This window comes from Vitis riparia, chromosome 5 (genome assembly GCF_004353265.1).
Source record: "Vitis riparia cultivar Riparia Gloire de Montpellier isolate 1030 chromosome 5, EGFV_Vit.rip_1.0, whole genome shotgun sequence".
Classification (NCBI taxonomy): domain Eukaryota; kingdom Viridiplantae; phylum Streptophyta; class Magnoliopsida; order Vitales; family Vitaceae; genus Vitis; species Vitis riparia.
The window spans coordinates 11578288-11650376 of record NC_048435.1 but is presented as its reverse complement, the minus strand read 5'-3'; the positions used below and the strand labels follow the sequence as shown (position 1 = coordinate 11650376).

Sequence of the window (72089 nt, the reverse complement as noted above, 5' to 3'; positions counted from 1 at the left end):
TTTAAATTAAGTCAAACCACCCCTCACTATAGAACGAGATTAATACAATAGGTGTTTGAAAAAGTTTTTTTTTTTTTTTCTCACTTTGAGAATTGGTTTTCAATGAAACAAGGTCCTATAATTAACTTCAAAAGTTATATTAAGTGAAAATTATCAAATAAAATTTAAAAATCAAGAAATAATTTATTTTTACAAAATCAGTTCAAGTGTCCGGAACATAGTCAGAATGGAACCTGTGTAAAAACCAATTTAGATTTCTTAATTGAAACATCAAAATATTTAAAAAAAAATCCTAAGCCATTCGATTCTAATTTTTCAATTCAATAATTAGCAATGCAACAAACAGTAGCATTAGGAATGAAACAGAAACATCAAGTTACTTAAACAAAGAAATCGAAATAGGAATGAACCAAACCAAAATTAGATACATACTAGGCCAATTATCATGATTTTTCCAATGGCTTGAATTAAATGATAATGATTCCAAAAGAAAATAATCCTTATCTCAATTCTGTTAGGCATCAATCAACATAAGATCGATCAACCATTCATCAACTTTTCATCAATATGTCACCAACAACATCAAATTAACAACAATCAAAGTGGCATCATTATCCACCCCAAACCGTATATAATTTCAATATTCGAGCATGAGAGAAAGAGAATAGAAATATGAAAAGATGATCATGATCAAGACATCAAGAAAATTAAAGAAAGCATGTCTTTCTCCCAAAAAATATCAAGATTGTTTATCTTCTTGTTTCCCTACAATGAGTCTCATATTCTTGATCTTCAAGACTTCGAATTTTCTTCTCAAGATGCTTCATTTTTTCTTCAAGACCAATTAGTGGTAGCCTTATGTCCCTTTCTAAATGGCCAAGTCATGGATGTCCCTTTCTTCATCCAAAAAGCTCTCAAAACTTCACCTTTGTGTGTGTCTCTAAAAATATGATATGCAACCCCTCTATGGCGTGATCCCCATTCTCCAAGTCTCTAATAGTAGTCCAATCCACCAAAAAATCTTTCATTTTGGTCATAGGTATCTCCAATGGTAGCCCACCTCTCAAAAAATCTCTCAATGATTGTGATCTTCTCCTTAGGCTAACCTTGGACCTAAACCTTGTTATGAAATTTAATTCTTGATAACGATTGATTTAGGAAAAGTTGTCAACTGATGAAGTGCATCATTTTCTGTTAGATTTCCATAACTTCAAGAATCAAATTATTTGGATATATGTAGAAAAAGTTATGTCCAAAATACTTAAGTTTATTTAGCATATGATAGGAAAGCTCTCCTATTCTCTCTCAATCGTTCCAATCCGTGAATCAAAGAGAGTCCTAATCTCTCTAAATCTCCAATCCATAAGTCTTTCTGACCCCCTTAATGAAAACCACTTTCTTTTTCAAATCTCCAAAAATCTCAATGGTCATAATATTCATTTTCATACGTGTGAGTCATCCTAAAAAGAAAATCACATCTCCTATGACAATGCGTGAATCTCTTTTCCTTGTAAAATTCCCTCCAAGCCATGAGTATCTTCCTAATCTATATGATGTGAGCTCTCCATGGTAGCCCCTACCTTTTTCTTCTTATGGCCGCCACCACCTCTTAAGAATCTTTTATGTGTGGTCTTCTTTTTCTTCCTAAACAATATATATCCCAAATAATTTTTTCTTCCCTCCAACTCTCCAAGCCGTGGACTTCCATCTCTATCCAATATGGCAATCTCTCTCTTTTCTAATCCCAATGTGGCCTAAATTTCTTCTCAAAAGAGTCCTATGTCTTCAAAATCTTTTATTTTCTTATCTAAAATTCCAATTTCATGGATGTCTTCGCACAATGGTCACGAGTCAACTATCCAAGTATGGTGTGAATCCTCTCCAATATGGCAACCTGTGAATCTCAAATAAAATCTAGAACCATGATTGATCTTCTTTTCCCTCAAAGTCTCTAAAAAGTTCCAATTTGATCTCTAACTCCCCTAAGTCATGGACTTCTTTCTCCCATAAGTCGTGGAATCCTTCCTCCCTTATCTAAACTTCCAATGCCAACCATGCATATCACTTCTCAAATCAAATGGTCACGATCATCAAGAGTCATTCCCTCAATGGCCAAGTCTCCAACCTTTCCACATTTCTTTCAATGCATGAATCTTTCTAACCAAAAGTTTTATGGAATTACCTTCCATCCAAAGTCTTCTATTTTTCCTAAAAAAAACCTCTTAATATGGTGTCAATCCCAATCTAAAGAAAGCCCTACTCTCTTTTCAACTCAATAGTCATGTCTTCTAATCTCAATGCCAATGTGTGAATATCCAAGAGTCCTAACCTTCCTAAAATTCCAAAAACCATCTTTCAAATAGTCTTCATATCTTATCTAAAATCTCAAATGCCAATCTTCAACTTTCCAAGCCAGGCACACCTTAGAAAATCCTCCTCAATCTCCAATTTTGATTTCCCAAACAACTTCATGCACAAGCCATGTAAGGTAATAACAAATACTATCCTAAAGTGCACCTAAAAAAAAATCTTAAAATACATCTAGATAAACTATCTTAAAATGCACCTAGGTGAACTAACTTAAAGTGTACCTAAATATAATGAACTAAATATGCCTCTAGATGAACTCTCTTCAAGTGCACCTAAACTAAGATGCAACTAAGTGAGCTAAACTAAAGCGCATCTAAGTGAGCTAAATTAAAGTACAACTAAGTGAGCTAAACTAAAGTGCATCTAAGTAAGCTAAATTAAAGTAAAACTAAGTGATCTGAATTAAAATGCAATTAAGCGAGCTAAATCTAAAATGCAACTAAGTGAGTTGAGTTAAAAAGTGCAACTAAGTGAGCTAGACCTAAGACACAACTAAGTGAACTATACTACAGTGCATCTAAGTGTGTTGAACCTAAGGTTTCACTAACTAAGCTAAGCTAAGATGCCACTAAGTGAACTAAACCTAAAATGTAGCTAAGTGATCTAAACCTAAAAAAACAGCTAAGTGAACTAAACTAAGGTGTAACTAAGGTCACAATCGAGGTCCATAAAAATCCCTCAACAATGAATCTCCAAATATGGTTAAAAAACATAGTACCACATGAGTAACAATGGACCACCATGGGATAACTATAAGGCATCAAGAAATGAAGGAAGACACATAGGATGACATGTGCTACTAGAATAAAATGGAGGGTCGATAAGCTTTTTGATAATTACGTAAGGTTGCACAAGGGACAGTGAACAAAGTATCTGAATTGAACTAATTAATTAATTAGATGACCCTATGTGGTTAATTCTTCTAGCACAAGAGTTCTAGTTTAAAAGATAAATATGAGATTTGGAAAATCTCATGATAGATAATTAAAGATAAGAAGGGTTGCAAAAATATTTTTAGAAATTTTAGTAATTTAATGGAGATATAAAATATTTTGAAAATACTTTCCAAAATGGGTTGTTTAATTCATTTTAAGGAAATAAATATTTTTGGAAGTTTTTCATAGAGAATATTTTATCCATTAAGGAGTTACTAAAAGATTGTGATTTTGGCAGTATTTAATGGAATAAATTATTATGAAGTTTTCATGAGAATATTAGTTAAATTGGAAAGGAATAGGGTTTAGGAAAATAAATTTGTGAGGATTTTGAATATGAGAAACAAAAGTTCCTTTTTGTGGATAAGGTGCTCCCAAGATTTTCAAAATCTCATAAATTTATAATTTCCTTATTACACTAGAGTTTCCAATTTGGAAAATAAATATTTTAAAATTTTTCATTACAGATAATTTATAATTAAAAGATTATTACCAAAAGGCTTAGTAAATTAATGGAAATAAATTTATTTGAAACATTTCTTTGATAAAATATTTATTAATTGGATTTGTGTAAGAGAGAGAGAGAATTCATCATTTTATTACACTAGGTTTCCAATTAAGAAATAAATATTTTTTAAAATTCTTAAAGTAGATAATTTATTCATCAAGGTAATTACAAATGATTTAAAATGCTCTTATGTATCTCAAAAGATTAAGTGGGGGAGAATCCTAAGCAAGCCCACAGCCTCCATTGTCAAGCTTATCTTGATTTGAGTTCATCATCACCCCACTAGCGAGTTTACCCCTAGGAATTAAGAGATATGGACTCTCCATTAAAATAAGACTAGAAATGTCTATAGTGGGAGCAACCGCCCCACTAGTGGGGTTCCTTACTTGGTGTCGTTGATAGTTCAAGGACAATAGTTATACACTTATCATTGGAGATGAAGTGGTTGAATCACCCACCGCGGTCCCACTTATATTGTCCATGGGCCAAATAAAAAGGTACATTGATCTTGCCTTTAGATGCCTTCATGGTTAAGGCAAGGAGATCAATTTAGAAAGGTCTCTAACTAGTAATAAGGTCGTGACCTACCCACCATTGGCTTGATTTTTATGATACTAGGATACCCTACAAAAGGACATGTAGTTTGAGAGCACTAAATTTTTGCTAAATTAATTACCAATTTCTACTTAATTATGTCATATGCTTGGTTGTATTCTTTGTTACAAATATCATGTTAGTTTGATTAACACTCTCTTTTGCACAATAGACCAAATCCAACTAATCATTTGGATTGATCTAGATATAGTAACTAATTGCATAAAAACTAGTTTAGGTGGAGCTAGCTATTCCTCATGAACTAGCCTAGGAAAAGGAAAGAGTTGTATATGAAAGGTGGCATTATACGAATCAAAAGACCAAGTGTCTCATACTTAGATCTTTGGATAATGTGTTGTAATAATAACACATGTCTATTACCAAGGACTTTGATATTCTCTTTAAGTTTGCAAGGGTTATTTAGTGATAAGAGCAAGTCAACTTTGACAAATTGCCCTTAGAATTGTTATGAACACTAGTATTCATATGATTTTAGAGACATTGTCATTTTCCTTTAGAATGGCCAAGGGGATTCCCAAATATTATAAGGTGTTCATATGGAAGTTAACAGTTCTTCAAGTTCTTCTGTTAAAAAAAAAAAAAACAATGCCAAATAAGAAAAATTTAGGATAAGGAATAAGAAAGCAAGCTCAAAAGCAGGTGATCCTTTGTGACCTTTTGGGACACTAGAAAATGAATGCCCAATTTACCTAAAGAAAAAAAAACATAAAAAAAAAGTATGCATCATTTTCTCGTTGTTGAATATTTTGTGATGGATTTCACCATTTATGGTGGATAGATTCCAGGTCTATTGTCTATAAGTCCCTATAGGGTATTCAACAAGTGAGAAGGTTAAATGATAAGATTCTACCTACCCTAACTTCAATTGCAAAGTTAATTGTGCAAGTTAGTGGGAGGTAATATTTTTTTTTCTTTTTTAGAATATTCAAGCACTTTTCCAAATGATGAGAATAGTTAGATCTCAGGATTGAACCTAGCACTAATCAAACATTTGGTATCTAGACCTAAGTCATATTAATCTAAAGATGATCCAAAGACCTATCAAGTTTGGAATTTTTTATCCCAAAGAATCATTCAATCTATGAATCCTATATAGATGGTAGAATGACCAAGAGGATATAGAACCAAGGAATGTTTGGAGTTAGTGCATACTTACATGTATGGATTTTTCGATGTTCATGCATGGGGAGGGTATGAGCATTAAATCACTTTTAGTGATGATTACTCTAGGTTTGGATATCTATATAGGAAATTCGATGCCTTGGATAAATTCATTGAATTTAAGACAAAATTAGATAACCTATTAGCTAAACATATGAAGACACTTCAATTAGATTGAGGTGATATGTCCAATAAGTTTGATTCTTTCCATTGGCACATGAGATTATTTCCTAGTTATGTGCACCAAGGTTTCCATTACAAAATAGGAAGGTGGAAAGAAGATCTCAAACTTTGATGGACATAGTAAGATTGTGGAAAAGTTTCTCATCTTTTCGCAGATTGTTTTTAGGAATATGTTTTATAGATTGTGTAATACCTCTTTTTATTGAAAGATATATCAATTTATGAGATATCAAATAGGATTTCAGGGGTCATTACTCTAGACTCTCTATTATGTCATAATAGTACATGTTATTTTATGTGTTTCCTTTCACTTCTCATTGCTTTATAGTCATCCCATAGTGGTCTATTGTCATTCATTTGGTTTACTATTTTTTAGTCACCTTTGGAAATTCATTGATAAGGAATTTTTATCGATCCTTAGTGTGACCTTAGTGGAATTTTAGTTTAGCTCACTTAGTTTCATTTTAGAATTTGCTCACTTAGTTGCATTTTAGGTTTAACTCACTTAGTTGCATTTTAGTTTAGCTCACGCCTTAGCTTGACTCACTTAGTTTCACCTTAACTTAGCTCACTTAGTTGTACCCTAACTTAGCTCACTTAGTTGCACCTTATTTTAATTCATTTAGTTATACCCTAACTTATCTCACTTACATGCATTTTAGTCCATTTCATTTAGGTACACTTTAGGATAATTCATCTATATGCATTCTTAGTTCATTTAAGCACATTTTAGGATAGTTTATGTAGTTTGTTTTTAGGAAGGTTCTTAGTTGCACTTTGGGGTAGCATTTCATTTTCACCTTATATGGCATCTGCATGGACGTTATTTGGGAAAACAAAGGAAAATTCAAAATGGAAGGTCTTTGTGGATTCTCTGGAGATAGAAGGCATAACTAGGATTGTGGATTAGTTGCATAAGTTTCTTTTAGTGAAAGGAAGGTGTGCACAACCACATGGAAAGGATAAAGAAAGAAAGTGGTCTTTAGGGATTCTTTGAAGGTGTACACAACTACATGCAAGGGTAAGGAAAGAAGAAGATTTTTTTTTTTTTTTTTTCCAATTGGAATATATGAATGACATGAAATAGGATTTCTTTTGGAATATACAGGAAGACACGATTTTCAAATTTTGAGAAATGTAAGACTATTTTAGGTGATTCATGACAAAGAGATTGGAAAAGTATGAGAATACATGGTTTTGGAAATTTGAGAAAGTTAAAACTCTTTTGAATGATTCACGACATGGGTATTTGATGATATGGAAGATGACATGGGAGTTTAAGGAAATGAGGATACTCTTAATGCATGGTTTTGAAGAGTTTGAAATTTAGGGGATTTTCTCTGGTGGACGATTTTGGGAGTCAAAGATTGAGGGGAATCCTTGAGATTCATGCATTGGCATGAAGATTGGAAGACCCCATATTGAGTTTAATTTTGATGGGACTTTCTTGGTCCACAGTTGTCATAGGGAATTTTTAGGTGATTCACAACATTGGAAAGAGATCAACACAACATGGGAGTTTAAGGAATGTAGACCTTTTTATTTTCTTTTTTTGGAGATGAAAATGGAGATTAGGGGGACTCCATGATTGCCATAGAGATTTTTGGGGGATATTCATGCCATTGGAGATTAGGTTGTGGCACACATGACATTGAGATTAGATAAGAGAGTCACATATTGGGATTCTTTTAGGGATCATGCCATTGAGGAAGATAAGCAGGTTGTCATATAAGAGTTGGAAAAAACCATATTGAGTGGAGAGAGTACACGACCTTGGAGTTGGAAATTAGATAGAAGGCTCATAGATTGGGATTCTTTTAAGGATCATGCCATTGAAGAAGATGGGTGAGTTGCCATATAGGAGTTAAAAGACACCATATTAAGTGGAGAGAGTCTACAGCCTTGGACTTGGAGATTAGATAGGAGACTCATGGATTGGGATTCTTTTAGGGATCACACTACTGAGGGAAAGGTCATCATTTGAGATACACTACTGCCATTTGGATATATGAAATTAAAGTTTTTAAAGAAGAATGGACTCTCTATGCTCATGGTTTTGGAGTTCTAAAGGCCATTGAGATTGGTTTTTCAGGGCTACCATAAGATTCTCTTAGAAAATATGGTTGTCAAATAATTGAAAAGAAAATATGAAGCCTTTGGATGCTAAGAAGGGTCCCTTTAATTTTCTTGATTAAGATCATTTTTTTTCTTTTCCTTACATCATGATTAGATATAGGAATGATCTTTGGTTGGTGTGGATGCATGGGTCGCACAAATTTTTGGTATTCATTGATTTAATGAATATTGAAGATGAATGATTGTTTATGCTTAGGGTTATTTCATTCACTGTTTCACCTATTATTTCTATTAATTTAGTTTAGGCTTATTTGATATCACATGAGATGAGACCTTGCACCACTTGGTACCTTTACTTTGGTTCTATTTATTTGATTATTTCTTTGAGACATTTGAGTTTAGGTTTAGGTGTTGTCTCTCACACATTCACACACACACCTATTCTTGTTTTCAAATCAATCCTTCATATGTGGAGTTGTGAACACATTGTGACCGATATTAGAAGATTTTCTATTTGTTGTTTTCTTCTTCTTCTTTTTGGCTTAGAAGGGCCCAAACCGACCCTTAGTCTATAAGAGCCGTGAACGCATTGTGATTGAGAGTAGAAATGGGGCACTTAGGCACTTTATAATAAAATGATAAGACCATTATTGGATTCCTCACCTAAAAAACAATGAGTCGATATAAAGGAGGATGTGCCACTTACCAACTTTTGCCTTAATTTTATAATATGATACGTGAGAACCACTCATCACCAACCATCTCCCAAATTGTGGAATGTGGATAAGAGCATATACTTCACTCTTTCACCAACCTCACCGTACCACCACGTGGGTTGTCACTTCTCATATTCTCCTTTTCTCCTTTTCATTCCTTTTTATTTTTATTATTTATTTTTATTTAAAAAATATATATATATCAAGGCGGATGAGAGGTCTTTGCGTGAGTTCCGTCAATCACTGCGAAAGCTAAGACTCATTATACAAATTCAGAAAAAAAATCTAATTAAAAAATGAAAATAAAATAAAGTAAGGAAAAAAAGGTGAGCCACTGAAGGTTGGGCCTTAATGAGCGCTAGGTGGCCACGTGAGTATGTGATTTATGTGGGAGTCGGTGATTGGTTACCGTTCTCTTGGTGGTCCCACTACCAATCCAGCTCTCAGCTTTGTGGACCCCACGTTCTCGCCCTGCGAGTCAACCAGATTCCACGATTTGACACAAGAATATCGTCTCATATCACTTTAATTGAGATGAGCTAGAAGATAAAAAATAAATAATGTGTTGATTTTATTTTTGCAATAATAAAAGTATTTTCAAAATAAAAACTATTTCACTATTAGAAAAAATAATAATAATAATCAAACCTTAAAATGAAATATAAATTAAAATAATACTCACAACTTGATAAAAAAAAACTATTTGAATATTAAATAGAATTTAAGAAAGATTTTATTTATTATTTTTGTAATCTTAAAATATTAATTATCATAAAGACTTAATTATTTAAAATTAAATATATATATATATATATATATATTTTTTTCAATATAAATCTCTAAGATGTTTGCATCTTATATAAAATTTATCATTCTTTTTTAATTTTAAAAATAGTAAACTGAAAATGTTTTCAAACATATATTTAAGTTCTTTTGATAATTTATCATTTCAAGTATTTAAATTTAAATTTTAAAAATAAAAAAAATAATAATTCTTGACTTACCAAACCATTATATGCAAAGGTTAATCTATTTTTTTCTATTTTCCTATCTTTTATCTATTATAAATATTTTTCCAAGAAATGATGAAAAATAATGGAGATTGGAGACTTTGTCATAAAACTACGTCAATTACACTTTTAATTTTTTCTTTTTCATTCTCTACTTTTTTTCTATATTTTTAATTGTTTTTTCTTCTGCTATACTCATTAAATTACACTGAAAAGTATATTTGATTTTATACATTTTTCTTTCAAGATAAATATTTGTAACATCCCTCCTAAGGGATGATCTTTATGTATTTTGAAATTTTAAAAAAATATACTTAACTTAATTTAGAGATATTTATGTATTTTGAAAATTTAAATAGATTTATGTAGAATATTCATGTACAAAAAATACATAAGTGAGATATTTATGGGCTCTAGAGTTTTATATGTGATTTAACCATGGTATCTTCTAGTTGGGTATTGGGGTGTGACAAGTACTGTTTTGAGTCACTAACGTGGTTTTTACATTATAAAATTCTTGTTATATTTTAAACTTTTATTTACTTCTTTCTAATATATTTTGGAACGAGAATCATGATTAGGGGTTGACTAGTGGATAGAAACTTTTAGGCTATGGAAATAAATCAATTAAGGATGTGAAGTTGTATAGATCAATTGCAAGAGCTTTACAATATGTAATAGTTACTAGGCATAAAATTACCTAGTATTGATATAATTTGTCAATATATGCAAGCTCCATTGGAATTCAATTGGAAAGTAGTCAAAAGAATTCTTAGATACTTTAAAGGAACTCTTCATCATGGGTTACATCTAAGAAGGTCTTATGTTCTTGATCTTGTAGCATTCTATGATATTGATTGAGCCTTTGATCCTAATGAAAATCAATCAACTTTAGGTTTTTGTGTGTATTTTGGTCCAAATTTAATCACTTGATAATCAAAGAAGCAATACACTATGTCTATATCAAGTATAGAGAAAGAGTATAGAAGCTTAGCTAGTTTGGTCATAGAAATTACTTAGTTGCGATCTCTTCTCTCAAAAATTAGAATCACTTTGCCTACACCACCAATTATTTGGTGTGATAATCTTAACATTGTTATATTAGTTGCCAATCCAATATTACAGTCAAGATAAAACACATCAAATTGGATTTTTATTTTGTCTAGGAAAAAGTTCTACAATGAAAGTTTTTAATTCAACATGTGTTTTTCATTGATCAAGTAGCAGATGTCTTGACAAAAAGTATCTTTAGCACTTAGTTTGCAAATTTAAGAAACAAATTCAAAATTGAAAATCTTTTTACCCAGAGTTTGAAGAGGATGTTAAAAGATAGTCTCATATTGTTACAAGATCTTGTAAACGTGTCACATACTGACTAGTTTTCTTCTATCATTGTTAGAGAGTTTATTAGATTTACTAACTATATATATCAATGTAATAACATAATTAAGTATGAAAAGAAAAGAAAAGAAAAGAAAAGAAAATATTTTTCTCTCTCTTGATTACTTTCTTTATCGTCTTCGTCTTTCTTATTACTTTCTTGATAAGTTTGGTAGGTCACTTCGTGTCAAAATATAAGAGCTTTTGCCCCAATAATTAATTTTGTTACTTGTTTTTTTTTTTTCAAATAGAACAAGTAAAAATCTATTTTATATCAATAAACCTTACTATAGTCAGATTTTAAAATTTGAACATAAATTAAACTACCAAATAAAATTTTTCTAAAATTTTTGACACTTTAATCTAAAAACAAAAATGTAATGAAGCACATTTGAAGCCACCATTTTATACACTACTTGTATAAGCGCTCGTGTCAAGGACATTTGTAACGGAGGAGGGAGGATTGGAGTACTATATATATATATTTCATGGTTCGTTACAATAAGTGTGTATGTCTTATATGTAATGACATTGCGTGTGTGGACTTTAATTCTAGAATGATCACAGGATGTTTGCAAGCTTTTTGGATTAAATACCAAACGGGGAAATGTGATTCTGCCAACATGGCCTTCTCGATTGATTAGGTGATGGCGTAAAGAGGCCCCTCTTGATAGATAGTGCTGGAAGGGTTCCTTCTTTTTGGCATGGTGTTGAGACATGTGAATTTTGTTAGGGTGTAGAACTTTAATAAGAGATTCGCGTTGAAAACAACTGTCTAGACCATTACGTTTCAAAATTGGACTGGGACAGTGTCTATAGATGTGAGCCAATGAGGGGCGGTCAATTAAGTCCGCCTCTGCTGAAAATAGACCACATTCTCTCTCTCTCTCCTTTTTTATTAATCCTGAGGATAAATTGAAGAAAGCAAAAAATGCACTCTCAAACTCTGGAACAGTAGAAACCCCTGATGATGAAGTGACATATAGATGCTACCTTCTTGAACCCATAAATATAAGTGACTTTTATGGATTGGATCCACCATGGCCATGTGCAAACCGGTATTTTCTGGGACCATATATCTGCAGAGTCAATGCAGAAAAAGGCCTCAGATCAATACATATCATATGCCCAGTTGTTGATGATGTTATGACAGGTGCTGCATATTCTGTGAACCAAATGCTTCCACTCCTCCCTGACTGAAATCCAACTTCCCACCCACCATATGCCTAGCTAATCTAGTGCGTGGCTCTCCACTGCTCATCAGCTACTCGTCACTCGACCAATCTTCATTTGCGGGTCACCCCTTGCTGGCTTCCTCAGCTGTACCGGACTATTTTTCTTTTTCTCAAGGAATTTGGATTTAACTCATCATTACCTCTTCCAGTTACAGCTTGCCTTTTTGAATGCCCCAATTAATTGGCTCACTTCATTCATTTATATGTATATGTATATGTATATGTATAGGACCAACATTTAATTCCAACAGCTTAAAAGAGGACAAGAAGTAGACAATCATCAATTCTTCACTCAGTCATTATGTCAAATTTACAGTTGCAAACAATTCAAATGGGGAACCACTATGGACTCCTACATATTCTCACGCTTGAAGAAAACTTGGTGGGGGGGACTGAAATTCATGCAGAAAATAATTTGGACCGACCAAATTGTTATCCTGCTTTCATAAGTATGTTGATTTGTGAATGGTTTAGAGGGTAAGCGTCCACTAAATGAGAAGACAAGGTGCGCTGTTTGTGTAACAAGAAACCCCACCCACCCAGCCCTTCCAAGACATGCCATAAATAGGCCGAAAGGCTTAGGTGCTTGTTATTTTCAAGTCCCATCTACTCATCAAATGGACATCCAACACAACAGTTATATATCTTCTCTTTAAAACCTCATCCAAAGGTATGACGAGCTAATTAATGTAAAGCCTGCACCTCCTACACTTGAAACAGTGCAGCAGTATGTACATATGTCAGATATCATATATGTGGAGTTGTAGTAGTGAACTTGAAAAAAGGACAAGTGATGTGAGAGGTGGTACCCCAGGGGCGGCACCTAGCACATGGTGCGCCACATGCACGGTCGATTAAGCGCCCTCAGTAGTCATCGTTACAACCTGGGCTACTTTATCCCTTCGAACTAATCCAACTCAGCGTTGGGAACTTGGGTATATGTATCCAAATAATGTCGTATTTTTCCTTTCTGTGGGCATTTCTAGTGTGCGAGGTGGTGAACAAATTGGATGGTTCAAATTGATTTCCATGTGCACCATGTGTAAGGTAGGGGACATGGGGTCTTCCTCCTCACTCTAATTCTCCATTTCTCCATATTCTTCATCTAACCTAATTCTATTAATTCAGATTAGCTATACTCCTTGTCATCATCCATTTTTTTGGTATATGTAACGCTTCAACTCATTTGATTTTCGCCAATTATCTTCCTCTCTCCTAGTCATTGGGTGATTAATTAGTGTGGATCAACTAAGACGCATGTTGGAAAGACTTGCGTATATAAATATAAGAAATTAGGGCTGCGTCATGTAGAATCTAGCACGTCCAATGGCATGACAAGTGAGGGGACATTGGATTTGACCCCAGGAGAATGTTATTAATGGTGCTAATGATGGAAGATTAGAAATATTAATATAATTATTTGTGCAGTTTCCAATATGACTTTGGATAAGATCACATGCATGGCACTTTCTTCCGATCCTTCCACTTCCGACTCAACTCCTCCTCCTTAGTCCTTACATTCAACGTGCATGGGACTCATCCTCATTGTCCCACTCTTTTTATTTGTATTATTATCGTGAATGTTATTTTTTTATTGTAAAAATATCAGAGAAATATTTTTAAAAATTGTTTTTAAAAATTAAAAATATTGTGTGATAAGTCCCCATTAAAACAAATAATGGCATAAAATTTTTTTTGCTTTTAAAATTATTTTAACAAATTTTAATGGAAATTTAACACTCACAAAGTTACAATTTACTGTTGTATTTTGGTTCTTTTTACCAAATAAATATTTTAAAAATCTTCAAACTCAGAGAAAAATCATAAATAATCATCCAAATATACTTTTATTTATTTTTGGCTCTAAAATTAAAAATTAAAAATTAGAATTACATAACATATTTAATATTTATAAGAATTAAAAATATAATCAGAAAACAATTTATATTTTTACACTATTAAAATTAATAAAAAAGATAGGTGTCTCAACTTCTTGTAGTGAAAACGATAGGATAAAAAATTAAAAATAAATAAAAATAAAAAACAAACAATGAGAAAACTGAAAAGAAATAGTAAACTTGTGAGAGAGAAAAAAAGGTGCAAAAGTCGAATTTATAATGATTTATTTTTCATATTTTCCCCTTCACATGCATGGCTATTCAATTTTGACGTGGAGAATGGTGTGAAGTGCATGTGATAATGCTTTCCAACGAAGAAAAGAAAATCTAAGAATGTTAATTGGGTCCAACCATCGACTGTGGCACCCACAAATACACGAGGTTTCGCAAATTAAGGATAGTCCTTTTTATTTATTTATTTATTTATATTTGACTGAAAAAAATAAAATTGGGGATGAGATCATGAGAGTGAGTACAAGACAATATGATTTGATTGATTGCCCTGGTTTTTTAGATATGATTCATGTAATTTTTCTAATATTTCAATACCACCACTCACCTATTTATCATTCACCTCCATTCTTATATAAGAAAAACATCTTATACCAACAACATAGATTTATCCCATACCTTTTAAAAATACTTCAAAAAATTTTACAATTTGAGGTAGGATTTTTTTTAAAAAAAAATTAAATACTATTTTTTTTCAATGGAAGACTTTAAGATATTTTATATCTTATATAAAAATTACTATTGAATTTACTTTTGAAAATAGAAAAAAAAAAATGTAGATGAGGCCTTATCTAATAACTTTTTGGAAAAAAAAAAGTTTTCTTATTCCAAAAAAAAAAAGAAAGGAAAATGTGTTTAGTTATATATATATAAAATAGTTTTTTATTCTTAAAAATAGAAAATATAATATTTTCAGAAAATATATTTTAATTATTTTTAGTTATTTTCTAATTATTATTTTTAAAAAATAATTATATAAATATGAAAAATGATTAAAAATAAATATTAAATATGAAATTTATTTTTAAAATATTTAAAAATATAAAAATAAATTTAAAATATTTAGGTTTTCAAATAAAATTTTGTTTTACAAAAACAACATTAAAGAATATTTTTAAAAAATATTCTTCAAATTTTTTAAGAAAACATTGACCTAAGAAAGCCTTAATTACCACCTTTCAACATTCTTAAATTTTACCCCTTTTCTTTCTGGTGGGTCATGGGTCATGGGTCATGGGTCATGGCCCTGTGCGAACAGTGTGACTGGTCAACCTGACTCAACTTTTCAGATTCAAAGCTTCTTGGGTAAGTCCTGTTGACCGGTAAAAGTTCCGAACCCTAGGATTTTCCATTACACACACTGTTTAAATTCCAAGATTAAGAAATCTGAAGCACAATGTTTAACATAATGGTGGGCAGATTTATTTAGCACGTCAAATCAATTAGCTAAACCTAATTATAACCCATGCTGGTTGATGGGTGGACCTGAGATTTGAGTGATTGTTGGCTCCCTCCAAGACCCCTCCAAATTTCTGGTAACAAACAGGGCCTACAAAATCTAGCTTTTTCTTTTCATCATTTAGAGATGTAATTGAGTAAAAAAGTGAAGGGAAGGAGAAGAAACCAAAAGTAAATTCCCTCCCTCTCTTTCTTGCTTCAATGTAAAGATTTGAAAATGGCGGATGCTTGATTGATGGGTGTGTCTTGTGTGTCGAGGGGACTTTCCTCTAGAATCTTACCCATCAATCTACCCTTTTCAACCAAACAAATTACACTTATTAAAGTAAAAGGGAGTGACGAAGAATCAATCTTTGTCTTCTATTTATCCACTCAAATGCTCTGTTGCAACCTCTTTCCATCCCAATATTTTTACATCTAATTTGTATTTTAAGAACTATCAAATGTTAATATATTTTTTTATTATTTTGATTTTGATTTTTTTTTTTTGGGTTTGTTTCCAAATACTTTTAAAAATCTTTCTTAAATATTAGTTTTTGAAGATAATTTCTAAGAATAATTATTTGATCATTTTTAGAGTTAATCTTCGCTGAAGAATTTAAAATAAATTGTTAATCTATTTTTTAAAAGAATTTTTATTTATGCTGTTTTATTTTGAAATCATTTTTTATTTTTATATAATTGTCTTTTAAAATACTCTAAAAAAAAGTTAAAATAATTAAATATGTTATCAGAAACATACTATTTTCAAAACAACTCCTAAAATAATTATTTAAAAAAAAATTATTTTGAATAATGGTAGAAAACATAATTTAAAAATTCAATGATTTTATGAAGTGTTTGTAATTTTTTAAAAAAATATTATAAAAAATAAAAACATTCTTTTAAAAACCAAGTCAAAATGATTCTAGGTATCTTAAAATAAAGTTAAAAAAACTAAAACTTTGAGTCTTTGACTACGTATGACTCAAGAATGTTACAAGGCATTAATGTGGGTGAGGGAATGAAATATGGAATAAATCCTTTAAATATTCCAAATATACACTACTAATATAAAGATGGAGAAGGTCAATGATAGGAAGGGATTTTGGAAAGGCCATGCCTCAATCGATGGTCCAGCGTCTGCGAGTACATCATCACGGTGTGTGTATTGCAACACATGAGAATAAAGTAAGAGTAAAAATTAGGAGTAGTGGGAGAAAATAATAAAATTGGAAGAAGGAAAGGTGTTTGGGACACACGCGTGAAGGTATGTTATGATGGGAGGCACTTGGAGGTGTTTCATGGGAACATGATCCTGCTCCCCCCGCCTTCCCCCTCCCTCCTCCCCCAAAAAAAAGCCACTTGTGAAGGGCTCGATAATAATACTCCATTTCATTTTATATCTCTTTATCCACTATCTACACACAATTCAAATATTTTTATTCCCGCCCTCTTTTCTTAATTATTTAACAAAGGAGGTTAAAAGCACTTACTAAATTATATGAAAAAAAATTGTTTATGTATGATTTGTTATGTATAGACTCTGTTTTTTTTTTAAAATAAAAATAAAATTTGATTTGAGACTTTAAATTATTTTGATTTTTTATTTTTTCATAACTTATTATAAACTTTTTATTGAATGGAAAAAGTAAATAAAAAAAAATAATATGTTGATTTTTCTTATTTTTTAATACTTAATAAATATAAAATATTACAAAAATAAACAACTTAATATTTAACATTATTAAGTATTATTTAGTTTTAAATTATATTTAAAATTAATAAAAAAATTAATCCTATAGGTTTTTTCCAAATTTGAAATGTAAAAAGAGATGAAGAAAGGGTGTGTTGTGAAAATTGTGAAGTCTGGAGGATTTTTGAAAGACGAAAGATTTTATAAAGGCTTTTTATGAGATGTGTACCGATGGTTTAATACATCAAACTTAAAAGGGTTTAAGTGAGATTAATCTTATTTTTTAAGTGCTTTCTCTTTTATTTTTATGCATTATATGTGCAGCTTTTGGAGTTGTGGGCACAAAGGATATTGGTTCTTATAATCTTTTATCATCACAAATAGATTATTTGGAATATTAGAAACGTAAATATTTTTAATTTGTTTAAATTACATATGCTTGCATGTGATTAGTAAAAAATCTTATAAATATTACACATTTATGATGGTTGGGATTTCGTGTAAACTCGTAATAAAGGAAAATGGAAAAAAGATAAAATGAAAGAAAAAAATAATAATAGGTTTAACACTATTAAATTATTTTGTTATATTTCTTCATATTATTTCATTTATTTATTTTTTATTTACATGAATATTAAATAATTTTAAATATATATTAATTTTAAATATATTTGATTTTGAAAATTATTTTTCCATCAATTATTGTTTCTCTTTAAATAATTTTCTAATAATCAAATATAACTTAAATAATTTTTCTCATAAAAGCTATTCTCGAAAGTCTTTAAAAATACCTAAAATGACTTTTTCTTTTTTATCAAAAGGACTTCTTATATTCTCATTACTCTCGAGCAAATTTTGAAAACGGAGAAAGAATGAACTTGAAAAATTCATTCTAATTTCTAATTTTTATTCATTAATAGGACCATTTTACTTACTTACCTATTAAGAATAATAATAGAAATAAAAAGTTATTTTCATATAAATCCAAATTTGCTCTTATTAAAACTTTGGTTGATGCTTTACATGTGCTTTAATAATTTACCTCATTCTTATTCTTATTGGCCTCTACTAAATACACCAAAACAGATCCCTTGTCCTATGTGTATGGATGAATGGATGACACGTCATTAGCAATATGGGTACAATTAAAATAATAAAATATAATATTTTTAATTTAATTTAATTATCTTGTTTAGACAAGATGGTAAAATCAACAATATTTTCCGGAAAATTAATAAGGAAGGTTGTTAAGTATGATGGTCAAATATAACACCTGGACACATGTGGAACGTGAACCAAAATTCAAGTAGATCAAATATTAAATGCCCATAAATAAATTAGTCACCTATTTCTCTTACTTTTCTTTTTTAATTAAAAAATTAAAGAAATATTGATAGGTGGAATTATTTCAAAGGAAACCGTTGCTCACAAGCACGGCTCCAGCCTTTGGCCGTGAGCTTCCCATGGGCCATGCCCCACCCACCCCGACCCACGTGAACCCGTTTTATTTTTCTCAAGTAAGTTCCAAAGAAGAAAAGAAAACACACCTTCTAAAATGTCCAAAGAAATAATAAAACATCCCGTTATAGCAACGGCCGGTCTGCAGTCAAATGGTCTAATGCCGTGATTGGCGCCGGGGAAAGCATTTTCCCGGAATATAAATATTATTATTGAAAAAACAATTTTAACGGTGCTTTTATTAACACCGTGATTTCGGCAGAAAACCGTGAAATTTTGTTTCCAAACAAGGCGTGCCCGTACGTCTACAGCCTTCGTACGGAAACTGGTGATGTGGCATAGCAAAGGTGAGATCCAATGGATGGGAGGGACTCCGGCACGTGTGTACGTCGGTGCTGGCACGTGCTTTAAAAAGTTACGTTGGAGAGAAGCGGTTTGTGGCGGTTAGAGAGTGGTTAAAGGTGGGGTTGGTCTCTCAACAGTGGGAGGAGTTAAAAAGAGAATAAAAAGAGTAAACCTAACCAGGGTCAAACTCGTTCAGTTAGTTAACGGCGTTTATTCCTGTGTTTATCCGACGTTTACTTCTCTCTATAAAGGCCCCGTTTCATGAAGCTCTTCTCGGACTCCCTCTGCCTTTTTTCTACTTGTCACCTGTATCTTCTTCTTCAGTTAGATCCGTCTATAGAGAGAGAGCTTTCGACCCAATGCCAATGGCGGGTTCCAAGGGGTGGACTTCCCTCTGCTCACTCCTGCTTTTTTTCCTGTTCGTCGCAGTGATGGCCAATGACCGGTTTGTTTCTCTCTCTATCTTCCTCTGTTTTCCAGCTCTTTACCGACTCGTTTTTTAGGTTTTATGTTTGGTTTTTGAGCCGAAAACTTTAGTGCATTATACGATTTTCTTCCTTTTGTGTTGAATTGCGAACAAATTCTGGCTTCTTTTCATGGTTACGGTTTTCTATTTGGCTGCTGAGAAAGGGAAAGTACAATGAGGTTTTGGAGTACTTTTTCTTAACTTGTTTTAGTTTCCGAAGAATGAAACGTAAAATGTATAGAGTGAGAGCCTTAGAGAATTTTGGTTTCTTTCTCTTTCTTAAGTTTTCTTGGCAATAACCAAACAGAGCTGTGCAGTTTCTGTGTTTCCTTTAATAGTCATTTTATTGGCCTCTGAAAATTCTGAGAAACCGTGTTTGTACTGTTGATAGTGTACTTTGAGCTTTTAATCTCATTGAAAAATTTAATATATGCAGAAATGGAGGAACAGAGCAGTTGCAGAGCTCAAACAACTCATCAATGGCTGCCAGGTTAGTCCTCAGTGAAAGACTTTCAGTTACCTAAAGCTTTTTCTAACGTCAATGCAGTCATTGCTGGATCTAAGCCGTCAGTTTTGTCTCTGAATGAATCTGAGCCGTAGATCTGTTAACGTTCACCATTTTCCCAATCTTATGATAATCTTGACCGTTGAGATCTGCTTCTCTCGATCTGGACCGTTTGTTCCGTTATGTTTGTTCTTTGGATTCTACTGCTGAAATGAGAAACCCTCATTGGCTGTGTCCACACTTCTTACTTTCCCATTATCACCTTAGCATAACACCCTCAATTCTCCAGCCCACGTGACAATCTGCAGTGGTATTTTGGTAATTTTAGACATGCGAGTGGAAATTACATTTTCGAGCACTTCCCCGCCGACGAGTTGCATCGTTACCTCTTTCTCTGTACTCGCTCTTTCTGATATACACGTATATACAAGACTAAATGTCTAAATCACTAAAAGAATAAATGCGGGTTAAAGAATAACGACAGAGTAATAATGGTGCGTTAATTGTTTTGCTGTTTCAGGAATGAGCATGCAGTTGATGACCCAGATGCAGTGGCTTCAATGGTGGACATGTGGGTTTCTCTCTCTCTCTCTCTCTCTCTCTCTCAAATTCTTTCACAGCATATGTTGTTGAAAGTCACAGTGCATTCAGTAATTAAAGCGGTGAGGGTGGTTAGGGGGGTGGTTCAGGATTTGGCTCTTGTTACTGCCCCCATTGTTGTTGGACCCACTCACAAGGCCACAACACACCCTACTCAACAAACCCCACTAATTGTCTCTACCGCTGCTTTTGACGTATTCGGTGGGTCTAACGCGACCGTTGCTATGCATCTCTTCGGTGCTTTTCTTTTTGATAACTGATAAAAGTTTTTGCTGGCATCTGAGGAATCAATGGACCATGTTCTTACTCTGCCACATTCCACATGCCCTTGTTGGGCGAGATCCGCGTGTTCTCCACGTTGTTTTTCATCATCTCTCTTTTCCTCATCCACGCCTTCTCTTTCCCTTTTAATGCATCTATATTGATTCTTTTTCCTTTTATTTTGTATTTCCCCTCCAAGTAAAAATTGCCCTTGGATGCATTCAACCGAGGCTTATTTGAATAACGACAGTGGGAGGGAGGAATGTCCAAATCAACTGCTTTTTATTTAATTTCAGCTCTGAAGTTTCACTTCCGCCTGTAGTTCACATGCTTGTGGATGTGATAAAAGAAATAGATTAACAAAGATGCTATTGCCTTCTATATATGTACACCTAGGTAGTTAAAATGTTATTCCCATAATCAATTTGATCCGATCTTTGGTGCAAAGAACAGAAGGATGTTGGTATATAATACCAAAATCAAATATTTTATGCCTATTATCTATTATGTATTGCTGTTCATACATCATTTTCATGTGCCAGCGTCACCCATGTGTGGCCAAAGAAGGAAAAAAGTACTTCCCACCCTGTTCTTAAATCTAACCTACAGAATCGGTTATATTGAAAGGACCCCGTCTGTACTCCTGAACTAACTTGGTTTTGTGGTTGTGTACTACCCCCTTCCAAGATGAGGGTTTTTTTGGTCATTGGAGAGCAAAGAATAGGAGGAAGTTGGGTATAAATAATAAATAAACTCCACCGACACGCTCAGACACCCTACAGGAATGGCACACAAATAGTAAAATGTGAATGAATTATGAATAATTGCATAGTGACTAGGACATGATGACACTAAGAAAATATGATAGTCTAATTTGGTGCTCGGTGCTTGAATTGTGGTTAAAAAAGGTGTTGTGATAATGCTAATAGTAAAAAGGGTCTTTTTCATTGTGCAGGAGCATTCGGAACAGCACAGAGAGAAGGAAATTGGGTTATTTCTCGTGTGGAACTGGTAATCCCATTGATGACTGCTGGCGATGTGACCACAATTGGCAAAAGAACCGTAAGCGCCTTGCAGACTGCGGCATTGGCTTTGGGCGAAATGCAATTGGGGGCCGTGATGGACGCTTCTACGTGGTCACTGACCCTGGTGATGATGATCCTGTCAACCCCAAGCCTGGCACTCTGCGCCATGCTGTCATCCAGGATGCTCCTCTCTGGATTGTGTTCAAGCGAGACATGGTGATCACACTGAAGCAGGAGCTCATCATGAACAGCTTCAAAACAATAGATGGGCGTGGGGTCAATGTCCACATTGCTAATGGAGCATGCATCACCGTCCAATTTGTCACGAATGTTATAATTCATGGTCTTCACATCCATGACTGCAAGCCCACTGGGAATGCCATGGTGAGGAGCTCACCAAGTCACTTTGGGTGGAGGACAATGGCCGATGGCGATGCCATTTCGATTTTTGGTTCAAGCCATGTATGGGTCGATCACAATTCACTCTCTAGCTGTGCTGATGGCCTCGTTGATGCTGTCATGGGCTCGACTGCCATTACCATTTCCAACAACCACTTTGCCCACCACAATGAGGTTCATTTACTGCATTCCTTCTTAACAATTTGGTTTTACCTTTGTTTTTGTTGATATTGGAATACCAATATTGTTACATGGTGATCCAAACAGGTGATGCTGTTGGGCCACAGTGATTCTTATGAAAGAGACAAGCAAATGCAAGTGACAATTGCCTATAACCATTTTGGAGAGGGTCTGATCCAGAGGATGCCAAGGTAAATACATAATCGAGCCTCTCTGTTCAAACTGTCTTTGGTTGCTTTTGGTTCTGTGTGTTTTTATCCAACTAGAATTGTATCTGATATAAAAGAATTTTATGAAATATGCAGGTGCAGACATGGATATTTCCATGTGGTGAACAATGACTACACTCACTGGGAAATGTATGCTATTGGTGGAAGTGCAAGCCCCACCATCAACAGCCAGGGCAACAGATATCTTGCACCAGTCAATCCTTTTGCAAAAGAGGTATCACGACCCCTGCATCTCACATTGATGAAACTATAAAATTTGACTTCTCAATGCCCTTCACATACTTGATTGTTTTGTTTGTTGATGATAAATTTTGTCTTGGACAGGTGACAAAAAGGGTAGACACGCCTTCAGGCCAGTGGAAGGGTTGGAATTGGAGGTCAGAAGGAGACCTGCTGTTGAATGGAGCCTACTTCACCCCATCTGGTGCCGGTGCCTCAGCCAGCTATGCTAGAGCTTCAAGCTTGGGAGCCAAGTCCTCTTCCATGGTTGGCTCCATTACTTCCAATGCTGGTGCTCTCTCCTGCCGCAGGGGTTCCCAGTGCTAGTAAATCTCAGTTAATTGAATGGGGAAAAAGATGCCTAGAAAAAAAAGAAGAAAGGGTCATTTTTTTTCCCCTCTTAGATATCCATTTTTACTACCATATAGCATTATCCAATATCCGTATTCAGGCGATTTGTTACTTTCCTATCTATCCTATCATCATGATTTGGGCAAGTGTACATTTTTTACACATGTCATCAAATTGCCAAACCCTGGTGTTCACTTATTCCACTCGGTGTGTCTGTGATTGCGCAACCTCCCCCTGCTTCAACCCAAGAAAACAGTGCCATTGTCGGAGCAGGTGCGGTAGCGTTGTTCATTTCTATTTTCTCGTCTTTTGTGTCTTTCCTAGCTTCTTCCAATCAATCACCTCTCTTCACCATCCACTCCCTCATCATCCATTTCTCCCCCTTTGTCTCTGTTGCTACATATTGGCTTGCCTTTTGGGGTTTATAGGAGCTAAATGATTTTGTGATTCTTTTTCCTTTTCTTTTACTTTTTCCTTTCTCCTTTTTTTCCTATTTACTTTTGTTAGGTCATACAAGCAATAGTGTATGAATGTCAAACTTGGTGTTATGAAAAAACTTTGTTACAGATGACGCATAGCAGGAAGGTCCTATATTTACTTTCTTTTCCTTTTTCTTCTTTTGCTTTTTATTTTTGTCAATGGGAGCCATCTTTTTCTTTCTTTTGGCGTGTAATCTGGTCTTTCCACATGGATATATATATACGTATACACCGCTATTTGTGTTCTGCCTTTCCCTGCAGAATTTTGTGATGGTGGTTATCGTTTTTCATGGGTATGGTAGGCAATAGATAATGGAAATGCTTTCGTACGCTCAATGAGCGGTGCCCTCTTTGAGAGGAGGTTTCGGCGAAGGAGCGGAGCATGAATACACCACGCAAGGGTCTCTTGGGCAGTCAGTCCAATGAGGAAGTTGAATCACTTGTCTTTTTCTCAGCATGAGATGCACATGCGCAAGACCACCACCCTTCACAATTGAGCCATTTTTTGAAAATTAAAAAAGGAGACAAGAAATTGAGAGGAAACTACCACAAAAGTTCCTACTTCACGCAAACTATGGTGATCGCTGCAGATATTGGACTTGCATTGTTGCTTAATATATATGAAATTGTTAGTTGTGAAAGAATATGCTGAAATGAAATCATTGGCTAACATGTTGATATGAAAAGGCGTTGAAAGAAAGCCCAAACGTACCGTGAATATTTAGGGATGAGAAGGGGAAAGCATGGGGTTGAGTTTGGTTGGCCTCAAAATTTAAAAATTGGACACCCACCAGGAAAGCTGAAGTGAAAATTGTAAATGACAGTGTTTGAAATTCAGTCTAACTCAAGAAAGAGAGACGTGAAATTTGTTTCTTTAATTAGATTAGTAGCACCACCTACGATATTTGCTAACAACTTCCACCTTCAGACATATGTCCCTTCTACGCAAGAGCTTGGAAAAAAAAAAAAAAAAAAAAAAGGGAAGCTTTGAGCTTGTGGTCTGCAATCCACTTGCACCTGAAAGTGTTTTTGTACTCGGCTGATGCAGCGAAGATGGAGCCTAAATCTGGAAGAGACAAAGTCACACAGAGACTCACAAATGTAGCCGTTGTCCAAAATGGAAGAATAGATACTGGGACCAGTCTCTAAGGTGTCGTCCATTTGGGCTTGAAGGGTGGGTAGGGGCCCACTGTTGCATGTGAGAGAGAGGTGCTTGGGCCCAATTTGCACATGGCGAATTGACTATGCATGTGTGGACAGCCCAACATTGTCCAATATGTCACGCCACCCCCCCTCCATGTTATTTATGAATATCACGCATCATCTTCTTCTTTCACACAGACTCCTTCATTCTCCACATTAATTTCCTTTTCTTCTCTGTTGGAGTTGGAGGCCCCCCCCAATGGGCTATGGTGAAATATACCTGTGAAAATGAAAGATGAAAAATCATGTGGAAGTCACTTTGGCTAACTGAACATTTGGTGGCATTCATGTTGAGATATGGACACAATTGTCGATTTGAAAATAGCATTCCATAATTAATAAGCAATCAGAATCTTCATCAATAGGCGTGTAGTGGGTTGGCAAGACTAACTCATTTCACTTCACAGCAACATCATATCTTAAGATTTTACGTTAGAGAACAAATTCTAACTTTACATGTCTCCTAAATTTAGCACCCTCCATTCATCAACACAAGGCTGTTAGAGAGAAGTGAAGATGCTTCTGTTAGCCTCCCACCCTTAAGAAAGAAATGACCCTTAAGTAGTGGGTTAGGGGTGACACTTGAGCAAATTAAATTAAGCCTTTGATCAGAAGCATTGTCACATTCGTAAGCAACAGAGAGTATTGACTGGGGCCATCTGTGCTTCGTGTAGCAATCAAGGCTTGGTAGCATCCAACAAACAAAACGTGGCAATCAATAGTATATCAATCCACACATTTTCATGCTCCACATAAATTTCACAACATCTTACAAAACACACGACCAAATCAAAAGTTTCTTACTGGATTCATTCAATCATTGTACCCTGATCCATGTATTTGATAAAAGATAAATCATTCATGGTCAATAAAAAGACTGCAGTTTGGTCTACTAGAAATAATATGAATGTTTTTCAACTAAAGCAAATGAGTAATGAAACATACTGGATGAGATTCATATTGATGAAAAATAAGTGTATATATTGGCCTTCATTTTTACAAGACTTTTTGACTTCACCATAAGGTAGAAAGTAAAGTATATTCTCTGTTCCTCTCTGAGTTTCTCTATGCAGCAAACACTATCAAAATACTCAAATGGCCTTTCTTTCTTTCCATCCCTTAACTGATTAGGGAAAATGGAATAATTGACACTGTTGAAAAGAGCATCCAACTGTTTACCAGGGTGCTACTCTTATTGCAACAAAGCAAATGCATAGCTACTACCTCTTAAATAGGGGAATCTGTCTGGAAAACATATCCAGCTTTAGCAAAATGTGATTTTACTAGTGCAAGGGCCTTGTAGCGGTGTGAAATCTTGTTCTTTTCTTCTTTGGGCATTTCAGCATAACTGCAATCAAAATAATAACATAATTTAGCTGCACTGGGAATGGATGATTACCATTGCAACATAAAACTGGAGGGAAAAGCAAAGAGGAAGGATGATCTCACGTCTGCTCATATCCATCTGGCTGAAAGATTGGATCCCATCGAAAATCATTGGGTCCCCTTGGAGGAACTATCTTCCCCTAAAATGTCAGCAAAATATCAAAACATTAGTGCTAGTAATGTTTCCATAGACATAACTGCATAAAACCAAAAAAACAACAGAAAACGATGCAAGACATGGGAGATCAGGTTGCAAGGCCAAAGAAAATCAAATGAGAAAAGGTAAATGAAAAAATGTTGCTTTTTTAGCAGATCTGGTCCATTGTTTAGCAAAACAATCAGGCCAAATAACAATAAAAAACTGTTGGGAATTGATCGTGATAATTTCACTTTACATGCATATCATTCAGCGCTTGTAATGCACGAGTGACACACATTGTACCTTACAAGCAAGGAGCAGTTGTGTGAAAAATCCAAGTTCTAGCTAAGCTAGGAAGTCATTGCGTAAGGATCACAATAGAAACAACCCAGCAACAATGACCAACAACCAACCCACCACCCCATAGCCCAAAAACACACACAAGCATGCACACATTTCACTATAATTAAAGCAGAGAAAAAGTCGAGTTCTAAGTGAAGAATAACTACATATGCCTTAGTAAATTTGAAAACTAAGGGAAGCAACAAGCTCATATTTTGTTCTTCTAGAGCCTATAGTTGGAATGCCTTTTTGTCTTTTCCTTGGTTCTAAATCATTGCATGCAATGTTACAGATTTTAGTTAAAACAAAGTGTCCTCGAGTAAGATTGAAAAATCTATTACAACAGAATCATGAATCTGTCACGGGAGAACCACAAATGCTGGCTATAATAACTAGAGAAATGGGGAGGGTGCTAATTTCCAATACATGCGGGTCCTGACATGGCCCAAAACTAGAAATACCATGAACATATGACCATGCGAAGACATGTTAGTCAATCATGGATCTCTACTGATGAAAGCACTGTGAAAGGCTAACATAACAGTATTACTTCTACACAAAAAATTGGGGGAACATTCCCAATTTTTAAGTAGGATTACATTTACCAGTGTTAACATTGACCACAAAATGGTCAAAGCCTATGACGGACTACAATATTTGTTCTGACAATGTCTTGCGGACAACATTAGATAAATAGTGCAGCAGTGCTAAATGTTGTTGGTTATTGGTCTTCGCTCAAGGTAAATCCGATTATCTTTTTGGATTTTCTAGCCATCTGTTCCAGGGTTATTTATCTTGGCACCAAATTCTCCTACTTTCCAAAGAAAATTAAGCAGAGATTAGTGCATAAAGGGGACAGCTACTAAAATCCAATTTAAAAAAAAAAAAAAATCTTTTAGCTTGCAGATCCCTAGTTCATTAAATGCATTGGAGATTCATATTCACTGTTCTAAAAGGTATTTGAAATGGAACAGAACACAAGATCATATTATTTTTCTGGGATTTCATTAGCACTTCATCGTGCAGAGAAGTACAGGAATTAAAGAGAGTATGTACCACAAAGTCCAATGACTAAAAATTGTTTTAGAAAATAACTATAGAGATGTAGAATTTCAGAAGTTACTGATCCCTTCTGTGCAAAAATTTGTTAAGAGTTTTAGATCTAGTTTGCATGCCAAAGATGCTAGCAACTAATCTGTTGTAAATTGGGCATGATGGCTTGAAATTCGGCCCAGAGACATCCAACCTTTATTGAGGGGCTTGAGCCTACGGGCCAAAGCCAGGGATGGAAATTAAAATCCCAGACCAACCAAAGCTGGCCCAGGCATTTTACATCTTAATCTAGAGCAATACAGCTAACAACAATCATAAGTGTGTAAGTTAGAGAACAATAGGAACAATGCACAAAAAAGTGTTTATGAAGACTACAGATTGACACATGTTCAAGGAATTCAAGCTCATGGAGCTTCTAGATGCTCCTAATGTAGTGAAAACCCTAATTGGAGATCCTGATTGTTAAATAACTGAAGGAGAGCCCCAACAAATAATAATTAATTACATAAAAGTTGGAATAAAATAGAAAGGATTCAGAAAAGAGTGTTTCTGAAGCCAATAGGTCAACACATGTTCAAGGGATTCAAGCTCATGGAGCTTCTACATACTCATATAATGAACCCCAAATTGGAGAAAATAGCCATTTTGCTATTTCAAGGTGAAGCAGCCACACAAGTCTAGAAAATTTTCAGCAACATTCATGGGTTTAAACTTGTAAACCACCAGTCAATTGCAAAACTGAGTTTACTGGTGCTACTTCTACCTGCACCAACAACAAAAAGGCAATTAAATAAGATCTGGCCAACCAGGATGTTGATGAGTAGCATTTGCAGTAGGATCTCTGCTAGAGGAGATTGGCCATGTGGGTTTTGAAGTCCAATTCAAGAGGAACTGAAGAAGAGTAAGACATATTGGGGGGTCGGTGGGATTACTTGTGGCTTTCTGAAAGCTTTCAAGTAGAGAACTCAATGGTTCAGCTTCTAAAGCACAGAGGTTTAATTCTAGAAAAATCTAAGAACTCCCTCAAATGATAACCCTTGGGCCTATGTATAGTGGTCCTTTGGATAAGATTGGTTTGGGCTAACAGACCTAGCCAATAAGATAGCACCATGTGCATAACCAGCTCACCTTTGCTACAGAAAATAAAGTGACAACCTACTTCTAAAAAGTGCAAGGTGAATCTAAGGTGCAAAGCTCTCTAAAAGGCTTAAGTGTAAAAGACAGAATCTGCAGTGCACACTTCAGTGAAGAAGCACAACTTAGGACACAAGTGCAATTTTATAAGATAATGTGGATGTATCCATGCAAATATTTGTTCATATGCTTATTTATCAGCAAATGTGATCCTCCGATCCAAGGGGGAAAAACAAAACAAAACAAAAAATAAAGATTCCAACATTCAAAAAGAAGAATCCAACAAAAAAATAATACAATGATATAATATTCACTCAACATTCTAAGAATAAAAGTATGCAAAACAGGGAAAAAAAGATCATTTTTGCTATTTAGATGATGAGAGGCTTAAAAACAAGAGATATATACAAGTACTTTTTAGGTGTGGAAATATTTTAACACAATGCCATAAGCACAAAGATTTTGGCCTTTGAATTTTTCTAAAACGAGAAGGGAAAAACAATTGGTTAAAAATAAATGACATTGTTTTTCCCTGAGTTGAAAAAAAAAAAGAAAAAAAAAGGAAAAAAAAAAGTAGATGAGGCGCACCTCTCCAACAAGGCACACACCTTAGAAGGTAACGAGCCACAGCTAGGGCATCACCGTGCCTTAGGCCTTTGGTTTGTCTTTAACAACTGTTGGTGACAGTGATGTATCACACACAATGGATCCCCATCTCTAAACCAAATGAAATGGGCTTGGTAGTGTTGGGGAAATACAAGTTCGGTGAACTGCAAACTCTAATTGCAAAATGTAGAACCTTTAGACTATCCTATATACTTGATCTTGGAGTGGGACAAGCCCCTTGCTGAGGTGCATCAAGCTTTGTTTGGCTCCCCACGGCCTATTCCCAACTGAAGCAGGCATAAATCTTTTGGATGCTATGCCATTAGGCACCTCTGAGCAACATTTAGGAAATACCTTTTAGCACAAAAGAGGAAATCCTAGGTATGCTCCTTGTAGAGAAGAATGAGGACAGTTATTAGAGGCACCTTTGATAATGTTAGAATAAACTAATAAAACCAGTGAGTGAAAGTGGGAAGTGACTGCCATTGCCCATTTTAGCATGTTGGTGGCCACTAGGTAGCCACCATTTCCATGGGATGTGGGAAAGGGAACCAGGAGGAAACACCTATAAAAGTCTCATAGAAATGGAATTACACGTGACATCAATAACTACAGTGACTGGTAGAACAGTGGTAGGTATATCTTCCTTGCACCATGAGAGTGGTAGGAGTCTTTGAATTGCTAGCCTTAATAGAGTAATGGCAACCATGGCAAAATAGTGACAGCTGTAGCAGTAGGTAGGTTGGTGATAGGTATCTTTTTGCAACCTCGGCAACCTTGAAGGAGGCATTGCCAGTGGAACTCTAATGGTATAGCTGTAGGTTTTTTGTTCTACTAGCTAATAGGCGTAAAGGGAAACCATTAGAGTGGTGGAAGGTAGAAAACAAACAAACAAAAAAGGAAAAAAAATGCAAGTTTGGGTTAAGAAATCTTTATTTGACCTAAGACCACCCATCTAACACATACAAGTGACTATTTTATATATATTTTATGTTTATATAAATGCATTTTTAGATAACATATCATAATGTTAAATCATATACTAATACAATTAAAAAAGAATTTGAAGTTTTAATTATTTTCTTATAATATCTGAAATTTGTACTAAGTCTATATTATTTTTGCCTTTATCATATTTATTGCATGAACTAAAAAACAAATAAAGTGGGAAAGTAAAATATGAATTAAAAAACGAACTAATTTTACAACACTTCTTTTTTTTTTTTGATAGGTAAATAGAAAATATATTAGAAGTGCCTAAGAGGAGATGCACCAAAGTACACATGAAGCACACTACATAAAGCTCAAAGTCTACAAAGTCTACCAAGGACATTGCATGGTCCCCTATGTACACTTTAACCTATTCCAAAAAAATAGACATAAAATAAGATTTTATAACTTAGTCCGACTGCTCGACATCATTAAACAACCTCCTATTTCTTTCCATCCATAAAGTCCAAAACAAGCACAAGGGGGCGACCCTCCATGCTTTCTTCTACTTCTTCTCCATGAATGAATTGAGCCAACACAAGAGGTTTCCTCTAACTGTAGAATGCAACACCAAAGGCCCAACTTCTTCTTCATTCCAAGCATAGGACCTGTACCACCTCTTTTGGTCTCCAACTTCCCCAGTACGGAAATAATCTCCATTTCGAAGCCCTTAATTGGCATTCTCACAAAAGATCTCAAGGCAGACATTTTGCTGAAAGATCAAACAGAGGGAAACTCCCTCTTCTCGAAAACTGCTATTGAGCTCCTGCATTGAGATTACCTTCCCTTAACTCTGCTCGACATCATTACACCCTGGCTTTCTTGAGAAATTTTATGGAAACTCCATTGATGAGCCATCCTGAAGGATCATCCTCAGGGGCCCACTACCTGATGCAATGATTCCCGTTAATGCAACCCAGCTTTGCTCCCTCTAAGGGTCAAGAAAAAGCCCAACCCCTAGTCTGAACATCCATTCATAGAGAAAGGAGAAGAAGAAGAAGAAGGCACCCAAAGAAGCTTCAGGCCACGAAGATGTAGCTTCAGACCTAGCTACCATAGCCAAAAGAGCATCTTCAATGACAAGTTCCTTCACCCTTCTCCTTGGGGCATCAACTACAAGCCTGGGTCAAAAGGCACAGACCCATTACTCATTGAAGCACTGCATGGTGTACCAGAGTGAGAACCTTGGGGCGTTCCTCCTTTTATAAAAGAAAACCGCTTTGGGCTTCCCTTAAAAGATTAAGACTTGACCCACCATACTAGAGTACAAAGATGGGCTGTAGGAGACTACATCTGACCCCGGCCCAGCAAAGCCCTGCTCACCAGCCCCATCTTCTCCTAAAAAACAGTATGGGTCTGGGATATTAGAGTCCATTGAAGCACACTAGGCTTGAAATAGGGGGCAGCATAGGCCTTCTCTACCTCATGCAATGGGCCCAACTCAACCCAACATTCCTTGAGGGACCAAACTCAAGTCCCTGAAGCCCATCACCATAGCAACATCCAAACAAGTCCTTACCGAAGTGTCAACAAGAGGTAGGTCCAACACTCCATAGGCCCTATTAAACCCTTTTGCATGCAAATGCTTGAAATGTCAGAGCCAACCATTCCATCTGCAGCACACAGCAACTCCACATTCAACACATGGCCTTCATTCTTTTCAAAAGAAAGATCGCCTACCCCAACATTCTCACCGTGCATGGGCTGTCCCCCATCTCTTCCCTAACCATCTATTCACAACACCATGAGTTCAACTAAGCACATCCATTGCAAAGTCTCCCACCAAAGCTGATTTCATGGTAAAAGCTCCCCACCACCACCTGTAAAGACGCAGGAACCTTCCTCTCATTAGACCTGACAAGAATTCTGGCCCACTGCAAGTTCCAGTGAAATGTCCTATCTTCATCCACCACTACAAACCCCCCAAAGGCATCTCCTAATTTTTCAAAACACATCCTTACCCCACAGGTGGAGCGGAAGCCCCACAACTCTTAAGCACACTTCTTGAGCGCAAACATCATCTCTTAGTCACCCGACCTCAGATACATATTTTGTAGAGGGCAGCAACTACTTCTTGACCCATCACGTCTACTCATTAAAATAATGATGGATTCCCACAATAAACGTCTTACAATCACTGAGATGTAACCTTCTATGTTATATTGAAAGAGCTATGATGAAGAAGTTGCCAATGCAACAAATGTATAGACAAGGTTGAACCAAAATGAAGCTCCATGAGGTAAAAAGCCAACAATTACACAAATATGGCGAAAAGGAGAATATAAGCACAAATATGCGGCAACAGTTCTAGCCCCAGTAGATGGAGTTTTTCTTAATTCATAAGTGAGTTTAGTAGTGAGGTGACAACATTTTTTTTTATAGGTAAATTGAGAGCATATATTAAAAGCCCAACGAAAGGGTGCAACAATATACACACGTAGTATACAAATGCGCCACGACAGAAAAGTAGAGAGAACAACAAGGAAAACCAACCAATCCCACCCCCTAACACCCTAGCAAAACAGATTACCCAACCACTTATTTTGTACATGCTTTTATTAGTATTTCTCCTTGTACAGTGGAGGGTATACTCTTTGATCAGGTTTTGCACCTGGCAGGAAGGACCTCTCATCCTTCTCATTAACTTTATTATTATCAATATATATTTTGTTCTAATAGAAAAAAACAAGCTTTCACCCTTTCCAGCAACCAGGCTAGCCCATTCTCACCAAATCTAATCCAATTGGAAAACACCCGACCCCTCTATCTTGCCCACCGTCTTTCCCTTGACTTGCTTCACCGAAATCTCAAAGGATTCAATACAACTCCAAACCAACAACTTCCCCTTTACGAAACCATCTCCTGGATCTTCTCCATCTCTTCAAATCACAGTTTCAACAGCTTCAACATCTTCTCACCAAATCTAGTGCTGAAGCAAGTTCAAGTACATGGCACAAAGTGATTGTTGAGGTGACAACTTAATCTAAGATTCAAGCTGATCAAATTGAACAAAACTAAGGTGTCATGTGGTTGATATAGAATTAATCTCAACATAAAAGGCATTCTTCAACCAAGCTTTGCCCTTGGCTAGAGCATCAGCCAGCTTATTAAACAAAAGCTTCCAACGAACAGTTGCCACATAATCACTCGCAAATCCTTTGATCCTCCTAATGAAGTTATATACCCTGGGCTTCCTCTTCATCACAAGAAACAAGAAATAAAATCCTAAAGTCCATAGATAAGCTTTTAAAGGATAACCCTATGGTCCTGAATTATACCATTCAATGCTTGAGAGAACATTGTGTGCAAATGTGCATGTGCACAAACAATAAAGTACACATAGTTAACCAGGTGGTTCTACCACAGAAAATTTATGAAAATTAAAATGTTGCCTTCCATTTTCTTGTCTAGCATTTAGTTAAACTGCATTTGTTTCAATTTTTAGACCATCATGTTATATGCTACCTTAATGCGACTCAAAATACCCACTAATGCAAATACACTTTAACACTATCTATCAGCCAAATTATTATTTTCTTAAAAGGCCCTTTTAGGAGGTCCATTGCTGGAAGTTACCTTGTTTCAGGAATTGAACTAAGGACAACCTAAATATATAATATGCTTGTCATCTCTCAATAAAGAAGACCCTACAAGTTGGCATGGTTATTCTTGGGGAAAGGTGAGCAGACAGTGTGGAAGATGATCTCATTAAGTATTATCTGGAGCTTATGGAAAGAGCACTAAGGATTTTTGAGGCGGCAGAGCTGTTGGTTCGGAAACTGAATGACCTTGTTCTGAAAACTCTGCTGGATGTATTTTGGTGGATGGGAGTTTCTCATGTTAGCTTTTATAGATAGGTTAACGTTAGAGCTCTCTGTTGAGGACTGATGTGCATGTTATTCTCTTTTCCTGTCAGACAAGTGAGTGCTCCTCATATATATTTTGTGTACCAAGGTTGCATCCCATTATATGGCTCCTGCTTAATATCTTTCCCATTTGACTAAAAAAAATGCAGCAAAATTATGACGATGAAGTTTATGATAAATATTTCAAGCAAATACATAATAATCATAAGTACTTTGTGAACTTTCTTGGGGTTCTCAAGATGCATTTCAGGAAGACAGGCATTTTAAAACTACTAAAGCATACCAGAGTTTTCCCCAGAAACGTTACTGGTTCAGCATCTGGACCGAGAGCAAAAGAAAAAGCGCACAAAGCATAAGCTGATTTATCTTCATATGCCATCAGCAAATTGTTCAGACCTACAAAAAGTGGCTGAATATCAGGTAAAATAGAACCAAGAAGGCGTTTTGACCAAAAATAAATGTCAAAGAGCAATAAACAGAGGAAGAGAACAAAGCTCAGAGAAAACTACAACCTTCATGACCTATCTTCTGGAGAAACCATTTGCTGTAGTATGATTAAGAAACAACAAAACTGTTAGTACTACATTGTCAAAAAGAATACAAAAGACAGGAACATACATTATGGATATCTGAAACATACAATCTTTTTAACTATAATGAGGAATGGTCTACTGGAGTTACGATTTCCTCTCCTGAAACCATATCACAATAAATGGGCAAATTTCTTAAAAATTTCACCCAAAAAAAAACAAATAAAAACAAGGGTTTTTACAGGCTGAACCACTATGAATTTATGTGCATATTTATACCAAAAGTCAGATTGTACATTGGTGAAAGATGTCTTATCCTTCTTGTTTCTTTCTTAGTAATTGAAATGAAATGATTGTTGCTGATATTTAAAAAGAATAAAAAATAAATAAAAAGGCCAGGTTTGCTATAAAAAGATAAATCTGATGTAGGACAACAGTTATATATACATCAGAAACAAACATATTATTAATATGGATTTAAAAGAACAAGCGATGAGGAATCCTTCCTAAATTTACAAACTTTGATCAAAAGAAGAGGTAAAGAAACTGTCTACAGTATACATCGATAGAGTACCACATGAGACTATACAATAAAAGCGACTCAACATTCACCAAGGGTTGATACAAGTACAACTACCAAAAAGGACCCGAAGCATTGTTCCTCCCTTAACTGTTTCAACACTTTTGATCTACAAACCACATTCAATTGAGTTGAAAAACATTGAGAGAAATGACTTTGAAAGCAGTAGTAGTAGAAGCTCAAAAGGAGATAAATTAGGTCCTATATCATCTTTGAAATTCTCTAATCGTCCTAAAAAATTGTTACACTTCTTTCCCGCCACACCATCTAAATCAGTGTAAGACAAATAATTTGCAACAGAACTTTGTGTCTAATAGTACTTTGTACTCCCCAAACCCCTAAAGGAGATAGTCATTATGTCACTTCTACTTCTAGGAGGAACCCAACACAACCTAACACGTTTGAATACCTATGCTAAAGCCCCAAAGTCATCAAACAATGTTAAAAAGATGATCAATCAATTCTCCACTCCCCATACATATAGTAGAACGATCAAGACTAAAGGGCATTGAAGGTCATCTCACTTAAAGCAAGTCATTAGTGTTGACCTTTGATGGGGCTTTAGATTTCAACATGAATTTTGCTAGAGAAAAATGAAGCTTGAAGACGATAATAAACAAACTCTCGCATCTAGGAAAGATGGAGATAAGTTCACACAATTAAGAGAGGACATGAGTCTTTCAAGTTCTCCTATCTCCATGCCACTAAGGTTTCAACAAAAGTTAGTTCCAAGAAAAAAAGGGGAAGAGATGCTAAGAATAAATGAAATGGGAGAATTTTTAACTATTACAACTCAAAAAAGACTTAGAAATTGAGAACAAAGAGGTTGATTCCCCACCACAAGTCTTCCCAAGAATGAATCTTCACCCCATATCACTTAACTGAAAAACAGGTATGATTGGAAAAATCCTAGAAAAACCTATGTAATAACCTTCTAAGGGCAACAATGCAATTGCCTGACTAAAATGTTAGCATCCCAATAATTGGGGAGTGTCTTGTAGATGCTCAATATGACCTTATACCAAAGATCTATACTTTCCCTAAAAACCCTCCAAAAGCCACTTCCCTAAGAGAGTTCTATTCCTTGAAGAAATCCTCCCGAACCCCACTTGACACTTGGTCCCAACTTATAAAATGATCTCTCTTAACCTACCAACCCAAAATTCCTTTGCATTTCCTCAATTTTAGTCATTAATGATGATAGGATCTTGTATAAAGAGAGGAAGTAACTAGGGATGTGAGAAAAACAAGACCAAATAGGAGCGATTCTTCTACTTAAGGCCAAAAACACTAGTTAAGATAAACAAGACTGAATTGGAGTAACTCTCCTCCTCTCTCAACAACATCCTACCTAAAATGTTAATTGTTATGATGAAAAGAACAGGTGAAAATGGATCTCCTTGCCTTAAACCTCTAGTTGCTTTAAATCGTTTAGCACTTCACTCTCTAAGACCTCAAAATTTGTTGAAGGCATACATCCCCTCATCCAAATCCTCCATCATATATCTTTCAAAACCAATCTTAAGGACTACACTTCCTCTCCTAATCATCTTTTCCCATCTACCATTTCATTGACTTTAAATACTGCATATAGAATTTGTCTCCCTTAACAAAAGTTCCCTAAAAGATAGGAATGGTTTTATGGACTCCTTGTATACAACTTGATAAAACTTTAGTTATAATTTTATATAGACTTGTGACTAAGCTAATAGATCAAAAATATGAAATTTTGTTGGTTTGACTTCTTTTTGGCGCAAGTGTAATGAAGATAGCATTAGTGCTTTCGTTCATTACCTCACCATTCCATAAACACTCTTAAGAAATCCTCATTTACCATATCCCAACATTCCTAGAACACAGCTATGGAGAAACCATCACATAAGCCTTTTCTTTGTCTAATTGAAAGATAGCTTTACAAACTTCCTCTTCGAAAAGGGGGCGATCCAACTAAGTAGCACTCTCTTCTAAAATAAGAGAATTGTCCAACCTACCTCAAAGAATCTCTAGGGGGCTTAGAATTTAACTTTTCAAAAAGTCTCTTAATCTCACCTTTTTCATTCACCAAGGACTTGATGAACTTCATGTTTTTCCTTATGTTAGCCACTCTATGGAAACACTTAGAGTTGCTATTCCCTTCCTTTCCTTTACCCATTTGACCCTAGCTTTTTGCCTACAATACACCTCTTCCCTTAACAACAATTTTTTCATCTAACCTTTCCTCAAGGCCTTGAAAGGTAAACCCCAAGAAAGAGATTCCCTTCTTGTTCATGGGCTTCAATACTAACTATGTCTTTGATGATATTCTTTTTCCTCTCCTTGAAGTCTCCAAAAAAGACCTTGTTCCATTCTTTTAGTTTTGATCATAGTTTTAAAAGGCTCAAAACGCACCCTAATTTACATATATATTTTTATACAATATAATCAAATTTAATAATCATTTATTTGTACTAAACACATAAATCATCAAATATTATTTAAAACTTCAATTTAATCAACAAAAAACATAAAAATAAAGAACTCCAAGCATAAAAACAAAGCATCATGATTGCTAATACATATCCAAATCCAAAGTTTCCAAACTAAAACATGAAATTTGTCCATAATTCAAAAACATCATTAAATACCACAGTCCCAAAAAGGTACGTCTATTTTTCCTCTATTTTTTTCCTCATCTTCTTCGTTCTCTTCGCTTCTTCACAGCATAGTAGAGGCTAGGGCAATGTTTTGGGGTGTTGTCGGGTTGAAAATAACCAAAAAAAGGGGGCTGGAATGAAAGACAGGGCCAAAACGATATCGTTTTGGCTTGTTCTTTTTAAAATAAAAAGGGCCAAAAAGTCTGGAATAGGGAGGAGTTTGGACGGCTGGAAGTCAACAAAAACTTGGCCCTTCAGCAAGTGGAATACTGGGATGGAGTGGAGAGCGAGAGGAGTCTGTCTATAGCTGAAACTGAGCAGAAAAAGGAAGCCAAGGATGCCTTCCATAAATGGGTGCTTTTGGAAGAAGTCCATTGGAGGCAGAAATCAAGGGAGTTGTGGCTTAAGGAAGGGATAGGAACACTGGTTACTTCCATCGGATGGCAAATGCCCACCGTAGGAATAATTCCTTGGACAGGATAATGATTAATGGGGAATGGCTGACTGAGGATCAAGAGGTGAGGGAGGGGATTGTGAACGCATTCCAGAATCTTCTCTCAGAAGAGCAGGGGTGGAGAGCAGATATTGAGGGGCTGCAGCTCAAGCAACTAAACCCTCGGGAAGCTGAAGACTTGGAGATGCCATTTTCTGAGGAGGAAATTCACTGTGCCCTGATGGAAATGAGGGGAGATAAAGCTCCAGGCCCGGATGGATTTACAATGGCTTTTTGGCAAGAATGTTGGGAATTTGTGAAGGAGGAGGTGGGGGATCTGTTTAAGGAATTCTTTGAGCATGGGTCTTTTTCCAAATGCCTTAACTCTACATTTCTGGTCCTTATCCCCAAGAAGGGAGGTGCTGAGGACTTAGGGGACTTCAGGCCCATTAGTTTGCTTGGGGGGTTGTACAAACTCTTGGCCAAAGTCCTAGCGAATAGGCTAAAGAAGGTGCAGAATAGGGTCGTCTCAGTAGATCAAAATGCTTTTGTGAGAGGGAGACAGATTTTAGATGCGTCCCTAGTGGCCAATGAGGTGATTGATTATTGGCACAAAAAGAAAGAGAAAGGGTTGATATGTAAGTTGGACATTGAAAAAGCCTATGATAGCATCAACTGGAAGTTTCTGATGAAGGTGCTCCGGAAGATGGGATTTGGGGCTCGTTGGATGGAGTGGATGTGGTGGTGTATTTCCACTGCTAAATTCTCCATCTTAATCAATGGGGTGCCTGCCGGTTTCTTTTCAAATTCAAAGGGACTGCGGCAAGGAGACCCTCTCTCTCCGTATCTCTTCGTTTTGGGTATGGAAGTTTTGAGTACCCTTCTTAGACGGGCTGGTGAGGGGGGATTTCTTTCCGGCTGCAGGCTTCGGGGGAGAGGGGGCGTGGAGCTGGCTGTATCCCATCTTCTCTTTGCTGACGACACAATTATTTTCTGCAAAGCGGAAAGAGAGCAAGTAACCAATCTAAGCTGGATCTTGGCGTGGTTTGAGGCGGCTTCGGGACTCAGAATTAATCTTGCTAAGAGTGCCCTAATTCCTGTGGGGCAAGTGGAGGAGTTGGAGGAGTTGGCGGCTAAACTAGGGTGCAGATTGGGGACTTTACCCACTGTTTATTTGGGGCTGCCCCTTGGAGCCCACCATAAAACCTCCTCTTCTTGGGACGGGGTGGAAGAGAGAATGAGAAGAAGACTTGCCCAGTGGAAAAGACAATACATCTCGAAGGGAGGTAGAATTACTCTTATCAAGAGTACGTTGGCCAGCATACCTACCTACTTTCTGTCCCTTATTCGCATCCCTAAATCGGTTTCAAAGAGGATTGAGAAAATCCAAAGAGATTTCCTTTGGGGGGGAGGAAGTTTAGAGAGGAAAGCTCACTTACTTAAGTGGAAGGTGGTCTGTAGCCCTAAGGAGGAGGGAGGATTAGGCATCCGAAAGATTGATTTTTTGAATAAAGCATTGCTGGGCAAATGGGTGTGGAGATATGCCCACGAGAAAGAGAACCTTTGGAAAATGGTGATAGGGGTAAAGTATGGCCAAGAGGGATGTGAGTGGAGGACTAAGGATGTTTGTGGGCCTTATGGAGTGGGATTGTGGAAGGAGATAATGAAGGAAGCTGATTGGTGTTGGGAGAGCATTGATTTTAAGGTAGGGAAGGGGACCAAAATGCTTTTCTGGATGGATAAGTGGTGTGGTAATGAGGCGCTTGCTCACTCTTTCCCACAGTTGTTTACCTTGGCAGGGCATAGGAATGCCAAAGTAAGTGAAGTGTGGGACTCTAGCATGGGTCAAGGAGGTTGGAATCTTAGATTGGCTAGAGATCTCAACGATTGGGAGCTGAACCAGATAGGAAACATGCTGAATCTGCTGAGGGATTTTAGGACTTCTACTGAGGAGGATGTGTTGAAATTTGGCATTCAAAGTTAGGGTTTTTTAATTTAGGAAAGTATTTTAGGAATAAAGAAGGAGAGATCATTTAGGATGATTCAGTTTCCTAATTTTAGGAGAGAATCAAGCTAGATTGATTTTTTCTTATTCAGTCAGTTGTGTATATATATGTGTATGGTGTGTACCTAAAGTATCAATAAAGGAATTCAGAAATTCTTCATGGTATCAGAGCCAGTTGTCTGAAACCCTAATCCCTTCTGGCCACCTCGTATTCAGGCCATCATTCATTCCGGCCAAATCTCTCTGGCCATCTCTCAATCCGACCATCTCTCATTCCGGTCATCAGTCCCTGTTCTCAGAGCCAAGGGGGAAAACGCTTTCCGGTCGGTCGAATCGTCGTCAGAAAAACATTCACCGCCGGCGAACTTTTCCGGCGACGGTTTTTTTCACACCACAAGGAGCGTCTGGAAGAGATCTACAACTTTTCCAAAAACACCGGAGCCAAAAAACCATCCACGCGCCTCCCACGCGCGTTTTTCCGGCCGGCGACTGCATCTCACGCGCCGGCGCGTGAGGGCGCGTGAGCCACTTTCCGGCGACGCGCTTCCTACTCCAAGCTCGCCTGACGCCGACCAGCCACCCTACGTACCTGTTTCTGCCATCCAAGCCCTGCACGTGCCTCTTTTGGGGTCTTTTTGCCTCCGCGAGCCCTCCGATCAGCTTTTCCGACGTCCTCCGGCTATTTTTCCTCAACTCCAATCCCTGCACGTGCCTTGGGAAGTGTTCTTCTACCTTTCCGGTCCATGACGAAATACGGAATGGCATCATCACAAGTATCCAGCGTCACGTCACCAGAATTAGGAGGCAGATCTGAAATTCCAAACCTTGGTGGTAGTGATTCCTCTCCTATTCTCATCACAGGACACAAATTAAATGGCCATAACTACTTACAGTGGTCACAATCTGTGTTGCTGTTCATTTGCGGTAAAGGAAAGGATGAGTACCTCACTGGAGAAGCAGTCATGCCAGAAACTACAGAACCGGGTTTCAGGAAGTGGAAGATTGAAAATAGCATGATCATGTCATGGCTTATCAATTCCATGAATAATGACATAGGTGAAAATTTCTTGTTGTTTAGGACTGCAAAGGACATATGGGATGCAGCCAAAGAAACTTACTCAAGTTCTGAAAATATTTCAGAACTTTTTCAGGTTGAATCAGCCCTACATGACTTCCGCCAAGGAGAGCAGACAGTTACTCAGTATTACAACACACTCACAAGGTATTGGCAGCACCTTGACTTATTCGAGACTCACTCATGGAAATGTCCTGATGATGCAGCAACATACAGGAAAATTGTGGAACAAAAGAGACTGTTCAAGTTTTTCCTAGGACTAAACAGGGAATTGGATGATGTTAGAGGCCGAATCATGGGCATTAAACCCCTGCCAAGTCTCAGGGAGGCTTTTTCAGAGGTTAGGCGTGAAGAAAGTAGAAAGAAAGTGATGATGGGATCCAAAGAGCAACCTGCCCCAACATTGGATGCCTCTGCCCTTGCGACTCGGTCATTTAATAGTAGTGGTGGAGATCGTCAGAAACGGGATAGGCCTTGGTGTGATTATTGTAAGAAACCAGGCCATTATAAGGAGACTTGCTGGAAGCTTCATGGCAAACCGGCTGATTGGAAACCAAAGCCACGGTCTGACAGAGATGGCAGAGCACACGTGGCTGCCAACTCTGAGAGCACCTCTGTTCCCGAGCCGAGTCCATTCAACAAAGAGCAGATGGAGATGCTACAGAAACTATTAAGCCAAGTTGGCAGTGGCAGTACTACCGGTGTAGCCTTCACTGCTAATCGAGGAGGAATGAAGTCGTGGATAGTGGACACAGGTGCTTCTGATCACATGACAGGAGATGCTACCATTCTTCAAAATTACAAGCCAAGTAATGGTCATTCATCCGTCCATATTGCTGATGGTTCAAAGTCAAAAATTGCCGGGACAGGTTCTATAAAACTTACTAAAGACTTATATCTTGACTCTGTTCTCCATGTTCCAAACTTGGATTGTAATCTTTTGTCCATTAGCAAATTGGCCCGTGATCTCCAATGTGTTACTAAATTTTATCCAAACTTGTGTGTTTTTCAGGACTTGAAATCGGGGAAGATGATTGGCAGTGCTGAACTGTGTTCCGGGCTCTACCTCCTCTCATGTGGCCAATTCTCAAACCAAGTCTCTCAAGCAAGTTGCGTACAGTCTCAGAGTATGTTAGAGTCTTTCAATTCTGTGTCAAATTCTAAGGTCAATAAAGATAGTGAGATTATAATGTTACACTATCGCCTTGGTCATCCTAGCTTTGTTTACCTTGCAAAATTGTTTCCCAAATTATTTATCAATAAAAATCCAGCATCTTATCACTGTGAAATTTGTCAGTTTGCAAAGCATACTCGAACAGTCTATCCTCAAATCCCATACAAACCTTCGACTGTTTTCTCTCTAGTACATAGTGATGTGTGGGGTCCCTCCCGGATAAAAAATATTTCTGGCACTCGATGGTTTGTGACATTCGTTGATGATCATACACGGGTAACATGGGTTTTCCTTATGAAAGAAAAGTCAGAGGTCGGGCACATTTTTCAAACCTTCCATCTTATGGTTCAAAATCAATTCAATTCCAAAATTCAAGTCCTCAAGTCAGATAATGCAAAGGAATACTTTACTAGTAGTCTCAGTACTTATCTTCAAAATCACGGCATTATCCACATAAGTTCTTGCGTTGACACCCCACAACAAAATGGGGTGGCTGAACGCAAGAATAGACATCTCTTGGAGGTTGCCCGGTGCCTTATGTTTTCCTCTAATGTTCCAAACTATTTCTGGGGGGAAGCTATTCTCACAGCTACTTATTTGATTAACCGTATGCCATCCAGGGTGCTTACTTTTCAATCCCCACGTCAACTTTTCTTAAAACAATTTCCTCACACCCGTGCAGCCTCTTCTGATTTACCACTCAAAGTATTTGGTTGCACGGCATTCGTTCATGTGTATCCTCAAAATCGTAGCAAATTTGCTCCTCGAGCGAATAAGTGCATTTTCCTAGGGTATTCTCCAACCCAAAAAGGGTACAAATGCTATTCTCCAACCAACAAAAGATTTTACACCACCATGGACGTCTCTTTCTTTGAACATGTCTTCTTCTATCCCAAATCTCATGTTCAGGGGGAGAGCATGAATGAACATCAAGTTTGGGAGTCTCTTCTTGAGGGTGTACCTTCTTTTCACTCAGAGTCACCAAATCCTCTTCAATTCGTGCCCACTGAGTTGTCCACACCCATACCGTCATCAGTCCAGCCATCTCCTGTGACCATCCAGTCTCCCATGCCTATTCAACCTATAGCCCCACAACTTGCTAATGAGAACTTACAAGTTTACATCAGGAGGAGGAAAAGACAGGAATTAGAGCACGGATCACAGTCAACATGTGGCCAATATATTGACTCCAATTCAAGTCTTCCTGAAGAGAACATAGGTGAGGATAGGGCTGGAGAGGTGTTAATTCCCAGCATTGATGATTCTACTCTGCCGATTGCATTGAGGAAGGGTGTTAGGAGATGTACAGATCACCCAATTGGGAATTATGTTACATATGAAGGGCTATCACCATCTTACAGAGCATTTGCTACTTCTCTTGATGATACTCAGGTTCCCAACACAATACAAGAGGCATTAAAAATTTCAGAATGGAAGAAGGCAGTACAAGATGAGATTGATGCACTTGAGAAGAATGGGACGTGGACTATCACAGATTTGCCGGTTGGGAAGAGGCCCGTGGGGTGCAAGTGGATTTTCACCATAAAATACAAAGCAGATGGATCAGTCGAGAGATTCAAGGCTCGTTTGGTAGCTAGAGGGTTTACGCAATCCTATGGGATAGACTATCAGGAGACTTTTGCTCCTGTTGCAAAACTGAACACTATCAGGATTCTTCTCTCATTGGCTGTCAATCAAGATTGGTGCTTGCAACAACTGGACATAAAAAATGCGTTTCTAAATGGTGACCTAGAAGAGGAAGTCTACATGGAAATACCACCTGGTTTCGAAGGAAGTATGGCAAAGAATCAGGTTTGCAAACTCCAAAAATCCTTGTACGGCCTTAAACAATCTCCCCGAGCCTGGTTTGATAGATTCACAAAAGCAGTCCTGAAGCTGGGCTATAAACAAGGTCAGGCTGATCATACTCTATTTGTCAAGAAGTCTCATGCCGGGAAAATGGCCATATTGATAGTCTATGTTGATGATATTATTCTATCTGGGAATGATATGGAGGAATTACAGAATTTGAAGAAGTATTTGTCAGAGGAGTTTGAAGTTAAAGACCTTGGAAATTTGAAATATTTCCTTGGTATGGAAGTGGCTAGATCAAGGAAGGGAATCGTAGTCTCTCAAAGAAAATACATACTCGATCTTCTTAAGGAGACCGGTATGCTTGGATGCAAACCAATTGATACTCCTATGGATAGTCAGAAGAAACTTGGTATCGAGAAAGAAAGTACACCGGTAGATAGGGGGAGATATCAGCGGCTCGTCGGGCGCTTGATTTATCTCTCACACACTTGGCCAGATATTGGCTTTGCAGTGAGTGCTGTAAGTCAATTCATGCACAGCCCCACTGAGGAACACATGGAAGCAGTCTACAGGATTCTTAGATATTTAAAAATGACACCAGGGAAAGGTCTATTCTTCAGAAAGACAGAGAACCGTGACACTGAAGTATACTCAGATGCGGATTGGGCAGGAAACATCATTGACAGGCGGTCTACTTCTGGATATTGTTCTTTTGTCTGGGGAAATCTTGTTACCTGGAGGAGTAAGAAGCAATCAGTTGTAGCCAGAAGTAGTGCAGAAGCTGAGTACAGAGCTCTTGCACAGGGAATCTGTGAAGGGATTTGGATAAAAAGGGTTCTTAGTGAACTGGGGCAAACGAGTTCATCTCCAATTCTGATGATGTGTGATAATCAGGCAGCTATAAGCATAGCAAAGAACCCCGTGCATCATGACAGGACCAAGCACATTGAGATTGACAGACACTTCATCACAGAGAAGGTGACTAGTGAGACGGTTAGATTGAACTATGTTCCTACCAAGCACCAAACCGCAGACATCCTCACCAAAGCTTTACCTAGGCCTAACTTTGAAGACTTAACTTGCAAGCTGGGATTATATGATATATATTCTCCAGCTTGAGGGGGAGTGTTGAAATTTGGCATTCAAAGTTAGGGTTTTTTAATTTAGGAAAGTATTTTAGGAATAAAGAAGGAGAGATCATTTAGGATGATTCAGTTTCCTAATTTTAGGAGAGAATCAAGCTAGATTGATTTTTTCTTATTCAGTCAGTTGTGTATATATATGTGTATGGTGTGTACCTAAAGTATCAATAAAGGAATTCAGAAATTCTTCAGGATGCTATGAGATGGAAAAGGGAAGGCAATGGTATTTTTGGGGTTAAGGGGGCTTACAAAATGCTGGTGGGGTCCTCAGCCTGTGTCTTCCCGAACAGACGTATTTGGATGGAAAAGGTTCCAACAAAAGTGTCTTTTTTTGCTTGGGAAGCTTTGTGGGGGAAGATCCTCACCTTGGATAAGCTTCAAAGAAGGGGGTGGCAGCTCCCTAATCGGTGTTTTTTGTGTGGCTGTGAAGAGGAAAATGCGAATCATATTCTAGTTCATTGTACAGTGGTTAAGACTCTTTGGGAGATTGCCCTCTCCATTTTTGGAGTCCAGTGGGTGTTCCCAAATTTAGTTATGGAAGTGCTACTTAGCTGGAGGGGCTCTTTTGTGGGGAAAAAAAGAAAAAGTACCTGGAATTCCATTCCGTTGTGCATATTTTGGACGGTGTGGAAGGAAAGGAATAGGTTAGCTTTTAGGGGAGGATCTTTAGATATTCAAAAATTCAAGAATTTTTTTGTATGTAACTTGTGGAGTTGGGCTAGAGTGTACATTGGTGAGGATACCTATTCTCTTTTAGGCTTTTTGGAGTGGCTAGCGGCCACTTGAGGGTGTGTGAGGTTTTTTCCCTCTTTTTATCTTGTATGTTCTTCTTTTTGGGCTTTTGCGTATACTCCCTGTATACATGAGGCTTTTCAGCCTTTTCTAATATATGCTGATGTTTATCTATCAAAAAAAAAAAAAAGGGCCAAAACAACGTTGTTTTGACCCTTTAAAAAAAAAAAATTAAAATTAAAGGTCCAAAACGACACGACCCTATTATTTTAAAAGAACAGACCAAACAACATCATTTTGGTCTCAGATAATAATAAAAAAAGGGGGGGGAGGGGGGGGGGGGGGCTTCTTTTTTCCCTCTGCAACTCGTCACCAGAGAAGAAGACCAAAAGAAGAAGAAGGAAATAAGGGGTTGAGGCACACTTGTGGGCCGCGTTGTGCCTTGCTAGAGGTGAGCGCCTTGCGCTCCTAAGCGGTATCTTTGTGAAGGGGTGTTGCTTGCCTTCAAGAGAGGTGCCGGAGGGTCGCGTTGTGCCGCTTAGAGCCTAGGCGCGCCTTTCACAACTATGGCTTTGATTTGACATATTGTAGCATTTCCATGAATTTATGACCTTCCCACCCTTCAACCTAAAACTCTTTCCACCATAAGCGAAATCTTTCCTTGAAATTTAGGTGAGCAACCACATGTTTTCAAACCTAAATAGAGTTGATCCCCACTTGAATTGATTGGTATCTAAGACAATCTACCAATAGTTAGAGGTGAAATTGGGTAAGGCCTCTTTTAGACTATGGGGAAAGCTTTGCTTCCACTCATTTGAAATTAAAATATTTATTTGATCCCTTGAAAGTGGGGGATGATTGCAAATTGGACCAAGCGAATAAGCATTCCTAAGAGGGGGATCGATTAACTCACTTTCTTTAATGAATTCAAATAGGTTAAAGTCACACACACATACACATACACATACCATTTCAGATAGGTTAAACCAAAAAGATCCACTACGCCCACCTAAAAAACCCTTTCTAATAGTGGTATCATTGGAGCCATACATAGAGATAATCCAAAAGACCTGTTATCCATCTAAAACTAGCTTAGCCGAAATTTAGAAGGATCCTAACACCAATTCTATACAACTGTATTTGCTTGAGTCCTATATTATTAATACGCTTCCTAATGCGTCACAAGCTAGAAGAGTAGCCCATTCCTTATCCCTAGTTGTCTACACACTTACCACAAATCTTGCATCGAACTTCTCTCTCTTTGTTTCCTAAAGCATCACTGTACCTAGAGATTCATGGTGGAGAAATTCCTTAACTACCCTTCTTTTCTTTCTAACCTCAATCCTCAATTATTCCTATTTATGATTCTCATACCACCAGTTAGAAGCCCATTCACCTTTCAAACAAGCCCTCCTAAGTGTCATTACTCGTGATCATAGGTTTGTACTTCTTCCTGAAGTATACTTTATCCTTAGACCTTACACTGCTACTACCTAAGGTAAGACCATTCTCACTATACTTGACAAGCATGACTTTCATAGTGGCCAAAATAAATTAAACACTTTCTATTTTGCAAGTTGTGAGACCTTCGATGTGAAAACCTTCTAACAAAGGAGCCCAGATCTAATGTTTGTTCTTCCACAAGGGAAATAGCCTCCATGGGGACACTAGGCAGTGATCTAGGGAGAGTAACACCCTTAAACACTTTCCCTGAAGGAACTATAGTGTTGATGTATTAGATTAAGTTGACAATTTTGTTCCATTATTACACTAAATCTGAGCTATCATAAATTATGAGGTCTTACTGGTTAGAGTGGATTTCAAGCTACTTCAAAGTCGATTTAAATTCAAGGTACGCATATTTATTAGATGTATTAGAGCAAGAGAAATTGCTACTAAATTTAAAGAAGACGAAATTTCTAAGAGAAATCAAAAAGCGAAGTCGAACATGCAAAAACGTTTATAAGCATTAAAACATCATGAAGGAGGATCTTCAAACGTCCATGGGATGTTCAAATGTCCTCTAATGGGATGTTCAAATTCCACCCAACATTCAAACATCCCCTACATGATGTTCAAATGCTAGTTCAATCCTTTTGTTTTTTAAAGCAAATATTTAATATTTTTATTGGAATTTTTAAGAAACTCTCCAAACATCCATCTAGGATTTTGATATAAAAACCCAAGTTTTTAATTAAAAAAATGCAAGTGAATTCATAGCCATCTCTCTGCCTTAGCACTCCAACTCTCAAACATTTCAAGGGCATTCTTGAAAGTCCTTTTGGCAAAAAAGCAAAATGCATCGATCCACTAGTCTCAACACAGGATTGAGGTATCCACTAAGAAACACGAGTTGTTGCGTCAACAACATGAAGGAACTATGTGGGTGCTCACCAGTATAAGACCATTGGAAGTAGAAGCCTCTACATTAGGTAAAACTATGTACATTCCTTTTGGTTTAATGGATTTGACTGCAGTTATGTGACCTGTGGTTATTTATTTTTTTTTTTTTTACATCTATAAAGTTTTTGAGAAACTTTTTGTGTAGTTTTCCTGCATATATTCAAGGTCCTTTAATGTGATTGTGTTCTTATTCTCATTGATAGATCAAAAGATTTCCATATATAAAAATAAAAAATGAATATAGATTGCTTGTGGACTATCAATTCACCTCCCTCTAGGAAGTTTCAAAATGTTTCATGATCAAGAATACAAACTCATAAGTGATATCAAAATGTGTTAAAATTTTAAACATTAAATTTTTTTATTCCTACTAATTGATTCTTGAATCATGCAATCATAAAAAGTAGGAACTTCCATTAATTGTTCTTCATTCTTTGATGAGAACAACTACCTCCTGAAAAGTTCAAAAGAAGTATTTTCCAAAAGGTAAGGAGAGCATGTTTGGAATATAATGGAATATGGGTGGCTGCCTCCTGATCTATAGACAAAAATGAAAGATTTATTTAGTGAATGGGACAAGTTTGATAATGAAAGTAGTGAAGCTAATGCTAAGGCTCTTTATTTTATTTTTAATGGTGTTAGTCTTAATGAATTTAAAAGAATAGTAACATGTAAATACACTAATGAAACTTGAGATATCTTGATTGTAACTCATGAGGGTAATTACACTATGAAGTTGTCCAAATTATGGATGCTAAGTGTCCAATTTGAAAGAATAAGAATGAATGAAGATGAGACTTTCTTTCAATTTTATACCAACATGAGTGATGGTTTTTTTTTTTTTTTTAATAGGTAACTTGAGTTATATTGTTAATTGTTTTAACTTGCGAGAGAAAATACCTAATTCCAAGGTACTTAGAAAAATCTTATGATCTTCCTCTAATCTCTCTTTGAGAAATTCAAGCCTAAAGTAATTGTCATAAGCAAGAATGTAGATGCATTGAGAGTGGATGAGTTAGTAGGTTCCCTACAAACCTATAAAATGACTCTTCTCTCATCAAAGAGTTTTAAAGAATGTCTCTTCAAAAGAAAAAATTGAGTCTCATGATGAGACCATAGCCTAATACTGAAGCAAATTCAATGATGACAGGGATTCTCTCAATGTCTCCCACTAGCTGCCATTTAAACCTTCTAGAATCATCATAAGTTTTTTATGTTAGCTAATAGACTAAAGAAGGTAGTGGGCAAGGTGGTGTCCAACTCCCAAAATACATTTGTGGAGGGTAAGCAAATCCTTGATGTTGCTATGATTGCCAATGAAGTTATTGATTTGGTGCAGAAAGGTAAATGCGGTGGTATTCTTTGCAAGCTTGATATGAGAAAGCGTATGACGATGCTAACTAGAACTTCTTAACTTTGTTGCTAGAAAATATGGGTTTTGGTGTTAAGTGGATCAGTTGGATTTGGTGGTGTATTTCTACAATGAGATTCTCAATCCTTGTCAACGAAACTCCTTCAGGTTTTTTCCAAAACTCTCAAGGTTTGAGGCAGCGGGACCCTCTCTCCCCTTATCTCTTTGTGATTGCCATGGAGGCCCTCAGTTGTTTGCTAAAGAGAGCTAAGGAAGGAGGTTTTTTATCCAGTTGGAGGATCAGAGGTAAAGGAAAAAAGAGAGGGGAAATCTCTCATTTGTTGTTTGTTGATGACACTTTAGCCTTTTGTGAGCCTTCTATAGATCAGATGACTTACTTAAGTTGGTTATTTATGTGGTTTGAGGCCATGTTGAGGTTGAGGGCAAATCTGGAAAAAAGCATTCTAGTAAGGAGAGTAGAGAATTTAGATGAGCTGGTGTAAGAGTTTGATTGCAAAGATTGTTGCGCTCCTGTCTTCTTACTTTTGGGTCTTCCCTTAGGGGCACAGTTCAAGTCTGTGGCAATTTGGGACGGCATGGAGGAGAGGCTTCAAAAAAAATTATTGATTTGGAAAAGACAGTATATTTCTAAAGGGGCCAGGCTTACCTTGATTCGCAACACCCTTTCCAATATGCCTATTTATTTTATGTCTTTGCTTTGTATGCCAAGAAGAGTCAGATTGAGACTGGAGCAAATCCAAAAGGTTTCTTTGGGGCGGAGGGGCTTCTGTGTGGAAGCCTCATTTAGTAAGGTGGTCTATTATTTGCTCAGATAAAGGAAAGGGTGGCTTAAGAGTGAGAAATTTGTTGTTGCTCAATAAGGCCCTCCCATGTAAATGGAGTGGCATTTTCCAGTGGAGAGGGAGGCTTTTTGGAAGCAAGTTATTTGTGGTAAGTATGGGGTAGAAGAGGGACGGTGGCACTCCTATGATGTGAGAGGAAGTTATAAAGTAGGGTTGTGGAAAGCCATCAGGAAAGAATGGTATACCTTGGGTGGCAATATGGCATTTTCTGTAGGGAATGGAAGGTGAGATGTTGGAAGGATAGGTGGTGTGGTGACGATCCGTTGTGCGTCACTTTTCCCTCCTTATTTGCTATAGCATCATCCAAGGAGGTTTGGGTGGAGGATGTTTGAAACCATTCAGAAGAGGGAGTATAGGCTCCCAGATTCTTTGGTTGGCTCAACAATTGGGAGGTGATTGTTGTGGAGAATTCTTTCCAAAGACTACAAGGAAGGAGGGTGTGTAGGAAGGTGGATGATCAGGTGGTTTGAACAAAATCAAAATATGGTAAATTTACTATCAAATTTCTATACAAGGATTTGGAACCGGAAAGACAAGGTGATTTCCTTGCAAGTGCACTTTATAACTCATAGGTGTAGTCAATGGTGGGTTTCTTTGCTTGGGAGGCTACTTGGAATAAAGTCTTAACTTTGGATCGAATTCAAAGAAGAGGGTAGTCGTTGGCCAACAGATGTTACCTATGTCTCTCAAAGGAAGAGACACTTGAGCACATTCTATTGCATTGCGATATGGCAAGGATTTTGTGGCACTTATTTTCTCTTTTTAAGGTGTCGCAGGTACTTCCTTTCTCAGTTAGAGAGGCGTTATCAAGGTAACATGGTTCTTCTATGGGTAAGAAGAGGAAAAAAGTGTGGCAAGCTGCTCCTTTATACCTTTTCTAGATTGTTTGGAAGGAAAGAAACAGTAGGGCTTTTGAAAATGAGGGGCATTTGGTCCAAAGGCTTAAACATTCTTTCCTTTGTAAACTTTGGGCTTGAGTTAAGGTGTATATAGTTTTTAGTCCTTCTTCCATTATTTATTTTGCAAATTGGTTGGGCTTTGATTGAGTGGGTGATACTTTTTGTTGTTCCCCGTTATATACTTCCTATGTATTTTGGGGCACCTTTTTGAAGTTTCTTTTTTAATATATTGCCTTTTACCCATAAAAGAGAAAAAATAATCATTAGAAGCTTTTTCCGGCTTTTCATGAACTGAGATTCACAAAATCTGCCATTGGGGGTTTCATCTTCACCTCTAAAAGCACACTCTAGTCTTTCCTCTAAATTTGCTATTAAATCCCAAAAACATGTCCATCTCCTTAGCCTTCTTCAAATGGTCCAAAATCCAAACAATCTCTTCTTTCTCAAACCCCACCATTTAGGAAGTTCCTCAGACTTGCTTTGTGATGGAAACCCATAATGGTTTTGTCCAATTTGGTGATAACTTAAACCAAATGATTTGTCCATTTCAGAAACTAGTCATGTTTTATCTTCTTTAGTTGAATCCATGCAAAGGGCGAACCAGTATTTGTCCAACCAATCAAGCATCGGAGCACAACTAGATGCTCCTCCACCTTCACCCAAAAGAACACCTACTACCAATCCTTGAATTAATATGCCATTCAATATAACTTTGAAATTCCTACCCTTAAATGACATCTTAACTCTGACATTAACTGGAAAGCCATTATTGACTGAAACATAGAAATCAAAATAATATTATTGCAACAGCACTCCATAGTGCTCAAGAAAATGTTCACACTAGTACTGCATGAATCCATCAAATCTCTGACCACCAGGAACCAATGAATTAAAGATGCCAAAAATCTGTTCATCATACCTTCAAGTGGATAGAGAATGAAAAGATGCTAGAATTAGATGAAATAAGCTCCTTCGCAATAACCTCTTAATGGAATATTTTAATACCTCTGTGCTTAAACCCCGAAGACATGGGAGCTAATGCACTAGCCTACAGCTATAACTAAGCCAAACTATAGAAGTGCTCAATATTAACTGTACACTGAAAGGGATCACAGCAGGGATTAAAGGATAATTTCTGTTTTTTTTATATATAAAATAAAATAAAAAATAAAAAAAATAAAAAATAAATTTCTATAATAATAATCACAAATCATGCAAATAGAGAAAAATAAAAAACCATAAAATAAAGAGAGAATAAATTCACCTTAAAACAAGGACAAGAATGAAATAGAACTTACATGTAAGGCCCTGCATTTAGTTCCAATCACCCAAAAAAACAAAAATTAGAAAGCAAAAAGCACACAAATCAAACACAAAAATTAAGAAATAAAATGTGCATACACTACCTGGGAGACCCTTAAGGGCATTGAAACAGAGGCAGGTGTCTTCCACCAGCACTGGCCCATTCACCTTTCACAAAATTACATAAAAACATTTCAAACTCCAGACTAAAGAAAAAACATAATGACACGTTTTATAAATAAGTATATGTAGAAAAACCTGAATTGCAGCCAATCGAGCCTTTTCTTTGGAGATATCTTCGGGCTCTCCTTGGAGCTCTGGCACTGATGCAATAATCCAAGAGAAAAAAAAAAACAAAGAAAATTAAGAGATGAGAGAGAAGGAGGTATGTTAAGAGAAATGGGGTTTTAGAGAGAGTACAGTCGAGCTTCAGGGAGTTGAAGGGTATGGACTGGCCCAAGATGTATCGGACCTCCTCGAGCTTTTTAGCATTGCCGGTGACGAAGGTGACCGGGCGTGAAAGGATCAACCCGGACGCTGAAGCTCCGGCCGCAGCCATTTTCCCGCGCGTTCTGGAAATGGCAGGTGACAAGGGTTTATAGAGAGGCTTTGAGTGTTTTGTAGCTCCAGTCTCTACCTACGCAGCAAGTTGGGCGGGTCGCTCCGCGTGATCCGACAAATTTGATCATTTGAGCCCAATTTGATCCAACCTCCAATTCAAATCATGCAGACCAAGCGTAATTCAAGATCATTTTTCTTTTTCTAAATTCTTATTGAATTCAGATTAGTAGAACTGAATCCAAATTAGCGTAACTGCATAATTAAAAGTTGGGTTATTTGGATAGGTGACTCAAAATATAGGTAAAATTGTAAAAATAACTTAACTAGTTAATTATTTTGAGAGATGACCTAATTTGGACATTTTTACCCTTATTCATTTCCCTTCAAAAACATATGAGATCTCCCACCAAAAACATGATATCCCTCCAAAAGCATAAAACTTTAGTTTTATCTCTCATCGGTACTACATCTCTCTCTCCAACGCTATGAGTACATCCCTATACACCATTTATGTGACCCACCAATAAAATTGAATTAAGAGAGGTAGAAAAAAGTAGTGAAACATAGAGTAAGATCTCCTACCAAAAGACATGATATCTCTTCAAAAACAGAACATTTTAGTTTTACCTCTCTCATCTGTACAACATTTGTCTGCATATCTCTCACCAACATTGTGAATACGTCCCTATACACCATTATTACAATCCACCATCAAAACTGAGGTAAGAGAAGCAAAGCAGATTAAAGAAAAACATGTGGCGAGGTCAAATGAAGGTATGTAAACCCATTTGGGAAAGAAAAAAAAAACTACCTTAGTTTTGCTATTCTCAACATTATTTTGTTGTAGGGAAAAAAAATGAATTTTTTAGAGTAAACATAAATGAAATTTTTTGTTAAAAAAATTTGTATGAAAAAAGTAAAGTTTGTATGTTTTTTATAAATAAAACTTGAAGATAGTTGAGTACAATTCAACATGTTAATCGACAACTTTGCGGGATTGAGTTACTTATCCAAATAACTATTATTTTAATATTGTTTTTTGTATTAATAATTCAATTTATTTATTTATTTATGTTACAGTGATTGATGAAGTAGGAATAATGCTTCTTTATGAAGGAGATTGGGTGCAAAATGGAAACATGTACTACTTTGAAGGCTGTCAAGGTAAGGGTATTAAACTTAAGAAGACTACAACATATGAAGAATTATTGAGGATTGTTTTGTCACATTTTGAAAGTAGATCCAACATAGCATAATCTTTCGATGAAGTATGCATTCAATAGCAATATACCAACCACTCATATACAACTAAGAGATGATGGAGTTGTGAAAATTTTCATTCGTTTAAATTATACTGATGATAAGTTGCAAGTTTCATTATGTATCACAATAGAGAAAAAAAGTGGCAATCATGGGTATGAATCAATCATCAACACTAATTTTGGCTCTCATACTTTATCTAAGGTTGAGAAAGAAATCAATATGGACCCGATATTCATATATAGTAGTGAATCTTTGAGTGGTTTTGATGATGAAAATAGAACAAGGTTGGGCTATGATCTACTTAATTGTTTTGATTCTCATAACTCGAATATGAACAAGGATGATGAAGATAGTGGAATGAATGTCAACCCGAATGAGGATAGCCAAGTAATGTAAATTGATGTAATGGAAGAGGCAGTAATGGAATATGAAAGTCATATAGAACAAAGCATAGAGGAACCATTTATAGTTGGTTATAGTGAAATTGGTGATGACTACATGGAAGAGCACCAAATATACTCCAATAAGAAAGAATTGTAGAAGAAGTCGTGCATGATTGCTTTGAAAAGAAAGTTTCAATTCAAAACATTAAAATCTTCAACCAAGTTATTACGTGTTGGATGTGTTGATAAAGAATGCAAGTGGCGACTTTGTGCAATCAAGTTGGGAAATTCTGATCTATTTCAAATAAGGAAATATCATTCAACACACACTTGTAGTTTGGATATGATATCCCGTGATCATCGACATGCAAGTAGTTGGTTGATTGGTGAAAGCATAAGAGAAATATATCAAGAGGTTGGTCGTCAATATCGACCAAAAGACATTGTAGCTGATATTTGAAACAAGTATGGTGTGGAGATAAGTTATGATAAGGCATGGAAAGCTAGAGAATTTGCTCTAAGTTCTATTAGAGGATCACCAGAGGAGTCCTATAGTGCTTTACCATCTTATTGTTTTGTGTTGGAGCAAAAAATTCCTGGCACCATTTATTGACCACAACAATCAATTTAAGTATTTTTTTATGGCACTTGGTGCATGTATTTCTAGGTTTCGTACATCAATAAGGTCTGTCATTACAATCAATGGAACATTTTTTAAGGCAAAGTGCTTAAGAACTTTGTTTATTGCTTCATGTAAGAATGGAAACAATCAGATATACCCTTTATGTTTTGGAATTGGTGATTCTGAAAATGATGCTTCTTGGGAATGTTTCCTAAAAAAATTGCATGGAGCAATTGGTCATGTTGATGATCTCGTGGTGGTTTCAAATCGTCACAACAACATTGAAAAAGTTGTACGAAAGGTTTTTCTTCATGCAAGCCATGGTGTGTGAACTTATCACATGAAGCAAAACCTCAAAACAAAGTTTAAAAATGTCAAAGTCCATAAGTTGTTTCATGATGTTGCTTATATATACCATTTGTCAGAATTCAATGTTATATTTAGGCAACTACAAATGATTTCTTCAAGAACAGGAACATATATAATAGATGCAAGTGTTTAGCGATGGGCATGTTCACATTCTAGTAAAATATATATATATATATATATATATATATATATATATATATATATATATATATATATATATATATATATATATATATATATATATGTAAACCCCCATGTGAGGTTTGTTTTGCTGCAGCATTGTTTGGCCATGTGTCACTCCGAGACGGGCTATGGTGGAATCAAAGTAGTGGTTTTGAGAACCATTAGGGGAGGGACACTTGGAGGAATGTTCTAGAAGGAGGAGCGTATTTGGTTTTTTTTTTTTTTTTCTGTTAGGATGTTGCCAGCTGCATGTGAGAGTGAGTGGAGGCTAGCAGCTGCAGGGAGAGGTGGTCTGGGGCTGCCGTTGGGTGATATTTTGGGGAGGCGGCAGGGAAATTAGGAGGGGGGAGCTTTTGTTTGGTCTTTTTTAGGGGAAGGCTGCTGGAGAGAGTTTTTTTTTTTTTTTTTTTGGGAGCTAGTTGTAGGGGGGAGATGAGCTTTTGTTTTTTGTTTTTTGTTTTTTTTTTTTTTTTTTTTTTTTTTTCTGCTTGAAGGGAGCTAAGAAAAATAGAGGAGGTGGGCTGGAGGAAAGAAGGGAGACAACGTTGTGAAGAGAAGAGGGTAGCAAACTGTGAGAGGTGGTGGTGCTATTGGCTGCAGTTTGGAGGGAAATATTGAGAGGAGGGAGAGCTTTTGTTTGGTCTTTTTTAGGGGAAGGCTGCTGGAGAGAGTTTTTTTTTTTTTTGGAGCTAGTTGTAGGGAGGAGATGAGCTTTTGGTTTTTTTTTTTTTTTTTTTTTTTTTTTTTTTTTTCTGCTTGAAGGGAGCTGAGAAAAATAGAGGAGGTGGGCTGGAGGAAAGAAGGGAGACAACATTGTGAAGAGAAGAGGGCAGCAAACTGTGAGAGGTGGTGGTGCTATTGGCTGTCGTTTGGAGGGAAATCTTGAGAGGAGGGAGAACTTTTGTTTGGTCTTTTTTAAGGGAAGACTGCTGAAGAGAGTTTTTTTTTTGGAACTAGTTGCAGGGGGGAGATGAGCTTTTGGTTTTTTTTTTTTTTTTTTTTCCTGCTTGAAGGGAGCTGAGAAAAACAGAGGAGGTGGGCTGGAGGAAAGAAGGGAGACAACATTGTGAAGAGAAGAGGGCATCAAACTGTGAGAGGTGGTGGTGCTATTGGCTGCTGTTTGGAGGGAAATCTTGAGAGGAGAGAGAGCTTTTGTTTGGTTTTTTTTGGAGAGCTAGGAAAAACAGAGGAGTTTTCCTGGGAGTTTTGAGAGTATTTTTTTCTCGAGAGGCGACTAGTTACAGGGAAAGGAGCTTGCTGGCTCCATTGATTTTTTAGTGAAGCTTGGAAAAGGAGATAAAGGAAAGCCGATTTGCTAGAGGTAGCTAGGGAAGGATAGAGAGAGCAGATTTCCTGGGGCTTAGAGGAAGACACCTGGGAGAGGGGGCTTTTGGAGGGAGTTTTCGGAAGTATTGTATCTTGGCTGGGTGAGGGGAAGAAGAGTGAGACTTTTCTAGAGTGCTTTTTCTAGGGAACGAGAAGGCTATATTTGCTGAGGAAAGGAGTAGGGAAAAAAACAGCAAGGTTTGATCATCTCTCATCCTATGTTCTTATTTCTTACTTCATCTTATCTTATTTTTTATAATCACTTTGCGTTTCTTGCTGATATCTAGATGTCTGCTTTGTTTATCTAAGGAGGAAAACCTGCTTCTGATTTTTGTTTGCTTGATCCTTGTTTTCTCCCTTATGAATTGCATATTGGTTGTACTTAGTGTTTGTGTGTTAAGTTCATTTAAATCCTCCCACTAGTTACTTTTGCAAGCTCTTTGATCTTCATGAAGCAGGGCTGGGATTTAAGGGCATTATTTCCCCTTCTATATCGTTGTGTTCTTTTTCTTCTTTTTGGTTGTTTTTCTTTTTCTTTGTCTTTTTCCCTCTATTTTTTGCATCTTCTGGAGAGGAGTTTCGGTGGCTTGAAGGGGAAGCAAGATAGCAGGCTGCTTGAGGAGCATGTCTTTTCAAGGAAGAGAGATGGGTATTTTTCGTGGTTGTTTTGGGGATGTAGAAGTTGGAAGCGTTTCTGGTAGAGAGAGGTGGTTTTTGGAGTCTGCTAAGGGAAGTTTTTTTTTAGGGCTCTGTAAGAAGCAGATGAGAGATATAGTTGTGGAACTTGAGAAATTGAGGAGAAGCAGAGAAAGAGATGCGCTCATGGTTTTTTTTTAATTCATTTTTGCTAGAAGAGGGCACTCCTAACTCTGCAGTCCCTCGCATTCATCCCTCCATTGGCTCACTATTGCAAGCAATCTCCTTTTCTCTCGTATTCGGGTTCTTAGGCCGTTCATAGGAGTGCACAGTCATCATTCGATAGCCACTCTTTGTGCCTGTCTCATCCATAGCAGGCTGCACTCAAACGAAGTTCATCAATGTATGGACTCGTTATAATGATGTTCGAACCCTCAGTTTAATTCATCCAGAGAACTGATGAACAAACAGTACCGGATGTAAGGCTGACCAAACTAAGAGATGACACGAATGGTATGGTTGTATTCTGGTTTGTACAACCCTCTGTTTTTGGCTAATCTGGAAAAGTTGGGGGATATCACTGGCTTTTACATGATTGATGAGGAAGGAGGTTTTCTAGCCGGTTGATATAAGCACCAAACTCGTCATTGAGAAAGCCCATAGGAATGGAAATAAAGCACATGATACGCAGCTCACGAGAGTGGTACAGTTTCATGAGATTCATGGAGTGATATTCAAACGGGAATGGGTTGCAACTCGCCAAAAGAAAATGAGGCAATATTTAATTGCAGCTGGGGTTCATGTGGGGCTAGCCGAGGGGATGAGGGCCACAATTTCGCTAACGTGCAGACAAGCCATCGAAGCCCCTGACGTTACAGTGAAGTTCACTCTTCTAAAATCTTCAGGAAAGCCAGAGGTACCAAGGTTTTGAGGCAATCAATCGTTCCAAATGCAGTTTCGTGAGTGCAAGCAATGAATCCAGTTGACTCTCGACCATATTCAGCATCACTTGCCTCAAATAATGCTGTCGCATGGGTTTATTTCTTCTTCATGAGATCCAGTTCATGTACTCATCTCACATCTTTCATTCTTACCCCAACATGTTTGCCACCCTCCTAGCTGCGCCATTAAAGCCACTCTCTCTCTACACTCTTTCACCCACCTGCATGGAAACCATGCACACATCCCATTCACACCCATTTCATACCCATTATCCATAACACCCGTTTATCCTCAAGCAAACCTGACTGTCATTTCTATACCCATACCTCATTCCCATGCATTTCATCACCACTATGCCTATTTCTCGTCTTTCCCGCTACCCATATCTACCATTCATCATTTATTCCCCTCACCACCTTCTAAAAATTCTTCTTCACAATATGAAGAGCTTGAAAAGCTTATTTGGGAACTGCATGCTTCATATTCAGGTTGCCCTCCAGATTTGGTAACCAAGTGTCTATGTATAGTCACCGATGATGCTACTTTTTGCTTCTAGTATATGCATGGATGGTGGCAGTATTTCTTTCATGTCAGATTTGAAAACATATAGCTCAATGCTCGGAGCATTTGACAGTGTGCACCGATGTTTTTTTTAGTATGCCTACAAGAGGATGACTCCTTCTAATCACCAACGTGATCGAAGAAAATATGCATGGTTGCTTGGAAAGACGCCAGAAACTGAAGGCATACAAAGAGGTTCCTCGTCAGCTCAAGGATTCCAACAACGAGGAAACTTTTGAAGCCTGGTTTTGATAAAGAACTGTGGGCTCACTCCGTTCAACTCCTTAGTTGGTATGCTCCGAATGTGAAGTGTATAGGATGTTGAGGAACTTCAGGGGAGAATTGGTAACATATGTGAGAGGTTCACTTGTGCTTGCTGTCGCATGAGTCCTTACAATAACTCTTGAAGCTCTTGAGGGTGAAAAAGCCGCCTTTACCAGCATTGAAATTGAGCACAAAGCTGAGACGAAGAAGAAAGCAATTCCCAGTAAAGCTGTTGGTCAAACTTGGGGGGATCCAACACTTGCAAAATAGCCAGAAAATGATCATCGTTTATTTTATGGTGATTTTGGTGTGGTACTGGGTTATAGGTCTGTACTTTCTGAGCATGTATTTTGGATGTGATTTGGTGTTTCTGAAGAGAGTTCTTTAAGGGATGAATTAGGAAAAGGATATGGAATGCTCAGTCCGGTTGAGAATGGGAATTTGCGTGTATCAGATGATCAGAGGTGTTGAGCTGTCAAGTCCCCAAACATGTAAATCAGCTTGGAAGTGGCACCCAAAGTATCCACTTTCCTGAAATAGATGTCTTTTCAAAGGTCAAGAGGACCTGAATGAGCAAGACCGAAGCATTTCTTTATGGAATGACGTTGCTTGCCCAAAGAAGAATTGAAGAATTGATACCTGATTCACAAGGCTCCTCATTCCACATGGTCACCTTGGGGTATTTTTTATCAGTTCTCGCACATATCCAGTTTTGGTATGTTCATCACCTGTAGTGTATGTGTCTCACCACCATGAATCACGTCATTTGATATCTCCAATGAAGAACAAGGTCAGCTTTCTAAATTTGGGTACAGTCATTATGGATACAGACCACTATAGCCAACAACATGTTTGATAAAATGACACCAGGGGTCGATTTGTTACTTGTTATAGGCCTACATGCATGACCCTATCTTGCATAGCCACCTTTAGGCCACGTCTTTCTTCATTTTCTTTATTATTTCTTCATCTTCAAATTTTAAAATAATTTCCCATACCCCATTTTGCAAATAATTCTCCAATTCTTATTTATTTATTTTATTTATTATTATTTTTTTAATTTTTAATTTTTAATTTTTATTTTATATAAAAAAAAGGATTCCACTCCTCAGTATTTCATCCTTGGGGTTTTTAGGTCCCCAAAATCACATTTTTAATCAAATTTGCTTCCAATTTCTGTTTGGCAAGCAATTTTCAAAATTATCTTGGTCTTTTAAAAGGTTTTAAAAATAAGCATGAATTTAATCCCGTGATTCCGAATAATGGATTTATTGGAATTAATTCGTGCAAAATAAAAATGGGCTTTGGTGGGAGGCCCAACATAAGTGATTTTTATAAGTGATTGATTGATTGATTGATTGATTTAGATGCCATGCATGATTGATTTTATCCTGCCCCATGACATGCTATTATTCCTTAATTGAGCACTAACCCTCTCTCTTGATAGCGCATGGTGGCTCGCTGTCCAGGTACGTGCCCACTTTCACTCTGATCAGTGTCTATGCATTTTCTGATTCTCACATGTGCATGGTTTTATTCTAGGGTATTCATTGATTTTCTTATAGATTACCATGTCAGCTTCATTTTATTAGTAGAGACCCGACTTTAGGGACTTAGAGGGGTGCTACGGTCTTTACCGTACCTTCCCGATAAGTAACCTGACCCCCAAACCCGATCCGGTTTTTCACAGACCACCTTTTCCAAAATAAGGAGTCACACTTAGGGTTTTTCTTTCTTATTTTGTTTACCCTTTAAAAACAAAACAAAAATAAGTGGCGACTCCAAGTCATTTTCTTAAAAACAATAAATAAAATCAATTTTTCAAATAAAAATCGAGCTCGCCATCAAGTGGGAAACGCATTGAGCCGAAATGCGGGGTCCACAAAATGGTGACTCCGCTGGGGATTTTTAGAGGGTCAAGCTTGAACTTAAGATAAAGCAAACATGACATTTGATGAGACGATTAGTGAGTACCTGTCCCTTGATTGCACATTGGGATTTTTTTGATGCATGCTTAGATATTGTGTTGTGACATTGATACGATTGATTATCTTGATTTGGGGCTTCAAATGTCGCTTTTTCTATACTTCATTGCTAGATTAGTTTGGTACATTGACATGACAATTATCATAGGTTGCTCACCTTTCCTGATTATTCTACTCACTTCACATGCATAGACTCACTATTGTACATCGTTTGACTTGCTGTGTTGTTTTTTTTGGCTTGCATATTATCTTGATCTTTTTTTTAGCATGATGTTCGTATCACTATTCACCCTGATAGTCATAGCTTTTTGTGTGGACATGAGTGATATATCCTGTACTCTGCTTGACTGTATGATGCATAACTGTCCTCCCTCTGTATGATTGCATTTCGCCTGTCTATGTGGGCCACATATCTATCCCCCTACCTCCAATTCTCTTGGTTTCGGTCATTCCTTTCATCCTGGCTCTCACTATTGCAAGTGTGAGGCCTTCTGTGTGTTTGCTCTCTGACCGAGCCAGGGATTAGGAGTAGGGTCTAGCGACGGGCTATATCGATGTGCGGGAGCATTCTGGAGGAGAGCGACACTTTGATGTCGATTGGAGTCCGATCATTGAAGACTTGTATAGCCCCGAGCTAGGTTTCATGGATAGTTGTGCGACCAGTGTGTTTCATTTCTTGTTCTAGCTTTTTAGGGTTATCGGATGCGCCCACACCGTTCACTATGCACTCTAGTTGGCTTTTGAGCGTTGAGAGTTTGAGAGGTTTTACCATAGGAAACCCCCTGGGATGTCGAGGTAGTGCATGTGTGGAAGTGATTACCACCTTGCGTGGAAGCGCTCCGTCTCTTCGAAGGCGTGCAAAGGGTTGCATACCGCTGGAGGGTATGATCGCTTCTACTAGGGATATTTTAAAGTCCACCCTTATCCATTTAGAGCCACCTTGACCTTGTAGGTTAAGCTGTAGATCCTTCGATTAGGATTCCCTCCCTACACATGGGTGCATCTGAGGGCTTTCCATGCCTCTATAGCCGCAGTTTTAGATCCGATTTTCCCTCTATTTAGTCTCCAGTTGAGAGTGCACTGAGATCAGGACAAGTTTGAGTACGGTCGGAACGCTCATCTTCACTTGGATGCTTTGCTTGTTCCTGTTCAAATTATCTTTTCTTCTATACATTCCCCGAGCCATATCCTTATTCCGTTCTTCGTGCTTTGTAGGATCGGACCTTTGTTCCTCGTCTTGATATACCTTTGTGGATCAGAGTAGAGGAGGAGTACTTTCAGGATCAGGATTTTTACTCACAGTCTGGGTATAGTTTCGTGGATCAGAGTAGAGGGCAGATTAGTTCGGGTTTCAGATACACCAGATATGGATCAGCAGGTCGTCACGGTCGATCAGTTCACGGCCGCCATGGCTTCTATCCAGGAGGCTTTGGCTAGCCTTAGGCAGGAGATCGGTGGTCAGCAGGGTAGACCACCAACAGTTCAGGATGAGACGCCGTATGACTCACATCCACCTCCACCACCCCTACCCGTTCCTTCAGTGCATCAGACATCACCATATGTATTACACGGGCATTTTGAGATCGCTCCACTCGTAGTCGCCCAGGCCGCTGTCGCTACATGCGCGCATAGACCGCATCGAGCAGCGCGTGAGGCAGCTGAGAGTGTCTGATGAAGCTGATGTTTGGGATGATTTTGAGGGTATGCCGATAGCCAGCTTGCCGGCTAAGTTCAGGATGCTAGATATTGAGAGGTACACTGGTATCGGTTGTCCACGCATCCATCTCCGACTGTATAGCACCGTGATGAGGGCTCATGGACTGGACGAGCCTCAGATGATCACTTTTTTCCCCCTATCTCTGAGTGGGGTGGCTCAGTGCTGGTTTGCGTCTCTGGAGTCCTCGAGATGCCGTACATGGGATGACTTGGCCCAGGAGTTCCTACGACAGTTTTCGTTTAACACTGTCATAGACGTATCGAGGAGAGAGCTCGAGGCTCTGAGGTAGAGGACAGAGGAGTCCGTTTCTTCTTTCATTTCCCGCTGGCGTGGGAAGATAGTTGAGATAGTGGATAGACCATCAGAGAGAGACCAGATTCAAATGGTTTTGAGGAGCTTACAGCCGAGGATCGCCAGACATGTGGTCGGGGTCCCGTTCACAGATTTTGGGTCTTTGGTTATGGCTTTGTATGATGTCGAGGACGGCATCTCGAGAGGTTTATGGACAGATTCTTCCCCTAGTGATATTAAGGGGAAGAAGCCCTTTGTAGGACCGAGGTTAGCAGATGTGAGCGCCATCGGTTCTTCCAGTCAGAGGCCTTTCAGGCGCCATCAGCCGACCCCACAATTTTCCGAGCCTCATTCTTCTTATGCATCTCATCAGTACAGGCCACGGGCATCTTGCCCGGCTTTTGATCAGACATATCAGGCTCAGCCATTGGCTCTACCTTACTATGCCACTCAGGGCATTGAGAGGCCTCCTGTTTCATATACGGCCACTGGACAGCCATGCTACGCTGCACAGTTCACTCCGAGGCCCGCACCTTCATGCCTTAGGCCTCGAGCTCAGCAGACCTCTGCACCTTTTGCTTTGAGGACGCAGAGACAGTTTTCACAGATAGGCATGCCGTTGAGCCAGGCTCTTCAGAAGCTCATAGAGGCCGGTTTGTTGACTGCACTCACTCCGAGACCGCCCCCTTAGCCTCTACCTCATCAGTTCAGGATGGATTTGCATTGTGCCTATCATCAGGGGCTAGGACATGAGACTGTTCGATGCACCATACTGAGGCACGCCATCCAGGACTTGATTGATCAGGGTTTGGTTTACTTGGGTCAGCCGAGTGTAACCCAAAACCCACTACCGGCCCATACCACGCATGCAGTTCCTCCACCAGACGGAGGTATTCATTTCCTGGATTTTGCTTATTCTGATGACCATGTCTGCATGATGAGCTAGGATGACATAGATCCAGAGCCCATAGAATTGGGGGATATTTACGAGATGAGCAGCATGTCTTTGGGGCCTCAGGTGCCCACTCCCTTCAGATTATTTCCTGAGATAGCCTCAGTACATGCGTCCATTGTCGAGCCTCCGACTTCCACGCGCTATAGCATTCAGATGCCGTTCATCTTAGTCCCAGATGTTGAGGAGGTTCAGGCTCCACACAGTGATGATCCTCAGACTCCGGACGTTCAGTATATCCTCCGAGGAGGGAGCGTATTGAGACAACCACCTCCAGCCTCTGCCGCTAGACCTTTAGGGGGTACGTCATCCCAAGAGGAGGTCAGAGCAGAGGATGACGAGGTTTTGAGGCAGTTGCAGAGCACTCAGGCTCGTATTTCTATCTGGAGCCTCTTAGCGTCCTCCAGTACTCATCGGGATGCACTGACTTGAGCTCTGAGCAAGATCAGAGTTGATACCACGATCACTCCCAAAGGACTCATTCATATGATGACGGCTGGCAGAGCCACTTGTATCATCTTTTCCGATGACGACTTGCCACCAGAGGGTTCAGACCACACGCGTCCTCTTTATATATCTGTTGGCTGTTCAGGTCGCCGAGTTCCATCTGTCCTTCTGGACAAAGGCTCGGCCCTGAACGTATGTCCTCTGGCCACCGCCATTGCTCTTGGATACGCACCATGATTACTACTCAAAAATTGCTATTTGATAGCTTGTAATTAATCATTTTAAACACTTTTGAGTAGTAGTTATGACCTTTTAACCCAATTAACATGTTAAGGCCCCTTTGCAATCAATTCTAATCAAATTGTCTTAAGTTTTGGTGTTTTGATAGCTTTTTGATCACCAAAGCAATATGAGATTGAGGATATTTATTTGGAATCCATGGAAAAGCAATGGGAAGCTTAGAGGCATGAAGAATCAAAGCTTGAAGCCCTTTGCCATAAGCAAAGTTGAAATACAAGGAGGGGAAGCAAAGAGAAATCTGTCATGAAGCATTCTTGATGACAGTCATTTCAGCCACTTTTGGAGCACTTCCTGATGTCCAATTTATGCATGATATATGTCATTTTAAAGCTTAGGAAGTCAACAATCTAATGCTTCAAACAGTACACAATTCGGAATTGAAATGAAGGAGTTACAGTGTTGGAAGCCGATCACTCCAAGCTGAAGGAAGGATTTAGCAAAGTGCTGCGAAATCACCCTTTTGTTGCGGAATGATTTCGCAGCCTTTTTGCACAGTGCTATGGATTTCCCCTGAAGTTTCATGATGCGATGGAAGACAAACACCACAAGATGAAAGCCAACTTTGCAGCGCTGCGGAATCAGCCTTTTGCTGCGAAGTGATTTCGCAGCTTTTTGAGCATCTGCGAAATTTCGCAGACCTCATTTTCACCTGCGAAATGGTCCTTAGTGCTTCCCGATATTTGTAACCGACACTTGGAGATATTTTTCTTCAGATTTTTGTTGTCTAAATCCCCAAATTCTCCTTATATCCCACCAATTATAGGATTCCTTAGCTTTTAAGTTAGGAAAATGGCTAAATATCCAGGTAATAGCTATTAATGTAATTTTGATATAAATAGAGCCCGAGGAGCCTGTTCTGAGGGTGATGAACCTTTTGTAAGTTTCAAAGAAAGTAAAATACAGAGCTTGAGCTCTACCTTACATTCTCACTTTGATTGTATTTTTCATTTACTTAGTTATGCACTCTCTGAGGAATTTTCCCCAGAGAATGAGTAACTAAACCTTTTAGTTCCTTGGAGTTAAGGTTGCCGGGAAAGGTTCCAAGTGCAAGAATCAGAAGCTTTGTGGTTTCAGCTATGAATGAAGAGAAAGTGTGTCCCGTGAATGATTTCTACGTTTTTAGTTAACTTAAAACGCCTTAGAGTCACCTGGGCCAACACTTGGTAAGGCAAGTGATCTTCGTCCATGGAGATGCACTAGTTTACCCCTTGCGAGCCTCTGGGAGGTGACTTGAAGGTAGGATTTTCTAGAATTGCCAACACTTGGTAAGCTTTTGGACTCTAAGGAGACATCCATTAGTTATCTCTTGCGAGCTTGTGAAAGGAAGTCCAAGGTTAAAGATCACCTTGAATGGTAAAGGCTAAGTGAGAGGCTCGAACCATTGCAAGTTGCATTAGTGAGAGAATTAAAGCTGAAATCCAATTGAGGGATGCATTTGTGCAGCACCTGTTAGAGAATTGACTTTATGTTAATTCTCTAATGCGAGGAATTGAACCAACTGACTAGAGCTATGCTATTGCATGAGGAACCTCCCCTGTAAACCTGAATCTCTAAGGAATGTTTTTCTTCTTAAGTAATTTCCATCACTTGCTGTGTTGTTAATCTAAGTCCAAACCTTTTTTAACCAAAGTTTGTGTTTTATTTCTTAAGCTAACCTTGAAATGAAACAACACCAATTCTCTTTGAATTGGTATCATTTTCAGTTTGAAAACCCTTACCAGTGAACGATCCTAGAGCCACTATGCTATAGTAGCTTTTTCTTTGCTACCCTAGTTCATGGTGTAATAGGTTATAAATTTTGTTGATTACTCCCGCCATCAAGGAGCACCAGCTGGACACGAATCAACTGAGACACCAATTAGGCATGAATCAAATGGCGCCATTGCCGGGGAAGGTGTCAAGTTTATAGTGATACTATTTCAGAGTACTTGTGATTTTCATCACAATTTTGGTAACGTTTCTTTCGCTTTATTAATTCTCATTTTTTTCGTTTTACTTGTTCATAATCTAAATTTAGCTTTTAAATTCAGCTTAGTTTTATTTTGTATTTGTAGCCCTATTTTTCTTTTGTTGTCCTTTGTTTTCATTTTAGTTTCAGATAAATACTAGTTGTTTATGCCAAAGTGGATACGTGGCAGTGGAGGAAGGCTTGTTAAAAGTGATACACCTCATACTAAGAAATTGGAATTGAGCTTGAATATCATGGAAACTACACCTGAAGATCAGCATAGTCACCAAGGTCGTCAAGACAATCTCAATGAATTTAGATCAATGAGGGACCGCATGCATCCACCTCGTATGAGTGCACCGTCATGTATAGTGCCTCCTACAGAGCAGCTAGTGATCAGACTGTATATTGTTCCACTTCTACCAACTTTCCATGGGATGGAAAGTTAGAATCCCTATGCACATATCAAGGAATTCGAAGATGTTTGTAATACATTCCAAGAGGGAGGAGCTTCAATTGATTTGATGAGGCTTAAGCTATTTCCTTTTACTTTAAAGGATAAAGCCAAAATTTGGCTTAATTCTTTAAGGCCGAGGAGTATCCGTACTTGGACTGACTTACAAGCTGAATTCCTTAAGAAATTCTTTCCCACTCATAGAACAAATGGCTTGAAAAGGCAAATTTCAAACTTCTCAGCTAAAGAGAATGAGAAATTCTATGAGTGTTGGGAAAGATATATGGAAGCTATAAATGCTTGTCCTTACCATGGCTTTGATACTTGGTTATTGGTGAGCTATTTTTATGATGGGATGTCGTCCTCAATGAAGCAACTCCTGGAAACAATGTGTGGAGGAGATTTCATGAGCAAAAATCCAGAGGAAGCTATGGATTTCTTGAATTATGTAGCTGAAGTTTCACGGGGATGGGATGAACCGATCAAAGGAGAAGTGGGAAAGATGAAGTCTCAACTTAGTGCTTTCAATGCTAAGGCTGGGATGTATACCTTGAAAGAAGAGGATGATACGAAAGCAAAGTTTGCAGCTGTGACAAGAAGATTGGAGGAGCTGGAACTGAAAAAGATGCATGAAGTGCAAGCTGTTGCTGAAGCACCAGTGCAAATGAAGCTTTGTCCTAATTGTCAATCCTATGAACATTTGGTGGAGGAATGCCCTACAATTTCAGCTGAAAGGGAAATGTTTGGAGAGCAAGCAAATGTTGTTGGACAATTCAAGCCCAATAACAATGCGCCATATGGAAATACTTACAACTCAAGTTGGAGGAATCATCCAAATTTTTCATGGAAGCCTAGAGCACCTCAGTATCAACAGCTAGATCAACCATCTCAACAATCTTCAAGTCTTGAACAAGCAATTTTGAATCTCAGCAAGGTAGTGGGAGATTTTGTTGGAGAACAAAAAGCCATCAATGCTCAACTTAATCAAAGAATTGACAGAGTAGAGAGTACTTTGAACAAAAGGATGGATGGAATGCAAAATGATATAACCCAAAAGATAGATAATCTCCAGTACTCAATATCAAGGCTTACAAATTTGAATACAGTGCAATGATGCGACTCATGGTAGCTTAGCTTTAAAGGCGTATCAACAAAATTTATACCTTAGATACTATTACTAAAGTAGCCAAGCTACTATAGCATAGTGGTTCTAGGATCGTTCACTGGGAAGGGTTTTCGCAAACACAAGTGATATTCAAATTAGGAAAATAGGTGATTTTCTTATGGATGTTAGCTTTAAAAGAAAATGTAAATGGTTTAGAAAGATTTAAACTAATTTAAGCTAACATTAAAGACTAAAATGAAATGGTGTAAAAACAAGTTTCTCAAATATAGGATAGCTATGCTCCGGCTCTTATGCAAATTGGAAATCTCAGGATAGGCTCCTCGCGTTGGGGTTGCAACTATGGTGATGCTTGCTTCCCGAACCGGTATGGATTTAGCAAATCAAGTTTTAATCCTTTAAAATGGCAAAACAGATGGTAGTGAATTTCATCAATGGTTATTCACCTTAGACTTCCTTTGAATGGCTCGTAAGAGATAACTAATGGTCTAAAGCCAAAAGCTTACCAAATATTGGCAACTCAAAGTCATTCCGGGTGATAAACTCACCTTTCAATGGCCATTGAAATTGGTTCTAATGGATTAATGCAAAACTTGGAATTGAAAACCTCACCTTCCAATAGCTCGTAGGAGATAACTAATGGATAGAAATCCAAAAGCTTATCAAGTATTGGCCGTTGGAAGTTGTCTAATGGAAATAAAAACTAAACTTTGCATTAATGAACCATTAATGAAAAACGACTACCTTACCTTCCGGGTGCAAGAAATTTCCATGGGAATGCATCCAAGCCATCACATAACATCCATACTTTGAGAAACTTAAAAGGTTAGCCTCTCATCCTTGGGGATTTCATCCACCAAGGATGTTTGGCTACTAAGAAAATAAGAAAGAAAAGAGAAGGAGAAACAGAGCAAGGCTCTGTGGTATATTTCAATATATATGGGTATATTACATAAATTTCTCCATATGTTTCAATGGATGCAAAGGAGTATATATAGAGAAGCTTTTCCATCCTTCCTAGCTAAGAAATCTTATGATTGGTGGATTACAAGGAGAAGAATGGAAATTTATACAAAAATATCTAAAAAGAAAAGATCTCGTGTGGAGTCGGCAAAACAGGGGAGATTTCGCACAGGTGTGCGAAATTCGCATAGGGGTGTGCGAAATTCGCACACCATTCAGAAGGTGTGCGAAATTTTCGCATACCTGGAGCAGTTTTCTTCCGAAGGTCATAACTTCCTCGTTTTAGCTCCAAATCGTGCACGGTTTGAAGCGTTGGATTCTTGACTTCCTGAGCTTTGAAATGGTATATAGCATGTAAAAAATGGACTTCGGGAAGTGCTCCAAAAGTGCCAAAGAAGACTGCAGCTGCTGTCCTCTGTTTTCCTCCTTGCTTCTCTTTGCTTCTCTTTTGCTTTTCTTTGCTTCTCTTTGCTTTTCTTTGCTTTTCTTCTTTGGTTGGCTTGTCTAAGTAGCTCCTCCATCATTTGGCATGCTTGAATTGATTCATAAGCTGATATAAACATGTAAACTTGCCACAAAATGGTTAAAACCAATTACTAAGGACCTTAATGAATTAATTGGGTTAAATGAATATGATTACTACCTAAAGGTGCTTAAAACCATTATAATTAGGTCTACAAAATAGCACTTTTTGGTAGTAATCATGCAAGAAAAGGGAAGATTTCCTTCTCAACCCCACCAAAATCCCAAGGGTGTCCATGAAGTGGAAAGCCATGAGGGAGAATCATTACAGATGAAAGATGTCAAAGCCTTGATCACTCTAAGGAGTGGTAAGAAAATTGAGCAGCCACCACCTAAGCCACATGTTGAGGAAGAAGAAGAGACAATGAAAGGGGAGGAAATGGAAGACAAAAAGGGAGATATCAGTGAAAAGAAAGAGGAATATGAGTCAACAATAAATGCAAATCCAGAGAAGGGACTTCTGAAGGAAGAAATGCTGAAAAAATCAACTTCTCCACCTTTTCCTCAAGCATTGCATGGGAAAAAGGGGATTAGAAATGCATCTGAAATTCTTGAAGTATTGAGACAAGTTAAAGTCAATATCCCACTGTTGGATATGATTAAACAAGTTCCAACATATGCAAAATTCCTAAAGGACTTGTGTACTATCAAAAGAGGGATGACTGTAAATAAGAAAGCCTTCTTGACTGAGCAAGTAAGTGCAATCTTACAATGTAAGTCTCCTTTGAAGTACAAAGATCCGGGAAGTCCTACCATTTCAGTCATGATTGGAGGAAAGGTAGTGGAGAAAGCTTTATTAGACTTGAGAGCTAGTGTTAATTTGCTTCCATATACTGTCTACAAGCAATTGGGACTTGGTGAGTTGAAGCCA

At 37.6% G+C, this 72089-nt stretch overlaps 2 protein-coding genes across 2 annotated transcripts; one reads left to right on the top strand and one right to left on the bottom strand.

Annotated features, from left to right (window-relative positions):
• Nucleotides 1-19311: 19311 nt before the first annotated feature.
• On the top strand, nucleotides 19312-24000 carry LOC117914270 (probable pectate lyase 8). The gene is made up of 7 exons (XM_034829523.1): nucleotides 19312-19480; nucleotides 19938-19991; nucleotides 20527-20577; nucleotides 21823-22465; nucleotides 22559-22662; nucleotides 22777-22915; nucleotides 23026-24000. Exons 1-7 carry the CDS (start codon nucleotides 19395-19397, stop codon nucleotides 23245-23247), a joined length of 1299 nt encoding a protein of 432 aa, XP_034685414.1. The 5' UTR covers nucleotides 19312-19394; the 3' UTR covers nucleotides 23248-24000.
• A 1883-nt stretch (nucleotides 24001-25883) lies between these two features.
• Nucleotides 25884-54045, bottom strand: LOC117914271 (inosine triphosphate pyrophosphatase). The gene is made up of 8 exons (XM_034829524.1): nucleotides 53827-54045; nucleotides 53665-53729; nucleotides 53511-53574; nucleotides 53403-53412; nucleotides 34982-35013; nucleotides 34753-34865; nucleotides 26403-26479; nucleotides 25884-26301 (listed from the first exon to the last, which is right to left on the bottom strand). Exons 1-8 carry the CDS (start codon nucleotides 53963-53965, stop codon nucleotides 26181-26183), a joined length of 621 nt encoding a protein of 206 aa, XP_034685415.1. The 5' UTR covers nucleotides 53966-54045; the 3' UTR covers nucleotides 25884-26180.
• Between the last annotated feature and the right edge of the window lie 18044 nt (nucleotides 54046-72089).

Excerpts from the sequence above, each read along its gene's own strand:
- LOC117914270 (XM_034829523.1), top strand. The coding sequence starts at position 19,395 with ATGCCAATGGCGGGTTCCAAGGGGTGGACTTCCCTCTGCTCACTCCTG. Across the intron at positions 19,992-20,526 it reads AACTCATCAATGGCTGCCAG|GAATGAGCATGCAGTTGATG; the intron begins GTTAGTCCTCAG and ends TTGCTGTTTCAG. Across the intron at positions 22,466-22,558 it reads ACTTTGCCCACCACAATGAG|GTGATGCTGTTGGGCCACAG; the intron begins GTTCATTTACTG and ends TGATCCAAACAG.
- LOC117914271 (XM_034829524.1), bottom strand. The coding sequence starts at position 53,965 with ATGGCTGCGGCCGGAGCTTCAGCGTCCGGGTTGATCCTTTCACGCCCG. Across the intron at positions 53,730-53,826 it reads CAACTCCCTGAAGCTCGACT|TGCCAGAGCTCCAAGGAGAG; the intron begins GTACTCTCTCTA and ends TTATTGCATCAG. Across the intron at positions 26,480-34,752 it reads CGTTTCTGGGGAAAACTCTG|GGGAAGATAGTTCCTCCAAG; the intron begins GTATGCTTTAGT and ends CTGACATTTTAG.